The 69,970-nt window shown below is 31.5% G+C and overlaps 7 protein-coding genes, 1 long non-coding RNA gene and 1 pseudogene across 13 annotated transcripts; 5 read left to right on the forward strand and 4 right to left on the reverse strand.

The window, feature by feature from the left end:
* The first annotated feature begins 5,032 nt into the window (after window positions 1-5,032).
* LOC107935409 (malonyl-CoA decarboxylase, mitochondrial) lies at window positions 5,033-10,227 on the forward strand. Of its 2 annotated transcripts, none has more exons than XM_016868014.2 (16): window positions 5,033-5,270; window positions 5,751-5,854; window positions 5,943-6,033; window positions 6,124-6,247; window positions 6,341-6,524; window positions 6,859-7,003; window positions 7,092-7,182; window positions 7,300-7,358; window positions 7,436-7,513; window positions 7,674-7,757; window positions 8,068-8,249; window positions 8,555-8,683; window positions 8,888-8,960; window positions 9,249-9,334; window positions 9,417-9,501; window positions 9,996-10,227. In XM_016868014.2, the coding sequence occupies exons 1-16, from the start codon at window positions 5,187-5,189 to the stop codon at window positions 10,032-10,034; spliced, it is 1,638 nt and encodes a 545-aa protein (XP_016723503.1). In that variant the 5' UTR covers window positions 5,033-5,186; the 3' UTR covers window positions 10,035-10,227. The 2 variants fall into 2 exon arrangements, with proteins under 2 accessions (XP_016723503.1, XP_040958579.1); XM_041102645.1 differs by having other exon boundaries at window positions 5,129-5,270; window positions 5,728-5,854.
* On the reverse strand, window positions 10,068-11,916 carry LOC107935410 (chaperonin-like RBCX protein 1, chloroplastic; annotated as a pseudogene).
* Window positions 11,917-14,109: 2,193 nt separating this feature from the next.
* Window positions 14,110-20,872, forward strand: LOC107935365 (chitin elicitor receptor kinase 1). Its single transcript, XM_016867953.2, has 12 exons — window positions 14,110-14,912; window positions 18,623-18,656; window positions 18,773-18,780; window positions 18,860-19,015; window positions 19,106-19,302; window positions 19,401-19,490; window positions 19,569-19,662; window positions 19,734-19,885; window positions 19,955-20,046; window positions 20,131-20,269; window positions 20,346-20,444; window positions 20,516-20,872. The coding sequence occupies exons 1-12, from the start codon at window positions 14,264-14,266 to the stop codon at window positions 20,678-20,680; spliced, it is 1,875 nt and encodes a 624-aa protein (XP_016723442.2). The 5' UTR covers window positions 14,110-14,263; the 3' UTR covers window positions 20,681-20,872.
* A 4,110-nt stretch (window positions 20,873-24,982) lies between these two features.
* Window positions 24,983-30,291, forward strand: LOC107935389 (calcium permeable stress-gated cation channel 1). Its single transcript, XM_041102646.1, has 12 exons — window positions 24,983-25,486; window positions 25,704-26,038; window positions 26,110-26,262; window positions 26,361-26,496; window positions 26,993-27,094; window positions 27,183-27,302; window positions 27,389-27,469; window positions 27,571-27,911; window positions 27,993-28,238; window positions 28,538-28,862; window positions 28,942-29,175; window positions 29,804-30,291. The coding sequence occupies exons 2-12, from the start codon at window positions 25,725-25,727 to the stop codon at window positions 30,068-30,070; spliced, it is 2,319 nt and encodes a 772-aa protein (XP_040958580.1). The 5' UTR covers window positions 24,983-25,486; window positions 25,704-25,724; the 3' UTR covers window positions 30,071-30,291.
* A 2,478-nt stretch (window positions 30,292-32,769) lies between these two features.
* On the forward strand, window positions 32,770-38,193 carry LOC107935390 (lysine-specific demethylase JMJ25). Of its 3 annotated transcripts, none has more exons than XM_016867988.2 (12): window positions 32,770-32,980; window positions 33,553-34,532; window positions 34,643-34,779; window positions 34,866-34,965; window positions 35,162-35,294; window positions 35,377-35,440; window positions 35,537-36,524; window positions 36,966-37,316; window positions 37,482-37,554; window positions 37,655-37,740; window positions 37,818-37,937; window positions 38,017-38,193. In XM_016867988.2, the coding sequence occupies exons 2-12, from the start codon at window positions 33,558-33,560 to the stop codon at window positions 38,089-38,091; spliced, it is 3,102 nt and encodes a 1,033-aa protein (XP_016723477.2). In that variant the 5' UTR covers window positions 32,770-32,980; window positions 33,553-33,557; the 3' UTR covers window positions 38,092-38,193. The 3 variants fall into 3 exon arrangements, with proteins under 3 accessions (XP_016723477.2, XP_016723478.2, XP_040958581.1); XM_016867989.2 differs by having other exon boundaries at window positions 32,770-32,957; XM_041102647.1 differs by having other exon boundaries at window positions 32,770-32,957; window positions 34,670-34,779.
* On the reverse strand, window positions 35,277-40,324 carry LOC107935392 (uncharacterized). Its single transcript, XR_001694207.2, has 2 exons — window positions 40,233-40,324; window positions 35,277-38,299 (listed from the first exon to the last, which is right to left on the reverse strand). It is a non-coding gene; the product is annotated as an uncharacterized lncRNA (long non-coding RNA).
* Window positions 40,325-40,422: 98 nt separating this feature from the next.
* LOC107935391 (probable pectate lyase 16) lies at window positions 40,423-44,257 on the forward strand. 2 transcript variants are annotated; one of them, XM_016867991.2, is made up of 4 exons: window positions 40,423-40,768; window positions 42,378-43,009; window positions 43,615-43,718; window positions 43,800-44,257. In XM_016867991.2, exons 2-4 carry the CDS (start codon window positions 42,425-42,427, stop codon window positions 44,152-44,154), a joined length of 1,044 nt encoding a protein of 347 aa, XP_016723480.1. In that variant the 5' UTR covers window positions 40,423-40,768; window positions 42,378-42,424; the 3' UTR covers window positions 44,155-44,257. The 2 variants fall into 2 exon arrangements, with proteins under 2 accessions (XP_016723480.1, XP_016723479.1); XM_016867990.2 differs by lacking the exon at window positions 40,423-40,768 and having other exon boundaries at window positions 40,784-43,009.
* Window positions 44,258-44,732: 475 nt separating this feature from the next.
* Window positions 44,733-46,167, reverse strand: LOC107935359 (uncharacterized). 2 transcript variants are annotated; one of them, XM_016867948.2, is made up of 4 exons: window positions 45,836-46,167; window positions 45,209-45,730; window positions 45,095-45,136; window positions 44,733-45,010 (listed from the first exon to the last, which is right to left on the reverse strand). In XM_016867948.2, the coding sequence occupies exons 1-4, from the start codon at window positions 46,053-46,055 to the stop codon at window positions 44,883-44,885; spliced, it is 912 nt and encodes a 303-aa protein (XP_016723437.1). In that variant the 5' UTR covers window positions 46,056-46,167; the 3' UTR covers window positions 44,733-44,882. The 2 variants fall into 2 exon arrangements, with proteins under 2 accessions (XP_016723437.1, XP_016723436.1); XM_016867947.2 differs by having other exon boundaries at window positions 45,209-46,167.
* Window positions 46,168-51,750: 5,583 nt separating this feature from the next.
* Window positions 51,751-54,504, reverse strand: LOC107935406 (WRKY transcription factor 6). The gene is made up of 5 exons (XM_016868006.2): window positions 53,950-54,504; window positions 53,768-53,860; window positions 53,204-53,674; window positions 52,991-53,104; window positions 51,751-52,579 (listed from the first exon to the last, which is right to left on the reverse strand). Exons 1-5 carry the CDS (start codon window positions 54,277-54,279, stop codon window positions 51,941-51,943), a joined length of 1,647 nt encoding a protein of 548 aa, XP_016723495.2. The 5' UTR covers window positions 54,280-54,504; the 3' UTR covers window positions 51,751-51,940.
* Between the last annotated feature and the right edge of the window lie 15,466 nt (window positions 54,505-69,970).

Raw genomic sequence — 69,970 nt, forward strand, 5'->3', positions numbered from 1 at the left:
TTTAGAAGTCTCAGATTTAATTTAAAAAAGTTTAAATATTAGGGACCTAATAAAATTTTTAAAACGTTTAACGAAATTTTTTAAAATTTTGAGGGACTTAATGATAAATTCTAAAAAATTTTACAGGGTCAAGCCGTCAAGGATCTCCTAGCCGGATTATTTATGCTATTTCTAAATTATCCATGTAGTAAGCATGGATGAGTTTATAATTCAATCCATGTATTTTCTTTTTGTTTTTCAAGGTATCCATTGGAACCCTCGACCACTAATTAAAATTAGGAAAACTCTTGCTATCTCACTTAATTCCCGTAAATTTTAAACCATTTATTTTAAATATGCTTCCCTTGTGCTAATAGCTAAACTAAGGAAATAATTCAATTAAAACGATATTATTACTTTAAAAACTCAATTAAAACATATTAAATTTTAAAAATTAATTTAAAATCCCAATCATAATTTAAATCCTAAAAAATAATCATTTGTTGAACGATGTTTTTCAATTCTTTCGTCACATAATAATAATAAATCACCAATTTGCTTTAAGATTAATTATTGCTTAATTTAGTATTTGAAGGTATTATTTTTTATTTATTGATCTTAACAAGAGCGACAAGACAACGTAACATGCAATAACAATATTGTTTTAGTCACTTTAAACAAAAACAAATTCTTGATTACACTCTAATTTTCCTACAAGACATAGCAAGTGACTTAAAAATTAACATAAATAACCCTTACTTTTGTTTCAAATTTACGAATTGTTTTAATAGTAAAATTTCCATGCACGGGTAAAAGGGTTGAAACATAATATTTTATTATAGTAATATTTTAGATTTATGAATAAATTACAAGCAAAGAATCAAACCAAGTGTCAAATTATATTTCTATATGTAGTGCGCCCCTAAAAATGAATTTTTTTTCACTAATTACAAAATTATAAATTAGTATTAATAAAATTATATTCTGATTCTTTAAAATGATAAAAATTTGATTTAATCATCTAAAAATTATATATATAAACTATTAAAATAATAAAATTATATTTTTACTATCATAAAAGTATATATAATTTAATTCCGATCATTCAAAAATATTTCTAAGTTTGTTTCTGTCTTCTTAAATCATATTTCTAGATCCGGCACCATTTATATTTGTATATATGTGAGTGATATCCACTTTGTTTTTGTCATTTTCTTCAACTGTAAGTAAAATAACAGTAATAGACCACATGAGGACCATATCATAAAAAGCTGGTTATTGGAAATTGTAATATATAATAAGAAAATATTATATTATATTTAAAGAATAAACTATCTGCAATGAATATAACTTGGACCGATTTTGGATAGAATGAATTTCAAGGGTTTAATTTTTTTTTTGAATTTATTGCGAGTTTAGGGTTTGGGTTATTTTATATTCGTGTTGGATTCAAGTTTAGGGTTTAAATTAAATTGAATTTGAGTTAAGTGAAAATCAAGTTATTTTTATGATTTTTTTAGTCAAAAGGGCCAGCTTGTGAGATATGGGATCTTAAGTTGGGATGAATTTATAATGTATTAATTTATGATTTCTTCGTTTTTAAGGGATTAAATGTAATTTCTACATTTAAAAAAATAAAAGTATAATTTTATATTAAATTATTAAATTTTAATTTAACCATTTAATAGCAATTTATATAACAAATTTTTCATTTAAAGGGGACCAAAACCGTTACTTACCTTTGATTCACTCATGCTCTTGACGTATGTGTATAAAAATACTAATACGTCACTTTGTATTACTATAACTCCAAAGTTTCAATATTTTTTCTCTGCGACCAAAGTGAAAATTTCTATCAATCAATTCAACAAGTTGACATGATATGGCACGCACACACACATGCATATATACTACAAAATTTTTTAGTATCTTATAATCATATTAAAATTTAATTAAATTTAAAGTTAAGTCAAACGCCTATTTAGAGAATAAACGTTTAATGATGCATATATTTTTTCCATTGAGAGGCATCAAACTTCTCAACTCAATAGTCATTGAGATATGTACTCTTGTATAATTGTAAAAAAGGGATAAATATCAAAAATATATACAAGCTTTGGCTTAATGTGCGATGTTTATACATATTGGATTTGTGTGGTTATCTATGAAATTTTGATATGATTCGATTTTCAAAAATCATTAACAACACTATCGAATTAGTACCATTTTACATTGATATATTGTATACACAGATAATTATATTAATCCAAAATAAAAATAAATGTGAAAGTTGAATCAAAATCAAAGTTTTATGTATATATAAAAGCTATAATTCAAGTTTCATGTATATAAATTACACCAAATTAAAACTCATATATTAAATTATAAATTGGACCAAAATTGATGTATGAATTTGATATTTATCCCCAGTAAAAAGGAGTAGACTTTATTAGGCTAGCAAGCAAGGCAAAGCAAACGCAAAAGCAAAAAGCTTGTAATAAAAGAAAGTTCTTAACGGTTAAGTTCAACGACTCCAAATCTCATCAAACTCAAACGGTAAGAAAATAAAACTTTACTTTTGTGATAATGAAAATGAATTTTTTTTTTATGATTGCATTTGAGGAAAAAATAATAATGGTAATGTGGCCCAAACATTCGTTTGTAATGTGGAAAGGTTTTAACAAAAATATAAGTTTGAAAAAATAGGATTGGACAAAAAAATAATGTCCATTTACTTCGAGTAAGTTTTTTTTGTCCGGGCCTAGTCTAACCCGAATCTGTCCAAAAAAAACTACATTTGTTTTGACACTATTTTGTTGTCATTTCACTATTATATTGTTGTTATTGTTAGAATATTTTATAACTCTTATTTTATTGTTAATTTTGCTACTATTTTAGAGACATTTGCTTGTTAAGTTGTATATATTTTAGTATTATTTAAATATAATTTTTTTTTAAAATTTAATTTTGATTTGTTGGAAAATATTTATTTTAATATTTTTAGCATATTTGATGTATTATTTTTTAAATTTATTTTTATATAAAAATAAAAAATTAATACAAACGAGCCAAGCTTCAAATTTAAATTTTTTATCTAAACTGAATTTAACAAAATTTTAAAATTTTTTTGGGACTAAAACAGACCCTGATCTATAAAACAGGTATGAAATTTTGTTACGGTCGGCCCGACCATCTAAATGTAAGATATGGGACCATGGATTATGGAAATTTAAAGTTTAAAAAGGTTTAAGCTGACCGGCAGAGGCAGAGCTAGCCATCGAGCCCCAGTTTTGTGATAGATATAGGACCCAGCCCATCAATGCGATTGATAATAGATTCAGTACACAGATCAAATCTAGAACCCATGTGACCCAAATCCTAACGATCCAACCCATAACCTAACCATTAACTCTAATTATTCCAACATCATCCACCAAATCAAATCATGTAAATTAGTCGTCTAAATCAAAAAGTAAATTAAAATTTTAACCCATTTTTATTGCAAAAAAATAGTTTTTGTATGACCGCACGACGTAAATATGGCACGTCATGTGTTATTGTCGGGTTATTCTGTCAACCATTTCAGTTTTTAACAGTGCAATTGGATGTAATTTTTAACATAAAAGATCAATTTACCCATTTTTTTAGTAAATGGGGCAAAATGTAATTTGGCTCCTAGTATAGAGGCCTCCGTGATATTTTTTCGAAGTGGACTTTAATAAATATATGTTAAATTTTGTTATTAGTCCTTGTACTTTGTTAATGTTGTAGATTTAATCCTCATATTTTAATTTGATCAAATTTAGTCCTTGTATTTTTCTATTTGATCATTTTTAGTTCATGTACTTTTTAAAATTTAAAATTTTAATCTCGAACCAAATAGTAACATTTAAATCTATTCGGTTAAATTCAATTACTAGTGTTGCATTATTCATACATTTGTAAATTTAGTTCATAGTCTCCAATTGAGCCATTCTAAATCCCTATACTTTTCAAATTTGGAGATTTTAGTCTATGCATATGTCAATCGTTAATCCATTACCTGAGTTTTTAGTGAGTAATATGTGTAGATAACAAGTTGATATGTCATTACACATATGATAATCTGTTTACCGCATCAGATTTTGGAAATAATAAATGAATTTAACAGTTACCAATTTGATGAAGACTGAAATTTTAAAATTTGAAAAGAACAGGGACTAAACATGACCAAATTAAAGTATAGGGACTAAATCCATAACTTTCATAAAATGCAAGGACTAGTAGAATTTAACCATAAATATATATTTATTGTGAATTGTGAATTGTGAATTGTGAAACCAACAAAATTTATATATTCTATACTCGTATAATTAGTTTGATAACCAATAATTATTTACACATAGAATTCATTCAAGTTCGAGCTATTAGGGGATCAAGTCATAAATTTTTATTTGTGCAACTCCCTTTCTATATAATGTGTGCGTGTGGGGATATTCCTACTATGTGCGGGTGAGTATTAATCCTCTAATTGTATGATATCCGGAGAAATATTCTAAGATTTTGTCATAAAAAGTAAAAAAAAATAAAATGGAGCTTATTTAACCAAAACTTCAAAATGAGTTGAAATGAAGTGACTTAAAAACTTATTCGATAAATTTGAATGACTCGAATCTATAGTTTATAACGTCTCATAGTGATTCGCCCCTCTCTTTTTTTATATTAGCCGAAAGCTTCACAAGCGGTTGATGAAGAATATGTAAACCTATGTCTTGGTCATTTTAATTCTTACACTTTTTTATTTTTGAAATTTTTGTTCCGATAAAACATTAACTACCAATTTTATTAAGTTAAAATTTGTTATTTCTAAAATATTATGCTGTAAACGTATTATTATATTTGTAATAATACATATTATTTAAATGGTAATTAGAATTTCAAAATTAGAACACTAAATTAAATTGGTCAAAATTTGACCATTTCATCTCACTTTTTTTTTTGGTTTACCGCCTCCTTTCTTTTACCTTCTAGGACCAAATAGATTTCTTTATTACTAGTTTAGTCCTTACGATACCACAAACGCTGTCGTTTTCTGTTTCCTTCTTTTTCGCTTTCTCAGTGCCTGTTCTGGTTGATAAGACTCATCGTCGGTTCAACGAAAACAATGTTTGAACATCAAACATTGGCGATTTTGTCGGATTATTTATATATATTTATATTCAATAGAAATGAATAAGAAAGCACTGGCCATTTTGATGCGAGCTAGAATGAGACCTAATCATCTCACCAACTTCGCCCTTTCTCCCATTTCCGTAAGTGTTTTTTTTTTTGTTTTGCAAAATTAGGATTTTCATTGTTTGATTCATTGTGCTCTGTTAGTTGAATTGGTTTTGATTAATAGCGAAATTAATGAATTTTATTGATTTAGTTTTGAATTTTTAATTTTACGACGGAATGAGGTTAATCAAAATTCTATAGGTAATCAAATGATATTAAATAACCTACTCTATTGGTTGAACCGTTTGACTACTCATGAATTCAAAATTTATTGCAGCGTGAAGTCAAAATTAGGATTTTTTGATTCATTGTGCTTTTTAGTTGAATTGTTTTTGATTAATCACGAATTTAATGATTTTCGTTGATTTAGTTTTGAATTATGCATTTTACGACGGAATGAAGTTAATCAAATAGTATCAAATTCACTAAGAAATCAAATGCTATTAATTAACCTACTCCTTGGTTGAATCGCGTGACTAATCATGAATTTAGCTTGAATTATCAATTAACCGCAGAATGAGTTGAATCAAATTCTGTCAAATTCTCATGGAAACCGATCCGGTGAAAACGGGGAGCATCATGCCATGGAACATGGAAAAGAAACGCTCAATCATCAAAGGTTTATTATTTATGGTATTGATGTTTTTCACAAACTGGAATACAATTCTTGATTTTTAAACTATGGGAATTGTTTTTTTGTTAACAAGATCATTTGAGGTTGTACGAGAATCAATGCACTCCGTGATATCAATGAATAAAACTGAAGTTGGTGATTCTGTACTTAATGAGTTTTTGGAGGTAAATTATCGGTAACAAGTGATTACTGATTATTTGAGTTCTTGTGTTTACGTTGTGCTTGATAATGTTGTGAAATGTGGTATAATGCAGGGTTATTGTAGCCTTTCTTTTGAGAACCGTAGGAAATTATTGCTCACACTTGCCAAAGAGTATGATCTCAACAGGGCACAAGTTCGTGAGCTCATAAAACAATATCTCGGACTTCAGCCACCTGGTGATGAGCTTACTGTTGCTGCTGTTTAACCTTTTTTGGATTATTGTTTTTGTGTTTAGTGGGATTGAATGGTGCAGAGTTTTGTTGTTTCAGGGAGTGAAGCTCAATCAGGAGGAGTCGCAGATGAAGGCTTTCTTTCAACTTTCTATCGCATAGAGAGAAATTTGAGACATTCCCTTAAACCAGTGTATGAAACTCTATTTGAGAGACTTAACACGCACCCTGAAGGGCTGAAGTTTTTGACCATCATCCGGGCTGATATATTATCCATTCTCACGTAAGGTTATAATCCGTTTTATGAGATTTCACCTTATTTATCTTTGATTTAATCATCATACTAGTACTTCCATTTTATTCAGTTGAAAAGCGTGTTAGAAAATGTTAGATACTCGTGTGTTGTTTTTCACTTCTAAGTTATTATGCGAAGTCATAAAAAATAACGAACAAGAAATGGCTTTTGGCATTGGAATTCTTTGATTATTAACAAATTTCTTTATTCACAGTTATTGTTGATGGCTTGTTGCAGATTTAGAACTCAGTTATACATTAAATTGTTAAAATATTGAAATAAAATTAATTCAAATGTATAATATGAACTAAATTTTTTTCAGAGAAGGAAATATTGCTTCATTGCGAGCATTGGATTCTTATCTGAAGGAGAAGCTTACAACTTGGCTTAGTCCTGCTGCTTTAGAGCTCCATCAGATTACATGGGATGATCCTGCTTCTTTGCTAGAGAAAATAGTATTTTATGAGGTTAGTTTCTATTCTCCTTCTTGCTTGCTCATATTTTAGATTTGATGTTATCCAGCCCTTTATTGTCTAATAATCAAATATTGTCCAGGCAGTGCATCCAATCAGTAATCTTATTGATCTTAAGAGAAGACTGGGAGTTGGTCGTCGTTGTTTCGGATATTTTCATTCAGCCATACCTCGTAAGTAGTTTCTTTTACTCCTTGGGGGGAGTGGAATTGTTAAGTATGATACTACCTGCAATTTCATCTGTCCTATTCAGTCTCTCTCTCTCTCTATCTAAGTGTTCCGTATTTCAGGTGAACCTCTTATTTTTATTGAAGTTGCACTTTTGAAGAATATAGCAGAGACAATACAGGTGAATTTCCTTTAACTGTACCAACTACCAAACTTTTTTTGTTGTCTTCTTGTTTGTAATATTCTTGTGAATGATAGGAAGTTTTGTGGGATAATCCTCCAATTGCTGAAAGTGAGGCAACTTGTGCATTATTTTACTCGATATCATCAACTCAGGTATAATGATTTTCTCCCCTCTTTTTTATTTGTAAAAGATATTAACTATATGGAACATAAAGAAAGATATCATAGCAGCTAGTTATATGGTTTATGCAAATGGACTTTTTGTAGTAAACTTCGTTTCCCTGAACCTGATTGCCTTTCTTATCTTTCCCAGCCTGGCTTGGCCGGAATCAACCTAGGAAAGTTTCTTATCAAACGTGTTATAACGTTGGTGAAAATAGATATGCCACATATCTCTGTAAGTACTTTTCTTTGATCAGATTTCTTAATCAAACAAAGCTGCAAGATTAGTGTTGCATGTTCAGTTAGAATCCTCTTACTGTTCGCAATTTGCACTATGAGCTAGTACTCGGTCCTTGTTCGTTGTCTTGCAGTGGGACCAATAAAAGATATTTCTATAGATTTTCAATTATATACTTGACATTGTACAGGACATTCCCTCGACTGGTTTTCTTACACATTCCTTGAGATCTGTGCACTGGGTTTGCACAACTTAAGTTTTTCTTGAGATGATGCTTACTGACACTTCTTTTCCACTTACCACGAAGGTGTTTGCTACGCTTAGCCCTATCCCGGGATTCATGCAATGGCTTCTTTCCAAGTTGGCATCTCAATCGAAACTTGCCAAAGCCGAGGACATATCACTCTCACCTGCTGATAGATCCGGATTAACTTTTTATGAGAATATACTTGAACCAGAAGAAGAAAGAGCACTAATAGACTCATCGGGGTAAGCTCCATTTTGTGTGTTTGTGTACGTGAGCTCAATTGGACTTTTGGCTTTTCTGAAGTTGAATGGTTTCTAGAACATTTTTCATGCCATCTGGAATACGGTTTTTAGTAGAAGCTGATTCATAATATTAATTTCTCAATTTGAGACCATTGTGATTCTTAAAGTCGACTGAGTGACAACGAAGCACATTGGAATATGGATGCTCAATTCTGTTTGATGAATCATTATTCTGTATTTCCTAACCCTTATTGTGCTCTTGAAATGTGATTTACAGATTCTGCATGTTGCGTTATCTGTTACAGGGATCTTGCTTCTGGAAAAAGTGGCATGGAAATAATGTTGAACTTGCTAACGCCGACAACTCATGAGTGGACTAATTCAGATAAACTGCTTTCAGCATTAAAACCGCCTCTAATGCGACTATGTGCCAGGTATATTCTCTCCATTGAAATTTGTGTCCATTATTATCAACCAAGTAGCTTTATCTTTAATTTCTTTCATTCTTGTGCTACGAGGGACAGAAGAATAGAAACTCATTGAACTGTATAGAGTCAGATTATTTGGTTCTGTACGTAACATATGGAGTTTATGTTTCTTTGGATAAAATCAGTTTGACTCTAATTCCTCGAATTTAGGTACCTTCTGCAAGAGAAAAAGAGAGGAAAAGCTCTAGATTCTGTTGCAAACTTCCATTTGCAGAACGGAGCGGTACGTAACGAGATTGCAATCATCTATCAACAAAGTCCTTTTTGCAAAACATATTGATTAGTTTCAAGATTCCCCTCTATATCTTCAGAAATGGTTAAAAGAGTCTATGTTAATTTATCAAATAAGTGCTGCACTAAAGGATTGAAAAGGGTAACCAAGAGAAAATGTTTTTCAAAGATGCATGCTCTTCTCTCTCTTTATCTCTCTCTCTCTTGCTTGCACGTTCATGTACTCTCGTTTTAAGTACCGATTTCCACTCTTGTTTTAATCAGTTCTAATATGGAACAGATGGTTCAAAGAATAAACTGGATGGCTGACCAATCGGAAAAAGGCTTAAATCAAAGTGCTGGTATCATGGTGAACTATGTCTACAGGTAATTTTTTCTGTCACAACTAAATAACAAACCCCTATAATTTATTTAAAACGAGAATAATTAATTAAATGATGACTTTCAGGCCCGAGAATATTGAGGAATATGCTCAGTTATATTTCAGCAAAGGACATATCCACTCTTCCTATGATGTGAAACGTTACATTCAGGTGCTTTAAGTAGTGCATTCAACAATATGAACTTTTGCTATGCATGGAAGATAAAAGTACCTTGGAGGCTCCTGTATTAGGAGTTAAATTACATTTTGCCCCATTTACTCAAAAAATGAACAAATTAGTCCCTATACGTTAGATTAAAAGCAAAGTGATCCTTTCTGTAAAATTTTCTACCCATTTCTACAGTTAAAAACTGGTATAACTAGTGGAATAACCAAATAGTTACACATGATGTGCCATGTATACCTTATACTAATGTACAACGATTGGTTTTTAATAGAAGAACCGATTTACTCTTTTATATAGCGTACAAGGATTATTTTGTCCATTTTTTTAGTAGAAGAGGTAAAATGCAATTTGTTTCCTAATAGAGCGGCTTCCATGGTACTTATACCATGCATGGATAATCCTTGATTTGTTAAAGATTGCTTTATTGGTTTGATGTGTTTCCTTTGCCATACTTGATTTTGCAATTGCTATGGTTTCAGCCGGTATTGGAAAACGAATCCAAGGATAGCTTATTATGATCAACGGAAGATAATTCAAGTACGATTTACGACTTACAAACTTGTTATATACTTTTGATTTCTCAATATTCAAAGATACTTTGATGTTGCTGCCTGTGTATTTGCCTTAACAATGCAATATCTTGTTCCATGAAAAACATTCTTAGAGATTGTTCTTAACTTTCAATATAATGCTTCTATATATTCTTTTTTATACACTGTATGTACTATAGATTTTGATACACCAGTACTGGGTACCCCGGAATAATCCCGTCCTTTATATGACCTATCTGATATCTTATCGGCGAGCTGAAGTCGAGCGTCGGATCACTTGCCGGTTTCATTTTCAGTGGCAGGACTGGTTTCTAAAACATATTCCCTCATGAGTTTTGTGTTGGATTCATCTACCATCTGCACAACAGACCAAGAAAAATACACAACTTTTATGAATAAGAATCCATTAGAATAACATCTAAGGCTTATACCATGAGGATTAGCTAAGGGAAATGGTTTCTCTGACCTTGAAAGCTAAGCGCTTCAAGTTGTCCCATTCGAAGTCACGTTTGCAATATGCAGATCGAACCTATATATATGTATATATAAATTATATAAAACAAGCTTTAGTCGATCAATTTTTAGCAGAAAAATGTAGAAGAAAAAAATATTTTGCAGAAAATATCTAATCTTCTGACCTCTAGGATGCGTAGGGCTGTCGTGGTGCGGATGTGGTGCCAAATGGGGATTCCAATGAAATTTATTAAATATTGAATTGAAATTATGGTTTTGATCCCTCTATTATGCTCAAATGTTATATTTATTATTTAATCACTATACTTTAATTTGATATAATCTAATTCAGTCTTTTACTTTTATAATATCATTACATAATCCAAATAACTTACGCTTTAACTATTTTACTTAAAATATTAATATCGATTTTTTTCTTAAAAGACATGCCATTTTACTTCATCATGCAGGCATGGATTCTTGTGCTGGTGGCATTTTAATCAGTATAGTTGATGGTGTTGATTATTTAGAATAACTAATAATGTTATAGAAGTAGAAGATAACTTACGTCAAATCAAATTATATGTACCGAGTCTCTAATTTGAGTATAATAGAGGGATCGAAATCGAAATTTAACCCAAAAGAGATTGAGCATTAATTAATTTAAGGTACATACCTAGAGCTTTATGCCTAGAAGATTCCCTCATCAAACTAGGCAAAACTCATCCCCATCATTCAACGAGTGAGTATCCAAAAATTCCATCAACTCCTCGGTTATAGCTCTGCCTCCCATCAAATTAAACACATTAAAAATCACTAAATTGTTTAACAACAAAGTTTTAACAGTATCATGAAATCGAACCATGATTAATGAAGAGAAATCTGAACCAGAAGAGGGTACCTCAAGCTGAGCACTGACAATCTTAACAGCTATATAATTAAAGAAATTATGGAGGTTTTTAGCTGCTTTGGCCTCTGGTGATGCTTCTCCAAACCCTGCATTTAAAAAAAAAACACTTTTCTCTTTCATTGCGTTTTGATTCAATGAAAGCAAGCCATGAATGATGAAAGAGGAAGGGGTATAATTACATACCAGGGACAAACATTTTGTGACAGTTTAAACGTGTGGGATTGTGGGGGCTGGAGCTGCTGCTTCTTTGTTTGCATGGCCAACAATGGAAAAAACCCTTTTCTCTATTTATTGGTAATTTAGAATTGAGAAAAGAAGGGTGAGGGAATGGAACAATGTTCACGGCAAGGCTCTCCATTGATGTTTGTATCAAGAAATGAATGATTTTGATTAGAGAGGGCTTCTTTGATTTTGGATAAAGTTGTAAGCCTCAAAGCTCTGTTATGGACTGAAATATCTGCACTTCACTGCAAAAAATATCTACTCGCCAACATGTGGAATGTACACTTGTTATAGACCAGTGTGGACCACCCTTACAGGTGGAATTTCCAAGGATTTATTTCTAGTTTTAGCCCTTCGTTTGTACTGAAAATTTGGATTTAACCCCTTTAGAATTTGGCATAATGTGGTTTCCTATTTTTATAATAGGGTAAACTACATCCAAGGTTACTAAACTATTAGTAACTTTACGTTTTGGCTACTCAACTTCACAAAGTTACAAAATGATCATTAAATTATTCGAAAGTTTTCATTTAAGTCATCAAACTGTTAAAATTCCTAATGTATACCTTTTTCTATTCACACCGCTTGCACCAATCAAAACCTCTTCTTCACCTTTTTTTTTCTATAGTTTAATTTTTATCCGCGAACCAAAATACAAATAGTTTTCTTCTTTGATCTCTAACACTAATCGTTAGATCGATTTGGATCTAAGGTGTGTTCTTATACTTATCAATGGGTACTGATCCACCGTATTGCTTATTGAATTGTTGCTTGGAGCTCACTATCCAAATTAAAAAAAAAAACTTAACCTAGTGACTTAAATAAAAACTTTAAAATATTTTAGTGATCTTAGGTGTTGTGTACCCTTTATAATATCATCAATATGTTCGATTTTTTAACACTGCTAGCTTTTTCAAGCCCAAATTCGAATATTAGTAATTATTATTAGGAGAGTTTTAATTGAATATCATCTAATCCGAACATAATTAGGCTCAGAATGTAAAACAGATGAGGATACTTGTAGTTATACTTGTAGTTATAACAAAAAAAGAACCAAGCTTAAGCCTTTGATTAATAAATAATTTTTTGATACAACTGCGATTCAAACCCAATCTTATTCTAAGAAAGATGGACATTCGATCAATAAATCACAACTTAAGATTCAATATATAATTTATACCTTGTATTTTTAATATAATCTAATTTCTTTTTATAATATCTATTTATTTAATAGATTGAGTTTATCTAAATAATTTCTATATAGAATAAAGCGGGGATTAAAATGAATGGTTTAATGAGTATAAACCATGAATTAAAAATGGAAAATCATAAAGATGGAAAAAGCTTTCGATTCTAGTCATTCCATTATATGGAGAATGAGTTTCCGCTATCATATGTTTGCTCTAGTTTTTTTATGTTTTTGAGGTTGAAATGGTTTTTTTTAGTCATGGACAATGAATTTCAATGTATTTGGATACTCGTATTCATAAAAGCTTTAATTTCCGTACTTATCTTATTTATTATAAAAAAAAAGTAAAAATAAGAATAACATTGAATGTGAACGTCCATCAATAGGCTACAAATTGGGATTCAATTTATAATTTATTATTAATTGTACATAATTAATTAAATTTTCAGGTGATTATGATTGTGCGACTAAATGAAAAAAAAATTACATAATCATTTTAATGGCAGCAACTAAAATTATTATTGTTTAATAATATTATAAAAGTAGAGAAATAATATTGTATTAAATTAATATAAAAAATCAAATTTAAAATTTAAAATAATAAATAATATTAAAGGATAGTGATGGGCCTTGATTGTAAAATTAGAAAACCAATATACTTGCAACTTAGGTGACCCATTCTCAATCTTGACTCAAATTATAGAAAAAAGAAATATCTATTCATTTTAATTTAAACCTCAAATTTGTATATGATTAATCCCAACTTAAGTTTCATATAAAATAATTTAAATCATCCAAATCTATGACTCAAATTGTTAAAGGCAATAATGGGCAATTTACTTTGTTTAGTATAAGACCTAAAATCACTTTTATGACTGAGAAAGAGGGAGATTGGAGTCAATGAGAGAGAGAAGGAAGTGGTTGTGTCCCCTCTCCCTCAGGTTGTCGACTATATATATGTATATGAAAATTTTATTGTCTCGAGATGTTATGTGTTGAGTTATTATTAGTAAGTGATTAAGTGGTATGAGTTTATAAGTCTAAGTAGAGTGGTATTACGATGTGTCTTTTGTTATCTTGGATGGGATATGATAGTTGAAACCTGACGTGGTAATTAATAAGTGAATTTCGTCTAAGTTACATTAAATGAAATGTGATAATTAAAGTTTAGCATAATAATTTTGTCTAATTAGAAATTCTTGTGAGAGATTATCTCCGAAAAGCCCTCATTTATGATGTTGATGTCATAGTAAGAAAAAAACATTTTGCGTCAATAATTCAAAGGAATCACAAGTGAAAGCACAAGGACAAACCTTCCCATACTTAATTCCTTTGTCCGACCTCCAAATTTAAAGATACCAAACACCATTACCAACAAATTTACATTACCCTGTTTTTGGCATTTCCCCCCCCCCCCAACAAATGATCACATTCTCACCAATGAAATCGCCACCGCCGCCGCCTCCACCGATCTTCCCACTCTTTTTTCATACCCTTCTTTATTTATTCATCCATGTCCAAGCCAACTGCAAAACCGGATGCAGCCTCGCTTTCGCTTCGTATTACGTATGGGAAGGATCCAACCTCACTTACATCAGTACCCTCTTCAACAAACCAATCTCCGATATCCTTCCGTACAATCCCACCGTTTCGAATCCGGATCAAATCGATACCGGGACCCGGATCCACGTTCCGTTTTCGTGCGACTGTTTGAACGGGGATTTTTGGGGTCATACTTTTGGTTATTTGACGCAGTTTGGGGATACGTATGATAAGATTGCTAGCAACGCTTATGTGAATTTGACGACGGAGGATTGGGTACGGAGGGTTAATATTTATGATCCGACCAGGATACCTGACGGTGAAGTTATTAATGTTACGGTGAATTGTTCGTGCGGTGATCGACGGGTTTCGAGAGATTATGGGTTGTTCGCGACGTACCCTATTCGACCCGGTGAGGATTTGGAGGTCATTGCGGCGGAGGTGAACGTGGCGGCGGAGCTGATACGGAGGTATAATCCGGCGGTTAATTTTAGTGCTGGGACTGGACTCCTGTTTGTGCCGGCAAAAGGTTAGTGATTAGTACTACTTTTTAAACTGACGTTATTACGGTTGAATGATACTTAATTACAAAACTGGCGCCTAAATTATACTGTCTTTTCATTTAAGTATTAAAGCAAAAGTATCGTTTAAACTATCAATTTTGTCCGTAAAAGAATCATAGAAGCCTCCGTATTAGAAATTAGATTGTATTTTACCACATTTACTATAAAAATGGGTCAATTAGTTTATGTATGTTAGATCAAAGAGTAAATTAATTCTTTGTTAAAATTTCTTCCATTTTTATTGTTAAAAACCGATCACTGTACATCAGTATGAGGTACACATTTCGTCAACCACACTAAATTTTAATAGTACAAATGGATGAAATTTTTAACAAAAAAGATTAATTTACTCTTTTTGTCTAACATATAGAGACTAATTTACTTTTTTTTTTAATATAGAGACAAAATGCAATCTAACTCTTAGTATAAGAACTTTCATAGTACTTTTACCACATCAATTGTCTTATTTTCCGTAAAAAGTATACTACCTTTAATAAAAATGTGTTCGTGGTATCATATTTTAGATAAAATAATACATAATTAATAGTTTAATTATCATTAGATGCTTAAATAGGAAATAAAATTTTTTTAACATTAATTTTATTATAAATTCTTACTCTTTTTGATACAATGTTTAGAATTACCCATAGCCCTTCCCCAATCTTTAAATGAGAAGATAATATGCTTCAACGCACTTAAACCCACATCTTTCTGCACTGACAATAATACCGATATCAATCGAACTAAGACTCAAACGGTAAATAAAAAAATAAATTTACACATAATCAACGTTAAAGTTTACACGCTTAATTTTTTTTCAAACATGGAAAGACCAAAAAGAAGAAGAAGTCAAGGTGTGTCATGGGACCAATTCAAATTACTGTTAAAAAATTCCAACAGGTGGTTCATGTGATTTTTTTTTTCAAAATTTTGAAATACCTCGTCCCGATTAAGTAATAAGTAAAAAAAATAGCGAAATAAATTAAGAAATTGAACACACAAATTTAAAGTAGAAAAATCCAGCCAAAGAAGATAAAAAATCATGGGTAAAGATAATTTTACTATAATGGCAAAAGAACGAAGAATACAAAAGATGGAGATAAAAACTAAACCCCGAAAACAAAGAATCCTCAAAACGTAAACACAAAATTCTCTAAATATGTTATGAGTTCTAATCTCTAATAGGTGTATTTTCTAAGATTGTAAAATAACCTATTTATAAACTAAATTAGTAAGTCAAATAAACTATGCTAATAAATACTAAATATATTAAACTAATAAATACTAAATCTTCTAGAAAGAAAATATATTTTGTTTAACTTGACTTACAAGCAATCTCTTAGAATTTGAGTCACATAACTCTAACACCTACTCAGCCTCATAATTTGGATTATGATTATTTGAATAATTTTATTATAGATTGTGATCATATTTGTACTTTTTGACACAATACTTAAAATTATTTGTAACCCTCTCTCTAACAACTAGAATGGGAGAATAATGCGATTAAGCACACTCGAATTTACAACATCCTATACTGAGAACAATACTTATGCCAATTGACCTAAGAATCCATCAACAAATTATTTTTCTTTTAAATTCTTGACTACTTAATTTTTCAACAGTGTTTCTAAATTCCAACAGTGTCACTGATTTAGAGTAAGATATAACATCAACATTAATTATAATGAAAAGATTAAATCATATTTAATTAAAGTTGATGGATTATACAAGTATAATACAGAAAGATGAAAATTAGAATGGGGACATTTTATGTCAAAGGGTGGGACAAAACCATGTGACGACAATTGCAGTAATATACAGGACAGGGTAGATGTTAAAAAGAGGCCCAAATCCATTCAGTGCTCGCCTTTTTCTTATATTCCAGTCAACACGGTATGAGATTAATCAAAGTTTTGACACTTTCTCCTTCTACCTTCGGTGGAGTGTAGGCACTTGTTGGCAGATAATGCCTGTATGAGTGTTCCATTTGAAAGTTGACTGGAAAACACATATACTACCCAACTATAGGTGGAGTTAGGAAATTTGGATGGTAGGATTTACTTTTTTAAATTAAAGAATATTTAAATTAATGTATAATGCAGATAGATGTAAGATTATTACATAGTGTTTATAATATGAAGTTGCTCACAATTTTTTGAGAGAAACTTGCGAGGTTCATAATATGCTTTTTATAAATATTTCCTTCTTATATTATCTCAAATCTAGATGGATTGTAAAGTTTTATAGTCTAAACTTTAACTCTTTTGACATTTTTTTTCACTTTTAAAATATTTTTTATTCATATTAAACACTTGAGACAAATAAATTTAAGTTTTAAACACCAAAGTTTTCATGAAACTATCATACAACTTGTAATTTTCTTTCAAAAAAAAAAACCAACACTTAAATAATTTTTGGTGTCATGAGAATGCAATATATAATTTTTTAGACCCAATGTTCACAATAATCATATTAGCAACAACAATTTCTAAATAAAAATACTGAATTTCTAATCAAATATTCAAAAAAATTCAAGATTATAAACACAACCATTCCTAATTTCTTTAAAGATTGTAAACACAATCATTCTTAAACTCAATCAAGATGTTAGGGATCTCATACAAAATCAGTATCTCAAAATTATTCAATCAATAAATATATAAAATTCTTAATCAGTATCTTAATTTTATAGATATTAGTGGATTTCAATGGTGAAGAGATTGAATTATTTTCATGTAAAATAATTTTTTCCAGAAAATTTCATCAATAACTTTTATCTTTTTTTTTTTGAAAGAAAAGAAATTACAAATAATTTATATCAAAGCAATTAGCTATGAACTCATATAATTTTTCTTTCCTATTAAAGGCTATTTTAACCATTCGATCGGTTTCTACGTTTTCTTTTTTAGGAATGTATTTGAGTGTCCATTTTTTGATATTTTTCAGGAGATGGTGAATGCGCCTGATTATCATTGATTTCGAGGGTGTTGAATCCGAAATTTAGATAGCTTTAATAGTCTCCAAATTATCTATTTGTATAAACACTTCATTTCCTTAGTTTTTCTACGTCAGTAATAGGCCATTCAATATGCTCCATAATTCAACATCCAATATTGAGCATTTCCCTAACTGTCTATAAAAACCAATGATCCAATTTCCATGGTTGCCCCTCAAGATACCTCCTGCAGCAGTATTCCCTGAATCTATTTCAACAAAACCACTAGATCTTAGTTTCAACCATCTGTCAGTTAAGTTAACCTCAACTCTCGTCTTTTAAATTTTTGTGGAGTCAATTCATTAATTATATATATTTCAAAAAATATAAAGTAAAATCTTTGTGCCTCCGCCCATGGTGAATAGAGAAAACAGTATTTTGGAATAAAGATAGCAACCAGGCAAGGTGAGGCTGGATGGTTGTTTGCCTGTCTAGACCCCAGTTTGATCCACCCCAACATAACATGACCTCAACCCAAAGTTAAATATTAATTTATTTGCCTAGAATCTAACTTGAAAAATCAAAACTATACTTAACTCCAACTCAATCGGATATGCTACAATATTTTAATTTTTAATTTTTTTAGTCACAATAGAATAATTATATATAATTTTAATTATTTTTAATGACAATATTATTTGGGTTTTTTAAAAAAAAAATAACTTTTCTCCTATGCAGACCAAACTGGAATTTTCCCACCATTAAAGATCAGGTAATAGATATTAACCATTTTTTCTTACATCCTTGGACTAAATTGTTAAATGCCTTTTTTGTTCAGTTTAACTAATGATTCTATCAATTGTTCTTTTTCTTTTTTCTTCATTGCAGCACAACTGGTAGGATCAATCATTACATATATACTCATATATAGCTTCAATGCTCAAATGGTACTTGATGTTGTGGGATTTGAACCAGGGATCTCGAGTAAAGTTATCGCCGGCATATCTATTGCCGGTGGCGCTTTGCTGTTAGGATTTTTCGTACATGCAGGCATTTACAGAAGAAAGAAAGTCGTCAAAGCTTCGTTACACCCAGAAGCATCACCGGACCACTACATTCAACTCGGACACGGTGAATTTTTCTGTCTTGTGATGGTTATTGTAATGTAAATTGTAACTATTGAGGTTAAATTCTATGTATGCAATGGTATTGTGTATTTAGGTTCCGGAGGTACCCTGAAGAATAATTCAGAAACGACCGCTCTCGTCACTTCTCCGGGCCTCACCGGTATCACAGTGGACAAATCCGTTGAGTTCTCATGCGAAGAGCTTGCCAAAGCAACCGATAACTTCAACAGTGCTAATAAGATCGGACAAGGAGGCTTCGGTTCCGTTTACCTCGCTGAATTACGAGGCGAGGTACCCTGTCCTAAGCTCTTGCTCGATGTTTAAACAAGCTAATGAAGTGTACCCCAAACTCGAAATGAATCCGTTTTTTTCGGTCCTATTATATGCAGAAAGCTGCAATCAAGAAAATGGATATGCAAGCATCAAGGGAATTCCTTGCTGAACTAAAGGTTTTAACACATGTTCATCATTTGAACCTGGTAACGATAATTTCAACCGATCTCGAATCAATCTCAATCGTTAGCTTTTACGTGACGGTATATTAAAATTTCGTGCAGGTTCGTTTAATAGGATATTGTGTCGAAGGTTCCTTATTCTTAGTCTACGAGTTCATCGAGAACGGTAATTTAAGCCAACATTTACGCTGGCGAGGTGAGAAACAAGTACTATTTTTACGAGTGATCTATGCTCGGTGAGATATAACATGGCTTTCATTTTTGCAGATAGAGATCCGTTGCCATGGTTAGCAAGGGTGCAAATCGGTTTAGACTCGGCCAGAGGACTCGAATACATCCATGAACATACTGTCCCTCTCTACATTCATCGTGATATAAAATCGGCAAATATTTTAATCGACAAGAACTTTCGAGCTAAGGTTGTCGAATATCTTCTATTTAACATACCAAGAACTAGTATAAACCGAAGTTAACGGGTGTATGAACAGGTGGCTGATTTTGGGTTGACGAAACTAACTGAATACGGAAACACTTCGTTGCAAACACGTCTCGTTGGTACTTTCGGATACATGCCACCAGAGTAAGAATATGCATATATAATTTTTCGGCTTTCTTGCTTGTTGAACAAGTAACTAATTTGCCTCAAATGTGGCATTGTATGAAGATATGCTCAATATGGTGAGGTTTCCCCTAAGGTCGATGTATATGCTTTTGGAGTTGTTCTCTACGAACTGATATCCGCCAGGGAAGCTGTCGTCAAGACGAACGAAGAAGTAACTGAATCAATGGGACTCATCGCATTGGTATTTTATCGACTTCATCTTATCCCTATTTAGTCACTACTCGTCATTTCAACGAAAACTGGTTTGATATCCGCAGTTCGAAGATGTTCTAAACCAACCCGATCCAAGACAAGATCTGCAAAAACTAGTTGACCCCAGACTCGGCGATAGCTACTCTTTTGATGCCGTCTTCAAGGTGAATTCTAATTCCGAACCATAACCAATAACAGTACAGACTATGCTAACAAGCTGTTTTTACGGTTGCAGATGGCACGTCTCGCCAAGGCTTGTACGCAAGAAAATCCTCAGCTGAGACCGAGCATGAGAACTATTGTCGTCGCACTTATGACACTGTCGTCTTCAACCGATGATTGGGATGTTGGCTCGTTATACGAAAATAAAGCTCTAATGGACCTCATGTCGGGAAGGTAGCTTAGCCATAGTCATTAAAGGGGTTAATCAATGAATAGGCTGTGAATACTTTAAATTTTAATAGGCTATGTACAGTTTCTTTCATCAAGTTCCTTTTATTCTGTGTTAAGTTTTTCCCAATAAATATTTTAGGGTTAAATTGGTGATGATGAGAGACAACAAAGCAAAAAAATATATAATTATTGTTGTTTACACTTTACACCACAAAATGATTTTTTTTTGGCATTATATATTTGACCATTATCTTCCCCACTAAGAACTGCTACTCCATAATTGAGCTAAAACAAAGGAACAGTTCTCCTATTCTTTATAAATTTAGAATTTAGTCCCTTATTTTTTACATTTTAAAATTCAAGTCCAATTATTAATAATGGTAAAATTATTTTGTTAAATTTAGGTGTATTACGACGTCAATTTTTTTAGTTACATTACTTCTAAGTGAGTGTATTTTTTTTTAATTTCAAAATATCATAAACAGATTTAGAGTCTCTTTGAAAAAAAACATGATAGGCTTGTTGAATTAAACCTTAATAATTTTTTTTAAATAATCTCATTATAGATTCTGATCATATATGTTCTTTTTAACAAAATGTCTAAAACTACTTATAGCTCCTCCCTACTCCATAAATAAGAAGATATTGCGTTTCAGCGCATTTGAACCTACATTCTCCTACATTGCTAACAATACTCATGCCAATTAAACTAAAACTCAATCGACATTAATAAATTATTATATGTGCACCATATGTATATATAAATTATAAATTGTAGCACCCAATTCACCTACTTAAATTCTTTAGATTAAATTTGAATTAATTTTATGTTTAGCTCATTTTTTTGGGTCAAATTTTAAGTTGTTTTGTTTCAAAGAAGAAGCCAAGTCTTTCAAGTGGATAATATAGTCTTAAATAAAATAAAATAAAATAAAATTAAAAAAACATGTTTTTTTTTGAAAAAAATAATTCTATTTAGTCTATATAGTTTTCAAATTGGTCAATTTTAGTTCATTTATTTTCTAAAATTTGAAATTTTAGTCCTGACTTAAACAGTAGCATTGAATCTATTTGGTTAAATTGAATTACTAGTCCTGTACTATACATATAATTATTGATTCAGTTCATATTCTCTAATTAGATAATTCTAAATCTCTATATTTTTTTGAATTTTGGAATTTCAGTCTTGATGTAACTAACAATTGTTTGTCAATTAACTGGATTTTTAGTGAGTAATATATGGAAATAACAAGCTAACATGATATTACACGATAAAAAAGTTGGCTGTGTTAGCAAATTTTGACCTGAATTTTGAAATTTGAAAAGTAGAGCGACTAAATTTCCTTAAATGAAAGTATAAGGACTAAATTCTAATTTTGTAAAAATTATAAGGACTTATTAAACATTTTGACCTTTGAAATTTAATGTAAGCCCATCCTTTTTGCCTTTGAAAAAAAAAATTCTCCTGCTAACAAAAAAAGGAAAAAGAACAAAAGTTGGGAGAAAAAAAAGTAGGTAGGCATCACAAATTGCAAAGTCCATCTATATGTAAAGTTGCCAGATATTATAATATATAATATTCATACAATAATGCAATGTATTGATTGTGATACATGAGTTTAATTATGTAGTTTTTTTATTAATGAAAGTAGTAATTTTTAAAATTAAAATATTTAAGAGTCGGATTATTTTTTTAACGAAAATGTTTATTAAAATATTAATTTTTTATCAATGTTGGCATGACAACTAACATAACAATTCACATGTACTTCGTGTTTGCATGACAGTATTTATCATATCTGTCATGTCAATAGATAAGAACTAAATTGAACGATTTAAAAGATTGGGTCGAATTTAACTAAAAAAAATAAGAACTAAATTGAACGATTTAGAGTTTAGGGTTTATGATTTAGCCTTTACTTAATTTATTAGGTACACTTTTCTCATTTCGATAATTCAAATAACATTCATATTTGGATATTTTAATTATTATCCATAGAGATCTTGGATATTAATATTTGAATATTTATTTTCTAACTTCAATTATTAAATCATGATATTTATTAGATTCGAAATCCAAACAAAAATTAATTAATTAATGATGGTAAATGAATTTAGATTTTAAAGCATTTTTGTGTATTCAAATTTTATAGAAATTATAAACATCTAATCGTTATTTGGGTTTGAGATTTGGATTTTTTGAATTAAGCCCGATCATTTTGAATTATTTGTGTTAAAATTGAACATCGATAATGACAATGAATTGTAAAAAAAGAGAGAAAAAAACATATAGAATTTTACATGGAAATGCTTTTGAAAAAAAAAACCACGAGTAAAAGAAAAGAAAATTTACTATGTCGAATTCGAATAATATAATATGAAAGACGATTACGTCTATTTATAGGCTTAAAATTCTTATTCTATTTAAAGTCAAATAGAAGTAATGCAGTAAGATTAAAACACCTTATTCTAATCAACATCAAATAGAGAAAGTAAACTTCTGTACAAATTTTATTTGTGCAACACTCGAGGTTGGCTATGATTTAAATTTGTAAATTTTGCAAATCAAATATAATTGAATCAAATTTAATTTTTAATTAATTAAATTAAAATTTGGGACCAAAATTGAATATTCGAATTCTAGTAAGTCCCTCTTCAGTTTCTTCGTATATCTTCTATTCTCCTCAGATATTCAATATGCAAGCAAAAGGAGATAAGATAAATGGACGATTACTTAGAATGCACGTGTCAACCCTTTATACAACTTTGTTGATGGCCCAATTCCTAAACCTGCACTATTTTTAGTAGGGTTAATTGCGTTAAACACCCTAAAATTATGTCTTAAATTTGGAAACACTTCAATTGAATCCTTAAATTAAAACATCATTCCAATTAGGTAATTTTGGTAATTTATCTATCAACTTTGATATTAAATGTCAGTTTTAACATCAAATTTTACGGTTAGACTGAAAACAAGAACCTGAACGAAACGATACTTTAATTTGAGAATTTAATTGAAACGTTTGAATTTTAAGGACCAATTTAAAATTTACCCGTAAATTGAGACTATCTAAAGAATTAACCCTTTTTAGTATTATACTGTTTGTACCCCTAAATTCAATCCGCTTAGCTTACGTCATATCCAACGCCGCCACATCACCAATCCCGATCCAACTTTCCGGAACAACTCACTCGCTTTCTCCATTATCTGTCTCTTTAATATGATCGGTCGGTTTTTTCACGCTCCTCCGCCGCGACTCTAACAAAATGCCCATCTACAAAATACAGTAACAGTAGCAACACCCACGTGATAGCTTGCCGACATTTAAGGCAACCTTTTTCTCCTCCCAATCAATTTATTCCTCAAATTTTATAAAAACATCCTTGTATTATGTGATTTTTATAAATTTAGTCCTTATACAATAATTTAATTATTCCTAACCCTTCACTTTTTAAAACGTTTGTTTCTAAATTCAAAATTTTCGTTAATTCTGTCGAGTAATTTGAGATGTTTTAAACAAGTGGTATACATTTCAAATAAAAAAAGTCATATAATTTGTTTTTCAACTTTAGTGAATTTCTTCCCCTGGTTTTTTTCTCCAAAAAGGTTTTCATTTAAAATTTGTGTTCTTAATTTTCTTTTCTTATTTTTTTTTGCAATAATTCTATTGTCATGATCTACATTTATTATAACATATTTTTTCATTTTTTATAGACAAATAATATACTAATTTTCATATTTTGTTTTCTTTTTATAAAATGAAGTTTATATATCACATCATTCCATGCTTAGAAAAGCATATTACATTAAATTATTGAGATAAAACAACATTTAGTTTTTGAATTCGATAATTTTTTTTAATTTGGTCCTTAAACTTTCTTCATTCATATTTTTTAATATTTGATAAATTTCTCAATTTGATCCTTAAACTTAGATTCCTTTAAAGTAGTTGAAAATTTTAAAATATATATATAAAATCTAAAAGATAAAAATAAAAAAATACAATTTTCAAAAAATTACATAGCACAATCTCATAGTGCTACGGTATTGAGAAAAATTGCTAAATTATGGGATTAATATAGACAAAAAAATGATCAAATTCAAAGTCTGGGTATTGCTTTATTCCTATATTATTTAAAAAATTAATAATAAAAAATTAACCTCAAAACTAAAAAAATAGGATTAAAAATGAAAAATTATAATAAAAAGACTAAAATCGAAAAGGAACACATAATACAGGGATTTTATATACAAATTGACATAATTTTACTAATTAGTAAGAACAGAAAGGAAAAAAAAAGACAAATCGGTCAATTTAGAACAGGGACATGAAAAAGAAAGAAAGAAAGAAAGAAACGATCCCTCAAATAATGACAACCCAAAGAAAAAACTAACACTGCAGTTACCACTCACCACCACCATTATATCTGTTTTAAGCCAAGACAAAATCTTTGTAGGGAAAAAGAAATCCCACTAAATTGTTATAAAATACCCTTTGGTTTCTTTTAAATTACTGTTTCTAGCCTTTATTTTTGCTTTTTTATCCATTCCTGTTATGGAAGAAGCTGGATTTTCTGTAATTGTTTACAATTGCGTGTGTTTCACTTTCCCTAGCTAAGTAATGGAGGAATGTTCTTGCTTTGTTTGATCTCGAAAGCGATCCAAACAACCACTAATTCAATTTATGATCTTCAACAACCAAACCAACAAGAAAATTAGAAAAAAAAGGTACTTTCTTTGTCTTTGGTTTTTTTAGAACAGTATAAAAACTGTTCCTTTTTCTTTCACTTGAAGAGTCTCAAAAAAAAGAAGGTAAGGATTTTTATTCCACTTGATTGAATCTGGGTTCTTTTTTTTTTTGGTTTAGAAAATAGCTGAAATTTTGGAGAAAAAAAGAGAGAGAGGCGATTTTGCTATGTGTTTTTGCTTTTAAGACATGATTTAGCTGTTTGGTTTTTAGGTTTTAGCTAGAATCTTACAACCTTAGAGGAGTTTAATTGGTTGATTATGGTGTTTTTTTCTTTTGCAGGGGAGGTTTTTTTTTTTGTAAATGGCGACATTAGGTGATATAGGGGTTGCAGCAGCTTTTAATCTGCTTAGTGCATTTGTGTTCTTTATAGCTTTCGCCGTATTACGGCTTCAACCGTTCAACGACCGGGTTTATTTTCCGAAATGGTATCTTAAGGGTTTACGAACCAGTCCGGCTAGTTCCGGCGCGTTCGTGAAGAAATTCGTTAACTTGGATTTTCGATCTTACTTGAAGTTCTTGAATTGGATGCCCGAAGCGTTGAAAATGCCCGAACTCGAGCTTATCGATCATGCCGGGTTGGATTCGGCTGTTTATTTGCGCATTTACTTGATAGGGTATGCTGCATTTTACGTTAATGTCGGGGCCTTTTTTGGTTTTCGTTATATTCTCGATATTTTGTATGCAGGTTAAAGATTTTTGTCCCTATCACTATTGTGGCGTGGGCGGTTCTAGTACCAGTTAATTACACGAATAAAACATTGGAATTGCAGTTGAAGAATGTAACTTCGAGTGATATCGATAAGCTCTCGATTTCAAATATTGCACTTGAATCAGATAGGTCGGAGATCTTGATATCATTTGCTAACTACATTTGTGTTAAATCTGTTATTCCGATAGATGTTATACGGTGGAATAATATGTAATCTTATATTGTAGGTTTTGGACCCATATTGTTATGGCTTATGCTTTTACGTTTTGGACTTGCTTTGTGTTGCTAAAGGAGTACGAGACGGTCGCATCTATGAGGTTGCACTTTCTTGCATCGGAAAAACGTAGGCCGGATCAATTTACGGTAAGTGAACATTCACTTGAACATTGACGCTAGTGTAGTTTGGTAAAAGTACTATGAATGCCCCTGTAGAGTCGGATTGCATTTTACTCCTACTCAAGAAATGGGCAAATTCGTTCTTATTCGTTAGATCATAGAGCAAACCGGTCTTTTCTCTTAAAAGTTTCTTCCATTTGTACCCTTAAAAACTGGCATGACTGAAAGAATAATCAAATAGTGATACATAGTATGCTACGTGTACCTCATGCTGATGTATAGAGTAATTTTGAACTGCAAAAATGGATGAAAATTTGACAGAAAGAATCAGTTTACTTTTTTGATTTAATGTACAAGGATTGATTTACTTATTTTTTGAGTAGAGAGGGTAAAATGCAGTTCGCCTCTTAGTACAAGAGTCTTCATGGTACTTTTATTGTGAAGTTCTTAAGAGTATTGGCTACAATGAATCGTATATTTCGGTTTAGTATAAATGCTTCTTCATGGAATTCGATTGTTGTAGGTGCTTGTTCGGAATGTGCCTCCGGATCCCGATGAATCTGTTAGTGAGACCGTGGAGCATTTTTTCTTGGTGAATCACCCAGACACTTATCTTACAAATCAGGTGAGTTCCTTTTGCATTTGTTTTACTCGGTTAAAAGATTACTGTAGAATTCGGTTTATGGTTTAGCCCTTTTTCAAAATACGTGTAGGTAGTATGCAATGCAAACAAACTTGCTAAGTTGGTGAAGCAGAGGAAAAAAAAGCAAAATTGGCTCGATTATTACCAGCTGAAATACTCAAGAAATAATGCCCAACGGCCTATTATGAAGGTAACGTGCTACGGTCCATCATCTGGTCCGTTTTTACTTTATGTTTCGTATTTCTTCATAAGCATCTTATTATCTCTTTCTATCAGACTGGTTTCCTCGGGCTTTGCGGTCAAAAAGTTGATGCAATTGAGCATCATGAAGCCGAAATTGGGAAGTTATCTAAGGAAGTAAGTATTTCTTTTTCAACTTGCATGCTCGTTATGTAATTGTACTCCGTTTTATTTTCTTTCAACGTGTGATGATGTGAGTCACTCCTTTTCATATTCAGATAGCTGAAGAGAGAGAAAGGGTAAAAAAAGATCCAAAAGCGATAATGCCGGCTGCGTTTGTTTCATTTAAATCACGATGGGGAGCAGCTGTTTGTGCTCAAACACAACAATCCCGAGACCCAACTTCATGGTTAACAGAATGGGCACCCGAGCCATGTGATGTCTATTGGCCGAACCTACCAATTCCTTATGTCTCGTTGGCAATTAGGAGGTTGATCATGGCTGTAGCATTCTTTTTCTTGACTTTCTTTTTCATGATCCCTATCGCATCCGTACAAGCTTTGGCTAGCATCGAGGGACTCGAGAAAGTAGCACCCTTTTTGAAGCCCATAATCGATATGTGAGTTACTTTATAATATTGAAGCCTTGAGTAATTAATTAGAATTCATTACTATAACCATCGGCTTTGCTCCCTCGGCAGGAAATTTATTAAGTCGGTTATCCAAGGTATTCTTCCCGGTCTTGCATTGAAGCTCTTTCTTATTTTTCTGCCGGCGATATTGATGATTATGGCCAAGTTCGAAGGATTCACATCAAAATCGTCTTTAGAGCGGAGAGCAGCAACTCGATACTATCTTTTCAATTTAGTGAATGTGTTCCTTGGCAGCATTGTCGCCGGTAGTGCACTCGAACAGCTAAACACATTCATTAAGCAATCGGCAAATGAGTACGTATTCCTTTAAGGGTCAAACTATGATTTCGATTCCTTTACCATGCTCAAATATAGGATTTATTCCCCGTACTTTAATTTGGATTTACCAATGATGTTATAAAAGTAGAGGGACCAAATTATGCAAGCACATGAGCTAAATTCCAAATTCAACTATAGTAGAGGGATCAAAACCATAAATTTACCTTGCTTTAAGTGATGCAATCATTTGTGAGATTTCTATGTTTACAATTGTTTCTACCATTTCGAAAGTCGGATTTGTGTATTTTTCTTTAATTTTTTATCTTTTGTTACAGAATTCCAAGAACAATCGGTGTAGCTGTACCATTGAGAGCAACGTTTTTCATTACTTATATCATGGTTGATGGATGGGCGGGAATAGCCGGAGAGATTTTGATGCTAAAACCGCTTATAATTTACCACCTGAAAAACTTTTTCTTGGTGAAAACTGAAAAGGATCGAGAGGAGGCAATGGATCCAGGGAGCTTGGGCTTCAACACCGGAGAACCTCAAATACAACTCTATTTTCTACTTGGCCTCGTTTATGCTGCCGTGACACCTGCTTTACTTCCTTTCATTGTAATCTTCTTCGGGCTAGCTTACGTCGTCTTCCGTCATCAGGTAATATTCGGGAAACGGTAAAACGAATCATTTTGTTTACATTTGTTTGATTTCCTTTTCTTTTTCCTTGAAAATGTAGATAATTAATGTTTACAATCAAGAGTATGAGAGTGCCGCGGCATTTTGGCCCGACGTCCACGGACGCATAATAATTGCATTGCTTATCTCACAAGTCGCCCTTATTGGATTATTAACTTCAAAGAAAGCTGCTCAGTCCACACCGTTTCTCATTGCTCTCGTCGTCCTCACAATCTGGTTTTACACATTCTGCAAAGCCCGTTACGAACCTGCGTTTGTTCGATATCCTTTACAGGTTAGTTGTCTTTTCTTTTTCTTTGCATATTAGGTTTAGTAGTGATGGTTTCTTCTGTGTCTCGAGATATTCAATTGTTAAAATATGCTTAAAGCTATTCTTCGTAGATTTTAAATTTAGACCCTCTATTTCTATTTTAAGAGATTTAGTCTCTCCACTTTTACTTTTCGGTTTTCAAAATACAAGATCAATTGTTAACATCATTAAGATTCTTCCGTAAATTCAAGTTTATTACAATGCGGTTTCTTTTTTCTTTTTCTTTTTTTGTTATGTGGCTACCAAGTGTATGAAGATTACAAGGACTAAATTTCTAAAAATATAAGTAGAGAGGCTAAATTTTTAATGTACAAAGATTACACGAACCTGTGATTATCCTATATCCTTTACAGGTTGGTTGATGCCTTGATGATTTCTTGTGTGTTTTGAGATATTTGATGGTTAAAATATGCTTTATCTTTATATTCTTCGTACGTTTGTTTCCAATTGTTAACACCGCTAAAATTCTCTCTTTAAATTCAGGTTTGTTACAATACTTTGAGGATTCAATTCAAAAGTTATAGGCCAATTTATAATCTTGGCAACAGATAGAGGGCGTTTATTGAAATTAACCCTTTATTTCCTTGTTCAGGAAGCAATGATGAAAGATACCTTGGAACGTGCAAGGGAACCAAACCTCAACTTAAAACCCTATCTTCAGAACGCATACATCCATCCGGTTTTCAAAGAGGAAGATGAAGAGGACGAATTTGATTTCAAGTCCGAAAACGAGAGCGTTTTAGTACCCACGAAACGTCAATCTCGAAGAAGCACGCCAGCACCTAGCAGAATTAGCGGTGCATCTTCACCGTCGTTGCCGCCAGAGGTGGTTCCCGAACATCCGGAGCGTGCAAGTTAGGTACCGATGTGTGTGTTGCTTGATGTTGTCGTTTATACTGTATATTTGCAACATCATGAAGCCGTAAATTAAATGAACAAAATAGTGAGAAGAGGATAGCCAAGAGAAATGGTCTTGGGGACTACATTGTTAAAATAGACTTTGTATGAGGATTATAGGGTGAATATTTGTTTTAGGATTGCTTTTGATTTGTTTTATTAAACCCAATAAGTTAACATGCATGAAGTGTTGTGATTCGAATTTTAATTTAATTTGAACATAAAAATAATAAAAATGAAATTAAAATGTTTCTAAACTCATAATATTTAATTTCTACTCGAAATGGCTTGATAAATAATTTAAAATCGAGTTAATTGCATCAACATCTTAACTTATGATCTTCATTTTAAATTAGTCCTCAAACTTTAAAATGTTTTAATTACATCTCCAAAGGTAATAAAAAAAGAGGAAAGTAAACCATTGTTATTGTCAAAGCTTTAGAAACCCCAAATTAAGATTTTTACAATATCTACTTTTACAATATATTTTTTTTAATTTTCATTTTAAATTATGTCATATAAGATTTAATATCTCATTTCGGTTAATTCGGTCGGTTATTTTTTTTGGTTAAAACAATTATAAAACATATTTAAAAAAAGTGGTAAAGTTCATTTTACCGAATTAACCGAATTAAAACTACATATAATTTGTATTATTAATTATTAAGTTCAGTTAATTCAGTTAACTACCTGATTTTGAACCGAATTAACCGATAACCGAACTTCTAAAAAATCATTAACCGACCTCCAACTGCATTAGATCGGTTAATTGATAGATTAATTGAATTAGATCTGTTCGGCCGATTAATTCGGTTTTAACCGAAATTTGAACACCCTTAAATAAAAGAACATCGCAACAACCTGGCCCATCGAAACGATTCTATATGAATTAAATTATATCATAGGGATAAATATCAAATTTATACACGAACTTTAATTTGGTGCAATTATATATATGAAACTTGAATTGTGGTTCATATATACACATGAAACTTTGATTTTGATTCAATTGTGCACGTTTAAAAAAAATGAATAAATATATTTATTTTCATACCAGATTAATATAATTGTTTGCGTATGCGATATATCAACATAAAATGGCAACGATAATGTTGTTACTGATTTATGAAAATTGAATCAAATCAAAATTTCGTGTATAGAATCGGACAAAATTAAAGTTTATGTATTAAATTGCACATTGGATCGAAATTCATGTGTAGTTTTAATATTTATTTCTAAAATAATTTGTACTTAAAATGACTCAAGCATGTAATCCCAAATTACTTGAGCATAGAATGGTTTGGCTCAGAAGATCGATTGATAAATTAAATGACTTAAGCCCGAAATAATCAAAACTTAAAATGATTTGGAAAATTTTAAATTTGAATCAATCTTATCCAAGTAAAGCTCAAAATGATCAGAATCCGAAATGATCTGATCTGAAAAATCGACCGACAAATTAAATGGCTCGAATCCATACTAACTTTAACTTCAAAATGAATGGTATAATGACTTTGTATTCATATTGATACCTAATCTTTTAAGATATTATATGTAAGCGCATATGTTCTTTTTTATACATACAATATCTAAATTAGATAAAATATTCGATCCTTAATATAGAAGATATTAAACGCTTAAATTTATTTAAACCATGATGTTTTAAATTATTGCAACAACAACAATTTCCATAAAAATTATACATATATTAACTTTCATCTATATAAATATAACGAGACATTGATTTCGACAACTAAATCCATTTTGATCCATGAATTTGGATTCTATAGGGATTTGGTAATGTGATTAGTGTTACCGGAATAAGATCAGATCAAATGAATCGTGGGCTGATCGATATTACGGTCTAAACAAAGGGGTTGAATTGATTGATTTGGAAACTGTTTGAAATTAGTAAAAAAAAATTGAGACAAAAATCAACAATTGAACAGGTTGAACCAGTTTAATAAATCTTTTATGAATTTATACTAATTATTTAAATATTGTTCGTTTGTCAGTTCAACCTATTGAACTGATGGTTAGATCCGTTCAACCATTGATTCAATTATTAAAATATTAAATGTGACACTCTGAAGCTTTACCACATCATTACTTGAAAATTTATACATTTTTTTAAAAAATTTTCAAGTAATGAAATTGCAGAATCTTAAAGAGTCTCGTCATCAAACTTTCATATTTTGCAATGATCAAAATAAGTTCAAGCGTCAAAGTGAAGAAAAAATATAAATACCAAAGTGAACTTAATTGTCAAGTTTAAATGTCAAAAATTATATTATCCCAAAACAAAATAAAATAAACAAGAATTCTAACCGACTTTGCTATGGTCTTGTCCCTGAATCTCATCCATCAAATGGTATATTAAACCGTAAACTACACTAGTAGTTGGGTGATTGTTAGCATAATTTAGCCTATATTAAATTATTTTTATCAAGTAAAAATTTATGTAAAATATATTTATTAAAATTGTATATAAAAAATTTAAAGATTATGAATGATAATATTATAAGTTTAAATCTTATCATAGATTATTTTATTAATTATATATATAAATATACATAAAAAAAACACTCCTAATTAAATAATAAAAATATATTTATTAAAAAAATTAATAGTATATAAAAGCACACGCTACATAAACCTACACGGAAACAGATTTGAAATACTAGTCGCTGAAGCTAGTCCCCCGTTTCTTCTCTGGCAATTCCAATTTCTCTCGTTCTCTCGTTATCTTCGAAGAGAATCAAGAGATTCATCATATTTATTTACATTTGTAAAACTAAATAAATAAGGGAAAAACTATCAATTCTACGCCCTATAATCCACCATAATCGGTACGTGTTTTTTCTTTTATCAGGTCGGTCTCAGACTCTTCAACTCTTGTATGATTTTTTTTTTGTGTGTTTATTTTCGTTTAAGAAACCTCAATTATGCTTTGTTTTGGTGTTATCTTTTTTATTATTTGCTTTAAAATTTTTGTTGTTCTTTGTAATGCTTTGCCGCCTCGATAAGATTTCGCCGCGGTAAATGAATGAATTTCTTGATAATCGAATTTTCATTAGTTTTTTGTATGTTAATATTTTCTTTTTTAATGAATATAATTAGGTTAATCTGAGTAAATGTAGGTGGTTTTAGTTTCGGATTTTGTTTTATTTCGAAGGATCATTGATTGATTTTAGCGTTTTTAAAAAAATATATATTTTTGTTATGAGTTTAATCTTTAGATAATGTATGAGCTTTGGCTTTGATAATCACACTGGATCCATGACTAAAGTTTGTTGAGTTTGTTGCTTGCTTATATAATACTAACGAGGATTTTAGATTTTTTTTGTACAAGGTTATTACTAGAAAATATGAAAAATTACAATTTTTTGACGTTTGATTAGCATTAGTTGTTACAAAGCATGAATATTTGTATAATCTTTGCAGTGAGAATGGCGGACATGGTTGCCGAGGGAGAACTGTCGAACGATCGTACCGGTCATGGTATGCAGGTAGGCTTTTCATGGCATGTTACAAGGAAAAGGAATGCTGGCAGAAAGAAAAGGAAGGGCAGTGCAGGACAGTTTTTGACCGGAAGCAGAAACAAGAATCCGTCAAAGAAACGAAAGCTAAGCAAAGAGATTGAATTTTTAGAGGATGAGAAAGTTCCTAAGAGGCATCGGATTGGAATAGACAAGATGACTACTTCTGTGGAGGAAGATATGTTAGATGAATGGGATGAGGAGGCTACTGTGTTTATGAACATTAAAAAGCGGAGCAAACGTAGAAATTTGGACGGTGCGATGACTGAAAGAATCCCTCAGGAGAATAAGGATGCAATGACTGAAAGAAGCCCTGAAGAGACTAAGAAGGAAAACTGCGATCGTTTTATGAACGTTAAAGTGCAGAGCAAAGGCAGAAACTTGGTTGGTGCGATGACAGAAAGAAGCCCTCAGGAGTGTGAGGAGAATGCGATGACTGAAAGTATCCCTCAGGAGACTAAGGAAAACTGTGATCTTTTTATGAACATTAAAGCGCAGAGCAAGCACAGGAATTTGGACAGTGCTATGAATGAAAGAAGCCCTCGGGAGACTAAGAAGGATGCAATGATCGAAAGAAACCCTCAGGAGACTAAAAAGGAAAATTGCAATCTTTCTATGAACATTAAAGCGAATTTGGACAGTGCTATGACTGAAAGAAGCCCTCAGGAGACTAAGAAGGAAAACTGCGATCTTTTTATGAACACTAAAGCACGGAGCAAACATAGAAATCTGGACAGTGCGATAACCAAAAGAAGTCCTTGGGAGACTAAGAAGAAAAACTGTGATCTTTCTATAAACATTAAAGGGCGGAGCAAAGGCAAAAATTTGGACAGTGCAATGGCTGAAAGAAGCGGCAATGATACAAGCACAAAGAAAAATGTTAAGGTATTGAATTTATTTTTAGTTCTGCAACTGATATATCCTCTTCGTTTTGTTTATTCTTTTTGTTATCCTTCAAATGGAGATTATTCTATTTCATATTTGTTGCTTCTCAGAAAATCGAGGGATCTTGCTTCTTTCAGGACAAGAGAAAAAATTTCAAGTGTCATCAGTGTATGACTGGAAGAAAAGCTGTTGTCCCATGCTTGAAATGTAAAGAGAAAGTGTATTGCACTGTTTGTATAAAACAATGGTAACATTTTCAACATGATCTTGAACTTCTATTATTAATAATCTTTAAGTCTTGCTCAATTTTCTTTTCTGCTGTGGTTATTATAGGTATCCGAATATACCAATAGTAGAAATTGCAAAGCAATGCCCATTTTGTTGCGGGAATTGCAACTGCAGTATCTGTTTACAATCCAGTGGATTAATTAAGGTCTGCCTTTCTCCTCAAGTGACTGGAAATTGAATTATGTACTGGATTAAGGTTTATTCTTTTAGATAAACTATCTATTAATTAATATGATAAACATGTATTAACCAAGATAACAATGACATTTTTTCACTAGCATGGGACCATGAAAAATCAATGGAACTTTCACCAAATAATTTTCTTTTTGTCTATTCTACAGACATCAAAGAGAGACATAACAGATGAGGAAAAGATTAAGCATTTGCAACACTTGATTGAGTCAATGCTTCCCTTCATGAAACAAATTTGCATAATGCAAAAGAAAGAGACAGAGGTTGACGCTAACATACAAGGTACTTTTTTTTCTATTATTTTTTTGAACTTTTCATGCATGTGAAGATTCAAATAGTTCCTGACAAATGGTTCTTTATATAGGATTACTGCCTTCTGAAGTTGAAATACAACAAACACTTTGTTATGCCGATGAACGTATCTATTGGTAAGCATTTCCTCTCTACATAGGCATACAATTTTTCATGTGATTGTATCTGTTATTCATAAGTTATCATTGACCGTCTTTCTAAAATTGGAACAGTGACCACTGTGCAACTTCAATCTTCGACCTTCATCGTAGCTGCCCAAAATGTTCATATGAACTCTGTCTTAGTTGTTGTAAAGAAATTCGGGAAGGAATCCTTTCTGTCCGCGATGATGTTCCTTACGGATACAGGGACAGAGGTTGGGATTATATGCACGGTGAAGACCCTTTACCAGAATCTTATCTTCAAGAAAAAGTTGAGAAACAGCCCGGGCCCTCAATTCAGTGGGAAGCCAATAATGACGGAAGTATTACTTGTCCTCCTAAGGAAATAGGCGGTTGCGGTTGCGGTGATTGCAGATTGGAGCTTAAACGTATCCTACCAATGGGGTGGATTTCAAATTTGGACACAAAGGCATGGGAAATATTGAGCAACTGCAGAATTAGACAATGGCTAAAGACATTAAATGGGGATAATACTTCTGGAGAAGGACAGATTGACAATAGCTTATATTCTTCAACTTCAACTGATAATCTTGACGAAGGCTTTCGTCACTTTCAAACCCGATGGGCTAAAGGTGAACCGGTTATAGTTAAGAATACTCTGGCAAATTCATCCGGTTTAAGCTGGGAACCGATGGTAATGTGGCGTGCTTTATGTAAAAGGTTGGAGATGCCTGAAGTTAAGGCTATTGATTGCCTAGCTGGCTGTGAGGTGGAGATTAATACTCGACAATTTTTCAAAGGCTACACAGAAGGGAGAGCATATAATAACTTATGGCCAGAGATGCTAAAGTTGAAAGACTGGCCACCATCTGATAAGTTTGAAGATCTCTTGCCTCGGCATTGCGACGAGTTCATAAGCATGTTGCCATTTCAAGAATACTGTGATCCTAGGTCTGGTATCCTTAACCTTGCTGTGAAGTTGCCACACTGTGTTCTGAAACCAGACTTGGGCCCAAAAACATATATTGCTTATGGGGTTGCTGAAGAGCTTGGAAGAGGGGACTCTGTTACAAAGCTTCACTGTGATCTATCAGATGCGGTACGCCTTAATTCGCCAAAAATTCTTGTAGCCTAGATGATTATACTTACTACATATACAACGATGTCGTCTAATACGAGGGTGCAACATGTTGGGACGGGGGTACACTGTATTGATTTTAGGTGTAATACATTAGTAATCACCCAACTATTAATAATTTTTTTTTTGTCTCTCAATTATGGAAAACTACAAAATAATACTATTCAATTTTGCTTTTTTTGTCACCTGATTTTTTTATATTTTTATTTTTACATTAATTAGCTGGTGATAAAAAAAACAAAACTGAACAGTTAAGTGATCATTTTGTAATTTTCTCTAATTTGGTTACCAAAGAAGAAAAGAAAACCATAACTGAGTGACCTCTACTGTAATTTACCCCTCATGCTGCTACTTTATTACAACATCTACTAACCTTTTGCCTTTAATTATCAATTGGTGAAGGTAAATATTTTGACACATACTTCAGAGGTAGCCTTAAGCGATGAGCAGCTTGCCGCAATGGAGAAGTTGAAAATGAAACACAAGGCACAGGATGAAAAGGAGAGTTTAGAAAGAGAGCGACTTAAAAAAGGCTTTGATGAATCGGAAGCCACCAATTGGGGTGATAATATACTATATGTTTCCAGTGGTGAGTTTAGAGGAGCTTCACTTCCGGAACCCTTGACCAGCAGAAAGGAGATAGGTGGTGCACTGTGGGACATTTTTAGGAGGGAGGATGTTCCTAAACTAGAAGCTTATTTGAGAGAGCACTACACAGAATTCAGGCATACCTATTGCTCCCCAGTTGAAAAGGTAAGCCATGGGGGAGCACTTTTAGAATTAAATCGAGAAGCTTACTGGGTAAAAGCACTTTTTTTAAATCGTAACAATGCTAAACCCTTTGGCCATCTGCATTGAAAGAAAAACTCCTTTAAGTGGTAGTCACTCAACGTTCTTGATGGTTGTGTTTATGATCAGGTAATCCATCCGATTCATGACCAATCATTTTACCTAACTGCGGAGCACAAAAGGAGACTAAAGGAGAAATATGGTTAGTACAAAGAATGACATATTGTTATCTAATGTAAAAACTTTGCCTACACCGTGTTTTTTCGTCTTTTTCCTCATGCAATTATGCGCGTGATTCCTAGGAGTTGAACCATGGACGTTTGAGCAAAATCTCGGAGAGGCTGTTTTTATTCCGGCTGGATGTCCGCACCAAGTTAGAAACCTGAAGGTATTTAATTAATACATCCATCATCGTTCCATGTTGTGGAACACATGTTTATGGTCTCTCATAGCTATGTTTTCCAGTCATGCACAAAAGTCGCCTTGGACTTTGTTTCTCCAGAGAATATCCAGGAATGCCTCCGTTTAACAGAGGAGTTCCGGCAACTACCCAAGAACCATAGAGCCAGAGAAGACAAACTTGAGGTAGGCACATCCTTTCGTTGATGTTTCGACTTATTTATTTCCTGCAAAACCTTACTTGCAAACGGTTTCGTGTAAACAGATTAGGAAGATGATTATTTATGCAGTAGAACGAGCTGTTAAAGAATTATCGGAACTGATATCAACTCCAAACTGAAGCCAGCTTCGACAACTGCAACCATGGAACCGACCTTTTTGTATTTGCTCGGACAATTTTTAAAGACTATCCGAGCTGAGAATTTCTTTTCTTTTCCCCGGAGTTTAACTTGACCTATTTGTATGCAACTTTTGGAACACACAGCTGAACTTGCTTACAATAGATGCCAATCATTTTTACTATTCCATCTTATAAATTCTTCGTAGACCTGTTAATACATGGTCAATATGAAACGATTACACAAAACATGAAAAAAAATTATAAATAAAATAAGAATTCGTGCAATTTCAAAACTTGGTAAGAATATACTTGACACTAAAAAATACGAAATGAAATATGAATACACGAATTGCTAAATCTATTAAGATGAGCAATCACAAAAAAAATATTTATACGTTGGTTATGCTACATTTGCCGATTTTGTCTTAGTTCGATTGGTATGAGCATTATTGTCAATGCAGGAAATATGAGTTCGAGTGCACTAATGCGAAACTATGGGTAATTCTAAACATTATATAAAAAATAACGAACCTATAATTAGGTTATTAAAAAAAAGTTATGCTACATTTAACAAAAGTATTTTTTTTTTCAAAATGTCTTAATACATAAGTCAACAATAAACTAATTCAAATTGGTAATGAATTATTTGTTTACTTTAATATTATTTTTCTAAGTTTTACTTGCGCTAATAACCAGACATAGCATTAATGTATTAAAGCGAGGAAAAGCTTAATTTTTACCTAAGTTTTAAAATAATTTATCATATATAAAAAATAATTAGTACAAACTTAAATTTGAAATCAGAAGTGAGTAAAACCTTATTTAAAAAACACCTCTTCATGTAAAAGATTCCCTTCCTTTTTGGCTGGAAAGAAAGTCATATATAAGCAATGGCAGGGCCAAAGCGCTTGTAGGGCCAAAATTGAAAAATTTTCCTTTCCGACGCGCAAACCCAAAAAAAATAATTTAATCCTTCAAAAATTATAAAAATATAAACTATTAAAATAGTATAATTACATTTTTATTATTGTAATAGTATACAATTTAATTCCAACCCCAAACGAAAATGTTCTAGATCAAGCAACTGCATATAACTGAATAAAAATTAAATATGAGATCTGGTGTAGTGGTTGTTCACCTCATCCCTCAACCATTTGGTTGAAAGTTTAATTCTTACTCATAAAAATTAAGTATATTTCATGACTAACCATTTATCTAGACATCCATGGCTACTAGTTTCAGAAAAAAATAAAAGTACAAAACAATTTTATTTTAATTGTTTCAAGTGATGAAGTTCCATCTAAAAAGAAAAAGTGCTCTCTTTTATCACACCTTTCAATATCAATGGCTAGACAAAAAAATTCGATATAAAACACGGTATGTATAAACAAATATGTTAAAATTTATAAACAATAAATTCGTATTGCTTAAATAAAGATGTCCAACCTCTGTTTAAAAAAATAATTAAAACAAAATTTAAAAAAATACAACAACAAAAAACATGAACACATGAATAGCTAAATATAGAGACAAAAAATAGCAAGCAAAAGATTCAACTTCCTAATAACATTATTAACTATTTAAATTAGTTGATTTGTTTTTCATTTTCAATCAAAGACATGTAAATTATTAAAAAAATTAGTTTCATATATTTGAAACATAAATAAAAAAAGTTTAAAATAATTTTTGATGTTCTCCAAAAGAATTTTGATTGATGGGTAAAATGCAAAGATAAATCCTATAAACACTAAGAATTTATAATGCATTCAAAGTAATAAGCAAACCCAATCAACAATCAATCAATAAACAAAATAAATGAATGGACAAAATTTCATATTAGATCTAAATCTAAAATCTAAAATATTAAAACCTACTCCATTAGCATTCAAACAAAGTGTTCATCACAAACACCCCCAAAAAAATCCTTAATAAAATTTCCCCACAACATAAGGATATCTTACTTTTTTTCTTTGTAGATTCAAAAAAGAAATTGTAAAATTTTAAAAAATAAGAATTGATGATGAAAATATATGAATCTAAAAAACCAAAAAAAGTAAAACAAAAAAACAAAAACAATATACAAACTTGTAAATCATACAAATTAAATCTTCTAAAAGAGAAATCAGATGAAGAGAACTTACCTTATAACAGCTTCCCTAAAAACTCATCATCTTCCCTTCCATTGAGAGATCTAATCCCTTCTCACATAAAAAACCAATAGAGTTGTACATTTGGAGGCCTCTATTTATAGGTTAATAATTAGTTAGGGTTCCAAAAAAAATTATTAATGAAATGGCAATATTGCCCTTCTCTATTAAAAATTTAGAATTGAATTCAAATTCAATTAGTTATAGAAATGTATAAATATTAAAATAAATTTAACGCCGCGATCTACTGCACTAATATTTCTTCCCAATTATTTCTTTCGCTCACCGATTTTTACGATGTTTGCTTTATTTGAATTATCAACGGTGTCTTTTATTGTGAATGAACGGCGTACAGAGTGGTGTCGAAGCAAGTTCTGTGGAGCAGCCGCCATGCGCCTCTTGAGAGGCACGGCGGCGTTGGGTGGAGGGGTTGGTTTCCTTTGACGTCTCCTCGTGATCTGCAAATCATGGTTTCTTGCACGATTGAGCACTTGGTTGATCCAAAAAGCCCGAAATATGTTGACAATCTGGTAAATTTTGAGATTTTAAATCTTTCTACCTTCTTTTTTAATTTAAAAATTTTAAATTATAGTTGAAATTGTTGTTGTTTTTATGGCTGAGTCTTTCGGGAGAAGTAAATAAAGTCAGTGAACCCTACAACATTTTTTTTTTGTCTTCGGTCTTGCTTGTTGTGGCAAAGCTAGGATATAAACAAATTATATTTTATCTCTTTCAAGACTTAATTTTCTCGCTTCTAATTTTTTCTGGCTTCACCCTTGCTTAGTTGTGGTTTTCTCTCAATTTTATGGAAGTTCGAGTATCTGGTTCTATTTATAGAGGCTTAATAGAGTGGGACAATACTTAGAAGACTTTTTTTTGAAAGATCGATAACATGATCAAATCTCACCAAATACAAATATGAGATTGTTTTAGGTGGCTTTGGCACACACTTGAACTCCTCATACGAGACAATATCAAAAGACTTGTTTGAGGTTATTTCTGATTGGTGATATTCTATGGGAATTATATAGTTATATGGGTTATTGATGGCAAATGAGCTAAGAAGTGCTCTGCAACAGCCTAAGAAAGTGCTTAGACTGTTTAGAGGTGAGGACAACACCTTGAGAGTGTATTAGTTCTTTAGCAATACCCAAAGAAGATTGTTGAGGGTTCGACTTTTTCGAAAGAAGCCTGTGAAGTGCCATCAGCCTGAAATTGGCAAATTCTTCAACATGTCTGATATTGTCTCTAATTAAAGTTGTCTCCTGACTCTACCGCCCCTAAAGTGATGATAGGTTCACAAAATAAGAATGTTTGAATAGACGAATCATCAAACAAATTAAAAATTTTACAATTAGTGAGATTTGAACCCATGCCTTAATTGAAACGTGAGTCTCAATATACTACCACTTTGGCTAGTCCAATATTATCTTTGGTGAGAGCTTTATCTCCCAACTCTATCACACTTGAAGAGACCACAAGGAGTCGGCAACTCAGCATGCCTTATCGAGTACTTGAATAGACAAGGTTATGACAAACTATAGAACTTAGGGATGAGAGGGCTCGAATCCCTGACCTATATAGTTTATAGGTCAATGGGAGAGCATGGAATTAGTCCAAGTGGTAGTATACGTGTACTCATGCCTCATTTAAGGTACGTGTTCAAACACCATCAACTGCAAATTTTTATGTTTCTTCGACAATTCACTTATACAAGTATTCAACGAGACACAATGTGTTTAATAGTCTACTAACTCTAAAAGTATTTTATAAAATCCCAGAACTGATTTGTAGGATGTTTCACATCAATAAAAACATATAATTTTTGCCAATGTTTTCCTAATTCTAGAAACTAATCAAAAGAAAATTTTATCATCATTGACTATACAAAAAAGTCAACGAGCTTAGGCTCGTGCAACCATGTTTGTATAGTAATGAATAATATCTTACCAAACAAAGCTTAAATAAAATCTATATATATATAGTCATTAGATCGTGTTTGCCACCTACTCAGTACTCAACTCTCCTATAAGATTCAATTGTGTGGCCAAATTTACGAACAAAATTAAGCCATGGCTTCCCTTTCATGTCTTGTATTGCTTTCATTAATTTTCTCAAATTTTGCTCATTCACTGGCAGGTTATTACACCTCTAAACCACTTGCATACAATGTCCCTAAGAAACCCATGAATGTAATAGACTCTTGCTGGCGAACCAAGTCCGATTGGGCCATCAATCGCAAAGCCTTGGCCGATTGTGTGGTCGGCTACGGTAAAGCAACTCTAGGAGGGAAATACGGAGCGATTTATGTCGTTACGAGCCCTTACGACGATCCCGTCAACCCTAAACCCGGCACGCTTCGTTATGGTGTTATTCAATCCGTTCCTCTTTGGATCATTTTCGCTCGAGATATGGTCATCAAGCTGAAAAACGAATTGATAGTGAATAGTTTTAAGACCACTGATGGTAGAGGGGCTAAAGTTGAGATTGCATATGGACCTTGCATAACAATTCAAGGTGTTACCAATGTTATAATACATGGTATTAGCATTCATGATTGTAAGCCCGGGATGGCCGGTCGGGTTAGGAGTTCCCCGACACATGTAGGGATGCGCGGAGGGTCTGATGGGGATGCAATCAACGTTTTTGCGTCTTCAAACATTTGGATCGATCATTGTTATCTCGCACGGGCTAAGGATGGTCTTATCGACGTGATTCATGCTTCAACTAGCGTCACAATCTCTAATAATTATTTCACTCAACACGATAAAGTCGAGCATTAAAGCTTACAAATATTTCAGGTAAAAAGACCTCCCCAATCTCTCTCGATTAAAAAATTGAGTAAATTAGCCCTCTCAAAAAATTTGGAGTAACTTAATTCGTGACAATTTTGAAAATAAGCAATTAAGGATAATTAATTGCGACATTAATGTCTCTTGTCAATTGTGCATAATTTTAATTGGTATAAGAACAAATTAAGCCTTTGATGTTTACATATTTTGTTAATTTGGTATTGGTTATTAAAAAATTAACAAATTTAGCCTTAACATTTATATATTTACAAAAATATTTCGGGCTAAATTTGTTAAATCATAATCAAATTGATAGAATGTGTAACTTATGAGAGTTAAGGTTGTTATCATACCAATCAGATTTATGCAAAATTGATAAAATAACGTTAACACATGATTAGTTGTCTTTAGTTGTTCACTTTTGAAATTGACTGAGATTAAATTATTCTGATTTTTTAGAGAGAGACTAATTTGCTCAATACTGAAATTAAGAGAAATTGAAGAGGTCTTTTTACTAATATTTCATTATATGGTATCGTTTTATTGCACTTTTAGCCAATTAATTATGTTCCAACGTGTTGCAGGTAATGTTATTAGGACACAATGACAAGTTCATTGCGGACAAAGTCATGAAAGTTACATTAGTTTTTAACCATTTCGGTGAGGGTCTTATCGAGAGGATGCCGAGGTAAACGAAACAGGCGTATTAGTCTCTAACTGTAACCGCGATATATCGATCTCATGTTTACATATTTCCGGGCCGTGACAGGGTCAGGATAGGCTATGCACATGTTGCTAACAACAAATACGACGAATGGAAGATGTACGCCATCGGTGGTAGTGCGAATCCGACCATTTTCAGCGAAGGGAACAACTTCGTAGCGCCCGATAATCGTAGTTCCAAGCAAGTTACGAAAAGAGAAGCAACAAATTGGCAAAACTGGAAATGGCAATCTTCAAAGGATGTGTTTATAAATGGTGCATATTTTGTACCATCTGGTTATGGTAGCTCTGCTCCTCTCTATACTCGAGTTCAATCGTTCACCGTTGCTCCGGGATACATGGTCCCTGTTTTAACATCAAATGCCGGTCCTTTACGTTGTCTTGTCGGGAAACCGTGCTGATTTGTTTGACTTACGGTCCGGTTTTCACCCTTGGCAGACATTGTTGTTCAGTTAAAAGAACCAAATAAAGAAAGTTATGACATGCTGTTTTTTTAGGTTAAAATATGCCCAAGGTTTTTGTAGTTTTCTAAATTTTAAAATTTAGTCCTTATACTTTTTTATTTGAAAATATCGCTTCCTCTGTCAATTTTCCCAAAGAATGGATGATGTGGTTGTTATAAAAAAGAAAAAAATAATTTTTTAGCCCTCAACATTTATAGTTTTTTGTCAATTCGATTTTTACTCTTTAAAACTACATAAATAATTATAAAAAAAATATTTTAAAAATTAATTTTTTGTATTTTCAATGAAGACTGAAATTTTTTTAAAATATTTAAAAAATCTCTTTAAATAATTTTTAACTTTTTTTTAATTGTTTACATACTTTTAAAGAGTAAGGACCAAATCAATAAAAAAATTATAAATGTTAAGGGCTAAAAGAGTTATTTTACCTTTTTTAACAGTCACATTGTGAATTCTAAGGGGAAAATTGACTGAAGGATCAAGATTTTTAGTGACTCAATATCTTAAAATTAAAGTTTAAGTGCAGAAGAGAAAAGAGAACGTTGGCATATTTAAACTCTTTTAAAGAAACATATGGCATCAAAATCACAGCTACAAAATGAAGAGTAAAATGAATAAAAGTAGCCATTTGCTTTCACTTTTCTCACATTGACACACACTTTTGTTCAAAACAGCCTATTCTCATTACTTTGAACCCCACATGTTAACGGTGCTTTAGCTCTCACTTTCTTGAAGAACCAAATCCCGACCCCAATTCCTACGGCTCCAGCAGCTGAAACCCCCATCACGGCCCCTGAAATGATAAAAAAGGCTTAATCTTTTGATTTAAGATATGCACGTCCATCATCAGAAATGTTGATATAATCAAAATTTTCACCTGCAATAACACTGGCTTTACGATGCTCTGAAATCTCAAGATCTACACAACAGATAAAACCGGTATTAGGCTTATATGAATCCAAGAATGTACATTATTAGCCATAAGACATACCTTTACAATAGGATGTAACGTTGCCCTTCTTGCATAGGCACAAGAAATTTTGTGTTTGCGTATCAAATCCACATGTTCCGGCTCCCTTGGATGGATCTTGACATTGAAGGCAATGTGTAGTTACCGGAATATCGAAATCAACCCGAATCCTGTATTCAGGAACTTGGCTAGTAGGAGAATCTGCAGTTGTACTTGTACCTATAGTCCTCCAATACACACTAGTATATGAAGCACAATATTTCAACATTAATCTCAAGGACTCTGTTGCTTTAGGGTAGTAAGAACAGCATGAGCTTCGATCGAGCGCCGTGGAACATTCGGGTAAGTGCCTACAAAGGTAACTAGCACTATCACACGACGAATCACACCGGTCCGGGAACCTCTCGCAAAAGATAGGCTTCGGTTCCACGATCACATAATCTTCACTGCAGTTGAAGAAAAGGTAGTCATTTTGAGGGGACAAAGAGAAACGTGTGCTCGTGTCAAGGCTAAAAGGCCTAGTCGGGCGAAAGTTGTCCCCGTCTTGACAATTCCACATGTACGGATCGGTAACAAGAACATGAGGGTCGGAGTAACTAATGCTGTGTACAGGGTATCTACCAGAGGGAGTAGGGAGTTCGAGCTTACCAAGTTCGGAACAATCGAGTATGTGGCGATAATACGGGCTGCCGCAACCATCGTCGATCCCTAAAGGGTAGTTTATAGGAATGTTACCACAACTTGTCCTACAAAGATTTGATTGAACTTCAATGAAGGTAATAATCATTAGGAGACATACACAAAGAAATGAAGAAAATTTATGTTGTGGTTTGTAGGTGAAGACGATGAGAGGATCCATCATAGTCATGGTGGAAATTAAATTGAGACAGGTTCCATGGTTGGGATTTTGTGTTGTCTTAAAAAGCAATTAAAATCATCAGATAAAATTTTAAAAAATAAAAAGTGATGTCTTGAATGTTAGAAACAATCTGTCAAATGTTGTTTGTTTTATTGTCATTCACCTTTTTCTTTTGGTATTCCCTGACATATGCTTTGCTTTTGTGCTTTTATTATTTTTAATTTAATATTTAATGATTTTATATTTTTTTATTTATTAAAATTTTATATATAAGTAATTTAACAATTTTTTAAATGTTTACATTATAATATTATATATTACTGTTGGTTTCATTTTTACGTGTTAATATAATATATAAAAAATGTAATATAATAGGTTATAAACTTAGAAAAAGAGTAAGACCGAGTTGAACTCAAGACTTGAATGTTTGAGCTCGACTCAATCTTTATTTTATCCGGGCCTAATTTTTTGCCATCCTCATCTTTAATACCTAACATTTTTGTCTAAACTCTCCCAATCGAAAGGACTTTCGGGCTTGGGTGTATATTCTTAATTAAGGGGTCTAATTGCAGCTATTTACTATGCTCACTTTCTTTTCCTTCTTCTTATACATTTTATAAGAATGGTTAAATTTCAGTTTTAGTCTGTCTAATATGTCTAAATTTGAGATTTATTCTTTATACTTTAATTTTTAATATAATTTTATCTTTATATAATGTTATTAATTAGTCCAAATAATTAAAATTGTTAACTTTTCGATCAAAATGTTACAGAATTATAAATAATTTGACACAAATAAATAATTAATCTAAGACGAAACATGGTTGGACTATCCTAGTATAATTAATTAATAGCAACTTAAAACAAAATTGTATTGTAATTAAGCTAAATAAGCATTATCTCTAGCCTTATTGGCGACCACTACTTGGACAATTCTAAAAATTTGGGCTGAACTCCACCTTCATATTTAGGACCTTATAGCTAAAATTGGGCCTAATGACACTTCCAATATTGCAACTTTGCAAGAGATATATATAACTCTCACCTTTAGAAATGGGCCCTCTCTTAAATGAAATGGTGATGTGCCCATTTTTTTCCCTCTCCTTGGACATTATTACGGATTTAAGTGGATTTAGGTGTATAATCTTGGATAATTAATTAAGGGTGTGATAAGTTTTGTTGATGGATGGACTCTCTCTATAGAAATTTTTGAAGTGTAGTTTGTCGGGTGATTAACACTACTTCCAATAATCGAAGGTATTGTCTCTATGTCAAAGTTTTGTGAGAGTCATGTACGCTCATGAAGGGTAGCGCCTCGGTTGGTGGAGACACAATCTGCAATAGCTCATGGGAGAGGTATTAGTATTCTGCGTAATATTAATTATGAAGAATGCATGTTGGGGAATTCGAACCACCAATCAAGGCTAACATCTCTCTCGTGAGCTATTGTAGATCGTAACTCCACTAATCAAGACGTCCCTTTTCATGAACCATACACGAATTTTCACGAAGGCTGGAGAAAAAATCTTGATTGTTGAGGTAATATCAACTACCAGATAAATGGCACTTCGAAAATTTCTCCCAAAAGATTCGACTTTCCTCAACAAATTTAAAGATAATTCACAAAATGCATAAAAAAAATTTTTGACTAATTAACAAGTCATGACTTACTTAAGAAGGTATCTTCATCCTTTTAACTCTTTTATCACAATAAAATTAATATTTGAAATATATTTAAATAACATTGAAATATGGTGAAACTTAAATATATGACAAGATCCGTAATTAAAATTTCAAAAATCTCAAATTTCTAATTAAACCAAAAATAATAAAACTCTATAATTAATACGATTTGTATATGATATACCTTTAAAAGTTTTGTATTTGATGTACTTCCAAAATCATATAATATGCATCTCATAAATAAAAATACATGTACCCTATTCTAGGATTAATATGTGTTTTCTACGTGTGGATTCACCGACATAGTGGTGCGAACCCACCCCGTGCGAGCTCATGAAAGGATGCGAACACCTCACGTGCGAACCTAAGATGCGAACTACGCACACCACAAGTTGGGACCCAATTGAGTAACTGGGTAGCGGTAAGTTTCTTTCTTAGAAATCCCCCACCTCGCGAAGCCAAATTCTCAGAAGAGTCACTTTATAACTTTTCTTTAAACTAGGTGGGGAAAAATTGTTATGGTACTCGCTATTACCGACCCGCTACTCAGTTACCTGATTGGGTCTCGACCTATAGCCTGCATAGTTTGCATGTGAGGTGTTTGCACCACCATGCAAGCAAACCCCCACCTAAAAAATATGTGTTAATCCTATAATAGGGTCTAAGGATAAATATGTAAATCATCTACTTATGTAGATTATAAATAAAATTAAGACGATGCATGTGTTTTATATTTAAAAAATTATAAATATTTATGTTTCGTAATTATTTTAATTTTATTATTTACAATGCATTCATGGAGTAAACAATGGCGGTGGAAAGTATTTTACAGAGGACAAAGAGAGAAGAGAATTTGATGACCAAAACCATAGTTTTCCATCTTAGCACTCAACCCCATTGAAATTATACCATACCATGTGACAGCTGCTTTTTTGTATCATTAAAGTTTTAAAACACCCTTTGAAAGTTGAAGCCTACAATACCTAAATGCATGCACACAATATGCAAACTTTTATTACAAAGTTTGAAAAACAAGACCAAAACAACTGACTTCATGTGACCACAATCATCAATTTTAATGGCTAATCATCTCCATCTCCATTACCACTTCACAACCTAATACCATGTACTTTATTCAACTTTCAACATTGTTGCTTTGGTTTATGTAATGGTAAGATTAATATTTTGGAAATTTTTAAATTTTAAATTTGAGTCCCATTATATTAGTTATGGATCTAAGGACTAAGTTTGAGATCTAATTAAAATTTTCAAAAATTTTAAAAGTTTAATGAATTTTTAAAAAAAAATTGAGGTTCTAATTAAAAATTTAAAAAATGTTATGAGATTAATGATAATTTTTTTTAAAATTTTAGGAGAATTTAATTAACATTTTTGAAAAACAGAAAGGAAGTTGCTTATGCTTATAACAAAATTGCACCATGATTTTTTTTTTGTAAATTACATTAGTGGTCACCTGACTATTAGTATTATTTTTTTAGTCACCCAACTATGAAAAGTTACAAAATGATAACAAAGAAAAGCAAAACTACAAAAAAAAAAACAAATTACACAATGTCTAAATGTTGAAGGTTCATTTTTGTTAGAGTTAATACTAAATTGACTTAATTTATAAGTGTTGAGAGTTAAAGTTGCTATTATGTTAATTTTAAAAGTTGCTACCGTTAGCCAATTGGTGACCAAAAAAGACAAAATTAAATAGTTGGGTGACCATTTTGTTACTTTTCATACTTAAGTGACCAAAATAAATTTACTAATAATTAGGTGAGTGCTTGTGTAATTTATCTTTTTTTTCTTTAAATGAAGGGATAATATATACTTTGGCCCCTGAACTTATCCATTTGTACCTAGTTGGTCCCTTTTTTTTTGACCTAATCGGTCCTTGAACTTGTATTTTGTCAACCAGGTTGGTACCTCTGCATTAACACCGTTAGTTTGTACTAACGTGACAAACATAAATTAAAAATCTATAAATTAAAAGTTATATTTATGTTTGCCACTGGACATTATGAGAGGTTGCCACGTAGCACAATCGAGATTACTTTTTCTAGTGGGTATCCTTAATTCTCTTTTTTCTTAAATCGATCCATTCTATATCCAGAGGTAAGCCCTCCCATGAATTTTTCAGATTTTGAGACACATTCAAATTCAATAATATAGAAGTATAAGTTGCCAAAATGAAAATAAATAAATAAAAAGAAACAAATTAGAGGGGTAAATCAAACTTGTGTAATATGTAATGTAACTTGAATGAAATGAATAGAAATTGGATGATGAATGAAAAAATAATAATAATATAATCAAAAAGTACCAAATTGATTGACAGAATACAAGTTCAAGGACTAATTAGATAAAAAAAAGATAGGGACAAACTAGGTATAAATAGACAAATTCAAGGCCAAATTATATATTATCCCTTAAATGAAACTAGTTGCATATATAGATCGTACATAGAAGTTCCTACAGGGAGTGGGGGAGGGTTCACATGGAAGCACGTGGGGCGTGATAAATAGCGGAAGGAAGATTATATTATTTTTGTACGGTTGCATGAGGTACGGTGCGACCCACAACGCTTCACGTTGGGAACTTTAGTACTTTATAGGAAAAAAATTGTTTGGTCTAATTCTAGTTTTACTCCCTCTATTATGTTGAAACTGAAGATTTGCTTCTATTATTTTTAATTTTACATGATCTGGCCCGTGTACTTTTCTAATGTTATCAACAAGTCTAAATTGATAATACTATTAGTTACCATCGTGGTGAAGAAAATTTAAGTATTACAAAGCAGACATAAGACATTACTTACTGAGACTGGAATAGTTTTAGACAATACTTATATGTGGTGTGTTTTAAGCAAGAATAAATCTGAATAACGTCCACATATGATTTATACAATCTGAGACTCAAACCCAAGAACTAAAGGTCCGGTAGAATATGGTTGATTGAATTTTGAATGGCTTTGTCTGAGTGAGACACGGAAAAAAATTTGTGTCATCACTTTAACTAATGGTGAATCTTAACATTAAATTTTAGGGAATCAATGAAATTTTGAAAAATTTTGGGAGAACTTTATTAAAATTTTCAAGAAAATAATAAAATTTTCCAAAAAATAGGCCCCGTTCCTATTACCATCAACCCCTAACATCAACGATCACAACCAAAAAGGTTATAAAAGTATGAATTAAAGGGAAAAAGATCAAACCCCTAATTTCAACACAATAAAAGGACTAAACTCATAATAAACCGAAAACATCCACCCATGATCAGAACCATGATGTCAATCAAGTGGATTGCACGGAAAGTCAAACAAAACGTATCCGAGTTGTCCATTATAATAATTGCACTCCACAATCCACGAAACTACCTTCTTCTTCATTGAATCAATTTGACCTAAACACACACACACACTTGTGTATCCACTTATATTAATATCAAAGTTTTTTACTCCTACAAGCAAAGTTTTTCTATATATATATAATGTATAATCTATTGAAGTGACATATTATCTCATAACTAGATATCATACGCAAAAACACGCTATTCCTCTAAAGATTACATGTGTCTTCAAATACTTTTTATGAATATAAACGAATAGAGACGAGTGATGAGTACATAAAAAAACGAGCGAGCTAAAGAACCAACACTACCATTAATACATCAAATAATTATTCTTATTATACAATTTATATTATCTCATCACATCCAATTTTTCTTTACATTTTATTCAATGCACACGTAGTTACCTGGAAGTCTCCTACTAAAAGTCTACTACTGTCTCTGAAAATACAAAAAAAAAAAAAAGTTACGTGTCAAAGGGTAGTAGCTGTATTTACTTGACTTTGATTATTATATACCCGAATATTACACGCAGTCGGGAAAAAAATAATTATCCCTTTTGTTCGTTGGAATTATCATATGCTGTATCTTTGTGACGCGTAAAAAAAGGTTAAATATCATATAAGGTCCTTATACTGTGTGTTTTGAAGGAAAAAAACAAAATGGATTAACGGGATAGGGTTTTGTGTACTTGTAAATTGAACTGAATTATTTAAAATGGAACAACATTTTGTTTAAAAAAAATGAATGAAGTTTGCTTTGTGTGTTTCTAAGCTTTTCTACTTCCCCACAACAAAAGTACAAAAAAAGAAAAAAAATATGAACATGTCATTAATCTACTGATCATGATTTTTTAATTATTGCCTATTGTTGTTGTTGCTGCTGTTCGGGTGAGTTCCGCCGCTGATGATGGAGGAGATGGCAGCCGCGAGGGCGGCAGTGAAGTTGGGGTCGTTTGTGATGGCGGCGGTTGCGGCACTGACTGTGTCGGCTAGCGTCGGAGGCTGTTGTGGCGGAGATTGGTGTTGTTGTTGTTGTTGGCGGCCTAATTGGGAAGACCCCATTTCTTGAGATAACTGCAAGCCTGAGAATTTGGACTGATTATTATTGTACAATGGCTGGCCAAAAACCTGAGGTAATTGAGGGGCGGAAACCGGCGCCGGTTGGCCGGGAAATGGGACTTGGAACTGTGTCGGCGGGGGTGGTGGCCGTTGGAATTGCAGAGGGTTCGGCGAGTGTGTAAGGTCCAATGTCACGGTTGGGAATGGGGCAGAAGCTGAAATAGTTGCCATACTTGAGGAGCAAGGAAGGATTGCCCTGGCTAGTAAGTTAGGGTTCATGATTCCATCGGCACTCGGCATGGAACCGGACAGCAACATGCTAGCAGCTGCTGCCGTTGTCGATGCCATTGCCATGGCAGCCGGTGGAAGTGGGTGGTTGTGGTTGCCCTCGTAAGTTGTTATCAATATTGTTCTATCATCCGCACAACGTTGAACCTGTGAATCAACGTAAATACATTAGTTTATGGACTTGAAATAAAGATAAGATAAAAAAGATTAATTCACTAAAAGTCCCTAAACTATGCCCAAAATTCTGAATTGGTCCTTGACTTCAAAATATTCTCAAAATATTAACTTTGACATCAAATGCAAGTTCAATTATTACCTAGAGCATGTTTAAAACATGACATGTGCACTTATTGCATGAACTAAAGCTAATCATATGGTAGGAATACGTGTTTTAACACGTTCTGTCCGAACTGACATTTAACCCTAACAAAAGCAACCGATTGATATTTGAGGGACCATTTTAAAATATTTGAAGCTTAAGGACTAATTCAGAATATAGGCAATAGTTTAGGGACTTCTGGTGAATTAAACCAAAAACTAAAAGATATTGAAACATACTTGTTTCCGGACCGGACAACCGACGGCCATGGTGCACCGGTAATAAGCTCGAGGACATGGGTTTCCTTTCGCCATTTTTTGACCATATTTTCTCCATTGACATCCATCAGTAATCTATACACCAAATTAACAATCAATTAATTCCCACAACAATCCGATATTTCACAGCTAAAAAGTGATTAAAACTTATAACATGTACTGTTATATACATACCATTGGAGCTTCCGATCGAGCTCGAACTGAAACACGAGCTTTCCTCATGGTTGCTTCAGTGGATTGATCAACAGGTTTCCCAGAACTCAGATTTTGAACTTTACAATTTGGTCCCCAACTCTCAGATTCCGGGCTTTCTTCTCTATTCACCCTCTTCTCCACGTTACTTGGAGGTGTCCCAGAACGTGTCCTTTCTTCCGACGACGAATGAGATATCGTCTCCGCCGCTTCTGCTCCGGCAGCCGAGGGACGGCTTAGATCCAAAATCTGTAAAGGCGTCACCTCTTCGGGTTTGGATTTTTGGATGGCTTGTGTTTCTCGGTTCCTTTGTGGTGGTTGTTGTTGTTGTTGCATTAAGGTGACGAGGTGCATATGGAGAGCACTGTAATTGTTACTGACATGGCTGAGCATGTCTTTAAGCTTCTGGTTCTCAGCATTCATACGTTTCAATTCATCTTGTAATTGAGCCAGCTGATAAAAAAAAATAAAGTTTAGAGGGATTGAATTTCAATAATTTAAAGGGTACAGGGACTTGGGTTTAAATTAAACCAAAATTTTTCTTACTTCATTTTTAGCTCGTTTATCTTCCATATCCGATGAAACGCCGTCATCAACAGTTGATTGATCACTTCCGGCAGTGAGAAGCAGCAATCCAGTCTACAAATTCAATGAAATTAAATATAAGATAATTTAAACAAAAAAAGATTCAAAAAATTAAAAGAAAAAAGAAACCGAACCGAACTTACATTTACATCCAAATCAGACGCCGGAGTTTCTATACTCTCCTTTTTGACATCATCAACGACCCTAACTTTCTTATCGGAGAAAAAATCAACCTCATCGACGGGAATCTTGGTATCATCAGACGGCGAAGAAGAAGCTGAAGTTCCACGGCGGTCGTTATCTCTCGACCCAGCAAGACTAACAGGGAACTGAAACATGTCTCGGTGGTGGTGGTGGTGTTGCTTCAACCCGAGAAAAGAACCGCCGGCAACGGTGGTGGAATTGGATTTGTTTGTGAAGAAATTACTAGTAACAGGATCGGAATCAAGGGTAAGACCCCATCCTTTGCCCATAAATGTAAAAAAGAAAATAGAGTTAGGATTAAAGAAAAAAGAGAGCAAAAATCAGCAAAAAAGTTTGTGAAAATCTGTGAAGTTTTGGAACGGTGCAATGGGGTCGGCTATAAAAAGGGTTTGGAATTGGAAACGAAGACCAGATCTTTCACTAGTTTTTTATTTATGTTTTACCAGTCGTTTACAATTTTGGATTTTCTTTTGTTTTTCTATAAAGAAATTAATGGGATTTATTTATTTATTGCTGTTGATATCGTTTTTTGCGTCAGATGGTGCGTCAGTTTCCAGCTGGCAATTTGACCCTTTTTGTTTCATTTCCTTTGCCCCTTGTGGAAACTAGTAGCAAGCTATCCTTTTCTATGGCCCATTTACCCCTTTTTAGACCATCGTATTTCTCCCGGAATTCATAAGGTTTTCCATCTTTGGAATTTAGTTGATATATTTTTATTTTTTAAATTTTAATTTTTTTTAGATTTTAAATTTTAAATCTAATGGTTAAGATTATTAATTTTTTTTATTAAATTTGTTAAAATGATATTTTTAAAATTAAAAAAATACTCATTTTGATAGGTTTGAAACAAAAAATGTAATATTATAATAAATTTAAATTTAACAAAATAATTTTAACAATATTAATAGTTAAACCTGGATTTTCGAAATCTAAAACATAGAAAGACTAAATTCCTAAAAATAAAATATACCATAACTAAATTCTAAATTTACGAATAATTAGAGCCTTTTGGCACATTTTAATCCATTTAAAAATATCAGATGAATGATTTCCCAGAGTGATAAAAATTGGAAATTATATGTATATTAATATTATTCATGCACCAACCGGTGCATAATGTTCCAGCTAGTGCGATCGGAATTGGGTCAGAATTTTAATCGGTGTGGAAAACGAACTTGGTTGCATCAGTTTATTACTGAAACGGTGTGTACCAGAACAATTTGAATCAGTGCGGAATTGACTACACCAGGTGTAATCGAGTCGAGTCAAACCTAAATAGTAGCCAACTCAAGCTTAATTTGATTACTCGATTAAGCTTATTTATCGATTTTTGTATTTGCGTTTGAATTCGAGCTCGGTTAAGCTTGTTCATACTTAAAGATCTTTCTAAATGGTAAAGATAACGAATACATTTATAATATAAAATATATATTAAAAATGAAAAGGTGAATTAAGCTTGCAAATTGTTCAAATAGTGTGTTTTAGAGCTTAAATTTTACTCAATTGTTAGTCTGAACTCGAATTCATAATTATTAAATCGACTTAGATCCCTTTTTCTATGTCTTAATATCATTTTTGGACCATCTAAATTAACCAGTAGGGTTGGATTCAAATTTTAATCTAAAATGATTTAATTATTTAAAAAATTCAATAATTCGAAATATATTAAACAAGTAATTAAAAATGAAATAAGACATAAGACCTCTGCCTTTGTTACTTATTGACTCGTAGCAAAATTTATTTAATTTTACTTTAATAATATAATTTATTAACTATATATATAACATTATAGGGTAAAGATCACCCAACTATTCAATTTTGTCTTTTTTGTCACAAACTAGTTAATGGTGGCAACTTTTAAAAATAACACAATAGAAAATTTAACCCTCACCTTTTGTTTATTATTTCAATTTAGTATTGATTCTAAAAAAAATTAACCTTCAACATTTACACATTATATAATTTGGTCCTTTTTTGCAGTTTTATTTTTCTTTGTGACACTAAGGATTTATTGGGTGCTTCCATTTTTTTTTTGTATATTTTGAATCAAGTTTAGCTCATATATATATTTTTAGCTTTTTAGATGAAATGGTCACAAAAAAATTACAAAAAAAAACTAAATTACAATACGTATAAATGTTGAGAGTTGCAAAAAAAAAATTGCAATACATAAATTAACACAATATATAAATGTCGAAGGTCAAAAGTTGCTATTATATTAATTTTAAAAGTTGTCATCGTTAGTCAACTGATGACCAAAATGAGAAAATTAAATAGTTGAGCGATCGTTTCAGAGTTGGGTGACCGAAAAGGAAATCTATCAATATTTGGATGAAAACTTTTTTAATAATAATCGAGTGATTACTAATATAATTTAGTCCAAATTATATTCGAATTCGGATTGGGAAGGGACGTGTTTGAAAGAATGGAATTGTTGAAAGGTTTAGAAAAAAAAATTGTTTCCTCTACATTTCGTCAACCGAGTTTGACTCATTCTTTAAGATTCAAAGAAAGAAAACATAAAGAAAAAGAAAAAAATAACGAAAGAAAGAAAAATGAAATATCCACCGCCCCGAAGGGTGCGGCGCGTTCCACGTGATTTTTTTAAAAAAGGATCCAAGCCAAGTCAACGAATTTGACGGCCCGGCTCTCTTATATGACCGGTGACCGGGTGGGGCAGTGTCTTCGTCTCTCCTTGGTCCCATGTAGCATCCCGCTCCCACGTTTCAGATCCGCTCCCTATTGACTGTCTACCGGGTGGGACCGAGTGATTTGCTTAGACTTTATTTTTATAAAAGGAATATTCGTTATTATATTATTACTTAAGTGTAAACTATAACTGGAAGATAACCCCTTTTAAACAATTTATATATATAATCCATACCATATTCAATCAAAAGTGAAAAAGTCTATAATCAATTTGTTTGAATAAATTACATGACTTTTATGTAGTTGGATGATGTAATTTAACCCTTTAATATTTAATGATATTTAATGATATTTTTTCACCCTGAACCCCAAAACTTGACCCCCAAACCTTAAACCTTGAACCCCAAACTTCTAACATCAAACCCAAACTCAAACACTGAACTCAAGTTTAGAGTTCATGGTTTAGGTTTGGGCTCACGGGTTCAATGTTCAGGGTAAAAGAAAAACTAAAAATATGTATTAATGACATGAAAAATTTTAGTGAAATGACATTAAATAATTGGAAAGAAAAATAATGTGATAGGAAGAGTCCATAAAATAATTTCTTTATAAGTCATCCAGTAGAATTATTTGTTTATTTTTATAAATAATTAATGATTTTTTTAAATTTGTTTGTAAAATTAAAAAAAATCACGATTATAATCAAATAATAATTATTCATAAAAGAAATTACATTTATTTCATAATATTTGGGGCAAATTTCTTGACAATTAAATTAGGTTTATTTATTTGTGGTGGAGGATATACATGACAAGCTGGCGAGTTCAATTTGTCAACTCCACAATAAGGAAATTCAGAGTCATTATGAAAGCTCAAGCAAGGTCATTATCTTTTAAATCATATCTTGACTTCTAATTCTATATTTTTAAAAATTAATTCTTACTTCAACCAATCAAATTTTTTGTTTTTATGATCTCATCTTCTTCTATGATTACTCTTTCATGATGAATAACAAATGGCAATTTCTTAGAAATTAACTTTCTCTTTACTTCCATGAAATTATATTTCATAAATTTATATACATTTAGATAAATAATGAGTACGAGTTGTTTAATCATCGAACTCAAAATTGGTATCAATTGAAAACTTAAATATAATCATACAAATCTTTTGTCACTTTACGTAGTATATACGAGAGTCACTTATTAACTGGGCTCGCTCAATTAAGAAATTCTTAAATGCTAATCATTTTATAAAATAACAAATATACTATTGACATAAAATCTAAAAATATATACTATAGATTTACCCCAAAATGTTTTAATCAGGGACAAAGCCAGAAAATATTTTTAGGGGGTCAAAATGAAAATTTAATTTTTAATAGTCTTATAATTTTTAAATGATTAAATTAAATTTTCGTAATTTTAGAGAGGTCAACGTGTAATTTTACCTTCACTAATTTAAATTTTTAAAATTTTCTAAAAGGGGAGTCGGGGCCCTGAATTCGCCTCTGGTTTTAATCTTTCAATTTCAACAAAAGTGTATTTATAATGTTGACACGTAAGAACATGAAAAAGGGGGGATGATAAAAAGAACAAAGTGATGGCTGCAGAATCAAATATATACATTGCATGGAGATTAGGTGCATTTTATTCAAAAAAGAAGAAGAAGAAGAAAGATTAGGTGCATGCTCTTGATTTACTTGTGTTTCAAAAAGTTGGACTTATCAGATTAAAATATCACAAACATCTTTTTTCTAATTAAATTTTTGATATATATATCTTAAAAGATATATGTGTTTCTAGGTTTAATTCTGATTTTAGTCCTCCTACTATGCTAAAATTTGGAATTTAACTTCTCTAATTTAGCATAATTTATAGTTTTTTTTTTATTTTTTATAATGTTATTAATATGTCTAAATTGATAACGCTGTTACAGTGTTCTTGCCCACAAGTGTCATATATGTTATAGGGCATCGATGATATTTAGCTCTCATCGAAGACGAGATTAACCCATTAAATCCCTAAGGAGTCAACCTCCTCTCAGCAATATCAAATTAAAATAAATCACAAATTAGAGGGATTAAAATCATAATTATACCATGAATCCATTAAGTTACTAGTTTTGTGAAATTTAATTTAAAAACCCTACTATAATCATTAATGAATTCTCAACTTTTAAAAACTGTAGATATGGGTTTTTTTCAACATCTAGTGACAACCTTTATTTCACTTTTCTTTTTGGTCCTTCACCTTTAATGTCTTATTTATGATTCCTTTTGGAAAAAAAAAGAAAAAAAACAAGATAGATGTTGAACGAAGGGCCAAAAGTTGATGACTAAATTGAATTGTTTTCCAGAACATATGTATGCTTTAGCTTCCTTTCTTTACCGTGACTTGCCCGAGGCTTCTTCTTTCAAACAAAACGTCGACGTCAAAAGAACGGAAAAATTACAAAAAAAAGGGGATGTCGGCATAAATTTTGACATTTTGATTGGACCCAAAGACTTATTGTAAACCCCTTTTTCTTTGGTATTGGTTTCCGTACCTTAAAATATTATTATATATCTAAATTCTAACCTCTCTTTTTTTTTTTGGTTGTAAATTTAAAATTTTACATCTCCTGTTTATGAAAAAAAAAAAACCTCATGTTTTAAACACGTTTTGTAATATTATATTGAAAATTGAGCACATATCCATATTTATCATTACATATTTATTATTCGAATTTGTTTTACTTTTCGTGAGGATATTAGCTTTGAATATTTATTATTCGAATTTTTTATTTATTTTTGCAAACAACATATTAGGACTTAGATAATTACATTCAACTCTACCTTTTGTTTTTTTTTTCAACTTACTAAATTAGCAGATCAAATTATTGGATTCGGATAGTAATACTTGAATTTAATGTGAAAAAGGATAAAGTTGATAATTTTGTGCTACGGGGTGAGATAAAATAATAATTTTTCAAAAGAATAAAGCAAAAAAATTTCATGTTAGGAGGGCTTAGATTGAATTATTATTTTTCAAGGATCAAAATGTAATTTTACTATTTGAACCAAGAGACTCTATACATCCCCTTGAATTTCCTTCTTGAGTACCCAGGCTCAAGTCCCACCATCTGTGTGCATACAGGGACTAATTTACCCTTTGATTTAACAATAGAAATAGATGAAATTCTTAACGGAAATGATTAGTTTACTATTTGATTTAACATATAGCGACTAATTTACCCTTTTTTTCCTAGTAAAGGGGGCAACATCCTAGTATAGGGGCTTCCATGGTACTTACCATTTATATTTGTAAATATATTTGTAATAGGATTAGTACTTGGCACATTGGTAATGTATTTTTTTTATTCCACAAGCAACCTTACAAAATTGCCACATGTTTCTTTTTCAAATATTTTATATACTCCTATAGGACATTTGTCAAGTAATTTTCTTGTGGAGTCTAAAAATTCAGATGATGGTATACCAAATATTTTTCCTTCTAATATCATTCAAATTTACATATTCATATTTTTAGATAAATTACAAATATCATTCAAAGTTTCAAACATATGACGCCCAAAAAGCGATAAAATTAAGGAGAAAAAAGGGACATCATAGAATGATTAGTATTCCCTATAAAGAAAAATATCAATTTCAAAAGCTATCAATAAATTAAACAAAAAAAAAATTGATTGAGTCTTAGCTCGATTGACATAGGCATTGTTGTCAATACAGAAGGAATTGAGTTCAAGTGCACTGAAATGCATTATCCTCCTATATATTTATGGGCTGAGAAGGAGCTATGAGTAGTTCTAAGTATTGTGTCAAAAAGAGTAGATATAATCCCAACCTATAATGGGATTGTTTAAGAAAACAAAAGCAAAAAGAAGAACAGTAGTATGTCTTGTTCATTGTAAGAGATTAATTTAAAACGTGGGCTATAAAAACAAAACATTTAATAGGTTACTTCAACCATTTGGGTTTCCTATATTCTTTCATACATACATAGTCAAAAGCTGCGTCTCCTAGTTGAGAGAAATATTCAATTTTTATTTCATTTGTTTTTCTTACAATAACTTCAATGCAATGTTCGAATTCTAATTAGTCAAAGTAATGGCAGCCATATTTGGTGAATCCTTTGAAGAAAAAAATGGCGTAGCAGACGTGCGGGGAGGAAAGAAAAATACAATGAAAACCTACCAACTATTTTTGACGATTATTATAAGGGACAGAGACCCACAATGTTTAGGTCAATTTATGATTAACGTATGGATGGTTTACGTAATAATGATATTCTAGATGCATGCATGTAGCTTGAAACAAAAATATTATATTTAAAAAATTAGATAAATTAATTTTTGTACATTAGATCGATTAAAGAGCAAACTGGTCATTCCGTTAAAAATTGATTTTTATATATTAGGAATTAGGATGAAGTACACATAACATATCATGTGTGATTGTCTGATTACTCTGTCAACTATGTCAATTTTACCATATCTGTCATAAATTATGCAAATAGAGAAAAAAGAGAAAGAAAGTAGTGTCCATATCTCTCATTGTGAAATCATCATCCTTCGTTCTCTCACCCCCTAGAAAAAGCTATATATTCTGAGAAAATGTTATAGAAAAATATCTCACAATTTTTCCTAGTACAATTTAGTTCGTAATAAATAAAAAAAGAGAGTAATTTCCAAGAAAATTAATTAATTAATGGATTTTGCATTAAGGTCCAACCCAAAATATAGAGTGCATTGAATCTGATAACAAGGTTATGATATAATTAATAAGGTAAAGCTAGCTAATTAGCTATACTTTAATCCCACATCATGCTGGCTCGTTTAGGGTTTGGTTTAGTGTTTAAAAATAATTTTTAGGGTAAATTACAATAGAGGTCATCAAACTATGTTTTTTTATTGTTTAACTATGAAAAGTTACAAAATGATCATTCAACTACTAATAAATTTCATTTTTAACCACTCAGTTATGAAAAGTTACAAAATAGTCACTTAACTATTCAATTTTGTCTTTTTTAGTCACTTGCAAGCTAACGTAAAAATGAAAAAAAGCTAACAATCTAAGATAGTTGAGTGACTACTAATATAATTTTTTTTTTTTTACAATTTAAGAGCATAAAACAAAAGATAACAATGGGCTCTAATTCTGTAACGTGTGTACATGGTAATGACACGTGAAACAAACCAAAACTTCAAAGAAATATTGATTAACAACAACGTGTCGATTGATTGGCATCGTTGTTATTACAATAATAAAGAAAATGTGAGTTCAAAGGTATTTATGTCCACTTTGCTTTTAATTTAAAAATTGAGGAATTATAAGTAGAAACAAACATTGCATATAAAAGAAAAGCATTGTAAAATCATCAAGAGTATTTCATCTATCAATGGCCTTGATCATTTTCAGGGGCAAATGCAAAAGAGTCGGTAGGATTTTAGTCTCCTTAAAATGATAAAATTATTTTTAAAATCTTTTAAAAATTATAAAATAATAAAATAGTATAATGTTAAAATATCATCACTCTATTTCCCCACCAAAAGACTGGAAAGGGTCCTGCTCTTCCCTAAAAGGGAAAATTTTCTATTTAGGTACTTTTATAGTTTATTAAATTTTAAATTACAACTTAAATTGTATTGAAATTTTCACAATGTTACTTGTAGTGCAACTTAAATTGCAAAATATATTCCTATTAATATAATTTATCTTCTTTTGGTCTCTCTACAATTTCCAAATCAACTTCGTGATTGATCACCTCATAAAATAAGTTTTAAAAAAATCAGAGATAAATGTCAAAATTATACTTGAACTTTAATTTAATGCGTAATTGGGTATATAAAATTTGATTTGGTGTAATTATAGACATAAAACTTTGATTGTAGTTCAAATGTACATATAAAACTTTAATTTTAATTCAATTATACGTATTTAAAGAAATAATTACATCATATTTTTTATATTTGATAAATACAATTATTTCTGTATGCAATATCTAAACATAAAACAATGTTATATTAATAATCGTATTAATTGCTTGTGAGAATCGAATGAAATCAAAATTATATATATATAATTGCATACAATCAAAAGTTCCCGTATCAAATTACATATGAACTAAGAATGGGTAATAAGAAACATATCAATTAGCTACATAATGGGAGTACTTTAATTAGTGTAACTATTAATTGACAAGGTTATAAATGTGGAGAAAGGAAGAAACCCAATGTTTTTAGAATTGGATCCGTGGCTAAATCGATCAAGACATCAGTTATCAGTCTGATAAAAAAGTTATTAAAATTAAAAATATATATATATTTTAAAAAAATCGATTCAATCGTTTAATCAACTCGTACTAAATTTCGATTTAATCATATTAATACTATTCTTCAAACTGATACTTTAACTAGAATTAACCAATCCAATTCTACTGACTAATCCGATTCGATTTAAGAAAAGCATCCTCAAATGTCAACAAACCTTAATGCTTCACACCTAATTATGTTATATATAGCTACCCAAAAAAGCTATGTTATATATGTGATTTATATTTTATAATCAAAATCCAAAATTTCAAGCCAAACATTAAAACAAAAATCAACATTGGAGAAAAAAAGAGATAAGTTGACTGTGATTTACGTTGACCATGAGAAGGTACCCACGTGGCTCACGTATTTGACGTAGAAAATTTGGTGTAGTGGTTAGGTAATAGGTTGTAGAGTACTAGTGTACAACCATGATTAAAACTATATTACAATTATATGGTTAATCACTTTAAATACAGGTTGTTTCTAATTTTATCATTTCAAATTTTTTTTATAAATTTATATTTTTTTAAAAAAATTTGATCAAATTGGTCACTCTCTCATTAAATGGTAATAGAAGACTAACAATGCATTTGTACGAAAAAATTTTGAGGTGACCAAAATAGAAACGACCCCCTATTTAGAATGACTGACGAATAGTTTACTTTAATTTTAGAGTGATTAATTAACATGCAAATACACCGTTAGTCTTCCGTTGCCATTTAATGGTAGAGTGATCGATTTAATCAATTTCTATTTTGGGTGATCAAATTAACAAAATTCTTTTTGAGGTAACCAAAATAGGAACGATTCATATTTAGAGTGATTAACAGGATAACTTATCCTGCAATTTATATTAAAAACAGAACTTAACAGAGTTTTTGTATTGATGATAAGGATAAAGCCTCTGAAATTTTGATGGTCTAGATTTGATTTTTACCTTGTGTAAAACATATGTGAGTTATTTTCAAATTTATTCTGACTTAAATTCATCGACATATAATATTATTCTCGTTTGATTTCTTATTAATTTTAAATATTACATTTAAATATATGTTACTTATAATTGTACCTATACTTTTAACAATAATTTTGTGATAGCATTAGCAGATGGGTGTATACAATTTAGTGGACTATATTAATAAAATCTGTCCAATTAAAATGGATAAATTTCAAATATTTTTAAATCTAACACTCAATTAAAATGGATAAATTTCAACTAGTGGGCTAATTGAATTATAATTTAAGGAGAAAAAAATATATAGAGAGAAAGTTGTGTGATCTAAATCCTGTTTGATCCGGTTTGAAATGTTCGAGGTGTAACTCACTTGATAAAAGAATAAAATAGAGAGGCAAAATTGGGGATCGATGGAGGCGAAGGACCATGCCGCATAAGTTGAATCCATATAGAACTATACTTTTTCTATTAGACATTGATTATAATAGGATTGTTTAACTCTTAAAATGTTTGTAGTCGAAAACCTCTTAAATTTGTTGTTTTTCAATATTAATGAATTTCTCATCCCTTACCCGTAATTTTTCCTATCATGTAAAATTTATTTTGCAATCATTCTTACTGCGGTTATAGACATATAATATAGTAACATATATCGAAGATATCTTTTGTTATCCACAATGAATGGATTAGGTGTGGGCTAGAGGTGCTCATGGGCTGGACGGCCCGGCCTGGCCCGACGGCCCACCCGAAATATGGGAGGATTTGGGTAAAAATATAGGCCCAAAATATGGGCTTGGGCAAAAAACGAGGCCCGTTTAGGCACCACTTTTTCGGCCTGGCCCGGCCCGACCCGATATAATAAATATTTTTATTTTTTATTTTTACATACTTTTTTAATTTTTTTAATTTTAAAATATTTTTAAAATACTTTTTTTAATTTTTTTAAATTTTAAAATACTTTTTTTAATTTTTTTAATTTTTTAAAAATATTAAAATAAAAATGGGCCGGGCAGGGCTTATGATTTTTTCCCGGGCCGGGCCTGGGCAAAATCTTAGGCCCATGTTTCGGGCCGGGCCCGGGCCAAATTTTTTATGGGCCCGGCCCGAACCCGGACCGACCCATGAGCACCTCTAGTGTGGGCTAATTTGAACATAAGTAGGCAAAAGTTTGAAGTGTTGTTTCCTAGGTTAATTCTATTAGAGGTTCTCAAATTATAACAATTTTACAAATTGGTTCAGAGATTTCAAAAGATTTTAATTGAGTAATTAAAATAGTAATACTGTATTAATTATCGTCTTCTAGTAGTTTAGTCGTTTGCTTGAACATTAAATGCTAGACTGGATAAATCGTGAATCATTAAAATATGTAGATCAAAATTTAAGCTAAAAAGTTTGAGTTTGACGCGTTAAAAAATAGAGGAAAACAAAATGCTTGGATCAAGTTTTTAGCTTTAGCTTTCGCCTTTTATTTTTTTAACACATTAAATTCAAGTTAGCAAAATAATAAAAATACGCATCTTCAAATGTTGATATACTAGTTCTAAATATATTCTGTGTCAAATCCAAGTTTGAACCAAACTAACAACTAAATTATTGGAAGGACTTTACTGATATTTTAAAAATTCAATTAAAATCTCGAATTTCGAGGACCATACTAAATGGATTAGATGAAGGATATGCATGTGCATGATAACTATTGTTAGACATTTCAATTTGTAATAATTTCTTTTGATGGAGCAAATAGTAATAAATTTGATAGTTACATGGAGAGTAACATAAATATATAATTATAAAGTTGAACCAAAATAGTACAAAATACAAAAAAAAACTAGTGAAGACTAAAAACTTTGCTGACATATTGCACTAAAGGTCAATCACTTTCATTATCTTGAATTGACTATAAATTAATTAAGCTATTTGCATTATTAATGTATTTGACAAGGATGTTTCCCTTAAAATTGGTATTTACATGGATAATTAAGAAGATAATTAAGTTTTACAAAAAAATATATATTTGAAATTTTTTTATATCTTAGGGCCCCTCTAGATGGACGGTGCGTTTACTTGCAGTTAGTGTAAAAATAGTGGTAGTAATAACGATACTATAGCATGAGACAAAAAGAAAACTAAACACTCATCTAAATGGGCCATAACCACCGAAACTATATTATTTGAAGCCAATAAAGTCAGGGTTAATTGCATTAGATATCTTTGAGTTATGACTTGGATTTTAAATGGTCTCCAAATTTTAAATTGTCCCATTTGAGTCCTCAAAATATTAGTACAGTATCAACCAGGTCAGTCCATCAATCTTACAATTAACTTGGGTATTAAATGTCAGTTCAAATACAACGTAGCATATATTTAGAGCATATGTGGGTTATATTACAAAGACGTATATACCTATTGCGTGAACGGTTTGGGATTTTACATGTTAAAAGAAAAAAAAAGAAAAGAAAAGGACCTCTTCAATTTTAATAGCACTGCATGTTTTCTAATATGTTTATATGTTTATAATTTGATCTGTCTATTTTAAAAATATTTTAAATCATATGAATCGACATGTAACGTCTAAACTAACAATCAGGTTGATGAAAAATTTTAATTGACGTAATATCGATATTTTAAGAATTTAATTAAAATTTTAAAATTAAAGGACCAATTTATAAATTAAACTATAATTATACTAATGGGTTTATCCCAAAAGTTTAGCAAAATACAACCATCCAAAATAAAAGATGTGGTTGAGCTTGAATCACTCATTTTTCCTTCACGTGCATCTTGTTTAGCTTGACTGCCCATCAAATCAACTAGAAAACTACAATGATTTGAATTATGTGTTTTAGGAATCGATACTTCTTTTGTTACACATTTTAGCGGTATCGGGTAAGCGAAGGCGTTGATCTCTCTAAAAATAACAATGTCAATATCATATATAGGTGTTATTAGTATATTAGTCCTTAAACTAAATCCCAATTTATGGATTGGTTCTTAAAGTTATTTTTACTACGAAAATAATATTTAAACTATCAATTTTGTCTTGTTTTACACACACACAAAAAATACAACTTCTAATAAGAATGTGCAATGGGTCACGTTGAACTTTAAGGACCAAAATGGCAATTGAGATATATTTTAGGGGCCAATTTAGTAATAAAGTCATATATATATATGAATATTTTGATCTTCTTTGATTGGCGACGTGTTAGTTGCCATAAAGACAAAGTTGAAATTTGGAAGAGAGGTTAGCTTGGTCATGGCGGAGAGATAGAAGGGTCAAACAAAAACAACGGCACTAGTGTTTTCGTTAGACAAAATTGACCATGTGAAGAGGGGACCATAGTGTAAGAAATTTCCACCACAATGTACTTAATTGTTGAGGTAACATAAGATGCCTTTCGCATACTGATTCTATGGGATTGGTCTGCCACATTCACCCCTTTTTTCTTTTGGGTAAATTACACCTAATATCACTAAATTATTAGTAAATTTATGTTTTGATCACTCAACTTTAAAAAGTTACAAACTAGTCATTGGACTATTCGAAAGTTTTTATTTAATTCGTTGGTTAAAATCATTGTTGTATGACCTTTTCTATTTACACTGCCAGCACCAATTGAAAGCTCTCATTCCCTCTCCTCTACAGTTTAATTTTTTTCATGAAACAACTTTGAACATCACGAATCTGCGAATCAAAACTCAAATAACTTTCTTATTCGATTTCTGACACTAATTGTCAGATCGGCTTGGATATAAGGTATGTTCTTCTTTTCGTCGATGAGTACTGATCCACTATACCGATCATCGAATCGTTGCTTGAAGCTCACTAGTCGAACCTTTTTTTTTTAAAGAAATTAACCCAATGACTTAAATAAAAACTTTCAAATAGTTTAATGACTTAAATGAAAACTTTCGAATAGCTCAATAACTATTTTATAACTTTTTGAAGTTAAATACTCAAAACATAAACTTGATAATAGTTTAGTGACAGATTGTGCCTTCTCTTTGAATTTCTTCCCCCCCCCCCAAAAAAGTATCAGCGGTTCTCCATTGTCAAATGAGTATGTTTTTCCCCCGACAAAGTAATTCATGTTCACGGCTTTTTGAACCCCATCACCCGTCACCTCTTGTCCATGTAACTTCCCAAAAGTTCTTTTTTTTTTCCAGGTATAAGCATAGTGTCTTCATTTGTTTTCACAATCGGAACATAATTATATTTGTATCATGGTATTATTCAGATAAAACTCTCGTAATAGTAATGATTTCGAAATTTAAATACTGTCCAAATATTTCAATAAAAAATCTATTATCGTTTCTTCCAACCGCACTTATTAGCACTTTCCCTACCCACATAATTATATTTGTTGCATGTATAGCTTTGTACTTTACTAGTGAATCATCTTATAATATATTATCATAATTAAAAATAAAATAAAATGACTTTATTTTTAATCATGGGTCGTTATTCAATTTACTGACGGTACATGAACTTATACACACAAGTGTGTTATGTGATACAACTTATTAACAAATTTGATTATCTGTTAAAAGTTTTAATTGTTTATATTTGCTTTTAAGGGTGCTTAACGAAGTATTCATACTAAAAGTGTTTATGAGTTAGGTTAGGCCTAAATATTATATTAATACACTTTATGTTTGTTAAGCTTAGCCCGACCCTATATATGAGTATAAAATTTTGTTCAAGTACTCCGCTTATATTTGTAAATAGTAAATCAAAGTCCACGTTAAAACTACTCATATTGTTTTTAATTTAATATTTAATAATTTTATATATTTTTTATTTATTAAAATTATATATATTCATCTTAATATTTTTTTAATGCTTACATAATCCTACTATAGATTTAATTTTTGCGTGTTATAAATTACATAATATAAAAAAATAACATAATAAAAAGTATTGCAAACTTTAAAAAAAATTGGCCGAATCAAGTTCGGGCATCGAATGTTTAAGCTTGAGCTCAACCCATGATTTAAATGGACCTAATTTTTTACCCCAATCTCATTTTTAAGCCTAATAATTTTACCTAAATATTTTCAAATTTAAAACTCAATCCGTACGCATACATAAATGGAGAAGGAAAAAGAGTTCTTTCGCAATAAATAGTGAATACATCAATTGTCAACTTTACATGGTTGAAAAGCAAAATAAATGAACCTTGACCTTACTTAACAAGGTAAGAAAACCCCAAACCTCCAAGGCTTTGTCTACTTGTCTCGAAAGAAAGAAAGAAAAAATCAATTTTAAGCATCTCACTCGAAACAATCTCTTCACCAAATAATTGTCAAAAAAATGCAACATGCCCACCAACCTACCAAACAAAGGCCTAATCATTGGACCAAACTAGCTAATCCCCTTTAGACAACAATGCTCTTTTTATGTATGAGCATGTAGGTGCTTGTCAATCACATTAAAATTTAAGTGAGATTTATTTTTTAATTGCATTCAAAAACACGTATTGAGAGTTTTTCGAGTAACCTCTCATAAGTTAGATTCATGTATTAACCCCATAACAAGAAATACAATTCACTTATCTCCACCGTCGAGCATGATTACTCTACCATATTAATTCCTTAACTTACACCACTCATCCAAGCTTCCTCCAACTATCCTCAAGCTTTTAGCATCACCTTGTGAACCTCCACCCCCCTCCATTACTCAAAACTTTGCATCAACAGATATAACCAAATAGACATATAGATGTGGTTTAACAAATATTATTTGAAAAATCCCCTAAAAAGGCAACTCGGGAGAATAATTGGGTTAAAAATAAGGGTTAATGTATTTCTTAACCATTAAACTTGACAACTAGGTCTAGTTTAATATTGAAATTTGTTTTATTCATATTAGTCCTATAATTTAGTAGCTTTTCTCAATTTAGCTCATGAATTTAAATTTTGTTAAGGTGTGATGACGTAAAATTCTAAGATTCTACTACATCATCTCCTGACATTGTTTTGCATAAGCTTTTCTCAATTGTGTATATATATTAATTTTTAGGTGATGATTTAAGGATCAA

This window comes from Gossypium hirsutum, chromosome D10 (assembly GCF_007990345.1).
Source record: "Gossypium hirsutum isolate 1008001.06 chromosome D10, Gossypium_hirsutum_v2.1, whole genome shotgun sequence".
NCBI classification, from domain to species: domain Eukaryota; kingdom Viridiplantae; phylum Streptophyta; class Magnoliopsida; order Malvales; family Malvaceae; genus Gossypium; species Gossypium hirsutum.

What these genes read in the sequence shown, in the direction of transcription:
- LOC107935365 (XM_016867953.2), top strand. Translation starts at nt 14,264, where the DNA reads ATGATCACATTCTCACCAATGAAATCGCCACCGCCGCCGCCTCCACCG. An exon ending in CCTGTTTGTGCCGGCAAAAG is followed by an intron (nt 14,913 to 18,622) that starts GTTAGTGATTAG and finishes TCTCCTATGCAG; the next exon opens with ACCAAACTGGAATTTTCCCA. An exon ending in CTACATTCAACTCGGACACG is followed by an intron (nt 19,016 to 19,105) that starts GTGAATTTTTCT and finishes TTGTGTATTTAG; the next exon opens with GTTCCGGAGGTACCCTGAAG.
- LOC107935406 (XM_016868006.2), bottom strand. Translation starts at nt 54,279, where the DNA reads ATGGGCAAAGGATGGGGTCTTACCCTTGATTCCGATCCTGTTACTAGT. An exon ending in ATAAACGAGCTAAAAATGAA is followed by an intron (nt 53,675 to 53,767) that starts GTAAGAAAAATT and finishes TTTTTTTATCAG; the next exon opens with CTGGCTCAATTACAAGATGA. An exon ending in GTTGTCCGGTCCGGAAACAA is followed by an intron (nt 52,580 to 52,990) that starts GTATGTTTCAAT and finishes GTTGATTCACAG; the next exon opens with GTTCAACGTTGTGCGGATGA.
- LOC107935409 (XM_016868014.2), top strand. Translation starts at nt 5,187, where the DNA reads ATGAATAAGAAAGCACTGGCCATTTTGATGCGAGCTAGAATGAGACCT. An exon ending in GCACTAATAGACTCATCGGG is followed by an intron (nt 8,250 to 8,554) that starts GTAAGCTCCATT and finishes TATCTGTTACAG; the next exon opens with GGATCTTGCTTCTGGAAAAA. An exon ending in TCCATTTGCAGAACGGAGCG is followed by an intron (nt 8,961 to 9,248) that starts GTACGTAACGAG and finishes AATATGGAACAG; the next exon opens with ATGGTTCAAAGAATAAACTG.
- LOC107935390 (XM_016867988.2), top strand. Translation starts at nt 33,558, where the DNA reads ATGGCGGACATGGTTGCCGAGGGAGAACTGTCGAACGATCGTACCGGT. An exon ending in GCCGATGAACGTATCTATTG is followed by an intron (nt 35,441 to 35,536) that starts GTAAGCATTTCC and finishes AAATTGGAACAG; the next exon opens with TGACCACTGTGCAACTTCAA. An exon ending in ATTGCTCCCCAGTTGAAAAG is followed by an intron (nt 37,317 to 37,481) that starts GTAAGCCATGGG and finishes GTTTATGATCAG; the next exon opens with GTAATCCATCCGATTCATGA.
- LOC107935389 (XM_041102646.1), top strand. Translation starts at nt 25,725, where the DNA reads ATGGCGACATTAGGTGATATAGGGGTTGCAGCAGCTTTTAATCTGCTT. An exon ending in ACACTTATCTTACAAATCAG is followed by an intron (nt 27,095 to 27,182) that starts GTGAGTTCCTTT and finishes AAATACGTGTAG; the next exon opens with GTAGTATGCAATGCAAACAA. An exon ending in TTGAAGCCCATAATCGATAT is followed by an intron (nt 27,912 to 27,992) that starts GTGAGTTACTTT and finishes CTCCCTCGGCAG; the next exon opens with GAAATTTATTAAGTCGGTTA.
- LOC107935391 (XM_016867990.2), top strand. Translation starts at nt 42,311, where the DNA reads ATGGCTTCCCTTTCATGTCTTGTATTGCTTTCATTAATTTTCTCAAAT. An exon ending in ATTTCACTCAACACGATAAA is followed by an intron (nt 43,010 to 43,614) that starts GTCGAGCATTAA and finishes AACGTGTTGCAG; the next exon opens with GTAATGTTATTAGGACACAA. An exon ending in CTTATCGAGAGGATGCCGAG is followed by an intron (nt 43,719 to 43,799) that starts GTAAACGAAACA and finishes GGGCCGTGACAG; the next exon opens with GGTCAGGATAGGCTATGCAC.
- LOC107935359 (XM_016867947.2), bottom strand. Translation starts at nt 46,055, where the DNA reads ATGACTATGATGGATCCTCTCATCGTCTTCACCTACAAACCACAACAT. An exon ending in CGTTACATCCTATTGTAAAG is followed by an intron (nt 45,137 to 45,208) that starts GTATGTCTTATG and finishes TCTGTTGTGTAG; the next exon opens with ATCTTGAGATTTCAGAGCAT. An exon ending in TAAAGCCAGTGTTATTGCAG is followed by an intron (nt 45,011 to 45,094) that starts GTGAAAATTTTG and finishes TTATCATTTCAG; the next exon opens with GGGCCGTGATGGGGGTTTCA.